This window comes from Trichomycterus rosablanca, chromosome 2 (genome assembly GCF_030014385.1).
Source record: "Trichomycterus rosablanca isolate fTriRos1 chromosome 2, fTriRos1.hap1, whole genome shotgun sequence".
In the NCBI taxonomy this organism is placed as follows: Eukaryota; Metazoa; Chordata; class Actinopteri; order Siluriformes; family Trichomycteridae; genus Trichomycterus; species Trichomycterus rosablanca.
Genome location: NC_085989.1, coordinates 22,018,386 through 22,090,474, shown reverse-complemented (window position 1 = coordinate 22,090,474; position 72,089 = coordinate 22,018,386). Strand labels below are relative to the sequence as shown.

General features: G+C 37.9%; 1 protein-coding gene across 1 annotated transcript; it reads left to right on the top strand.

Moving 5' to 3' along the window:
- Nucleotides 1-38,820: 38,820 nt before the first annotated feature.
- card11 (caspase recruitment domain family, member 11) lies at nucleotides 38,821-69,201 on the top strand. The gene is made up of 23 exons (XM_062985885.1): nucleotides 38,821-39,022; nucleotides 40,568-40,705; nucleotides 41,159-41,484; nucleotides 43,120-43,299; nucleotides 43,430-43,576; nucleotides 46,388-46,513; nucleotides 46,645-46,845; nucleotides 49,280-49,450; nucleotides 49,559-49,607; nucleotides 49,724-49,809; nucleotides 51,083-51,189; nucleotides 51,301-51,344; nucleotides 51,448-51,571; nucleotides 51,685-51,883; nucleotides 54,346-54,472; nucleotides 55,045-55,285; nucleotides 58,423-58,507; nucleotides 58,621-58,713; nucleotides 60,796-60,916; nucleotides 62,447-62,632; nucleotides 64,513-64,637; nucleotides 66,790-66,905; nucleotides 68,699-69,201. The coding sequence occupies exons 1-23, from the start codon at nucleotides 38,821-38,823 to the stop codon at nucleotides 68,901-68,903; spliced, it is 3,399 nt and encodes a 1,132-aa protein (XP_062841955.1). The 3' UTR covers nucleotides 68,904-69,201.
- Nucleotides 69,202-72,089: the final 2,888 nt, after the last annotated feature.

Below are 72,089 nucleotides of genomic sequence, written 5' to 3'. Positions count from 1 at the left end.
TGTCAATGATCTCAAGGGAGCTGGGAGCACAGTCACCAAGAAAACCATTAGTAACACACTTCGCCGTAATGGATTGAGATCCTGCAGTGCCCGCAAAGTCCCTTTGCTGAAGAAGGCTTATGTACAGGCCCGTCTGAAGTTTGCCAATGAACACCTGAATGATTCAGAGAAAGCTTGGGAGAATGTGATATGGTCAGATGAGACCAAAATTGAGCTCTTTGGCATCAACTCCACTCGTCGTGTTTGGAGGCAGAGAAATGCCCGGTGGGGATGGTGTTCTTGGGGTCATATCCAGCATTTCTCTGCTCCCAGCTCCCTTGAGATCATTGACAAGCTCCTCCCGTGTAATTCTGGACTGACCTCACCTTTCTCAGAATCATTCTTACCCCACCAGGTGAGATCTTGCATGGAGCTCCAGAGCGAGGGTGATTGACTGTGATCTTGTATTTCTTCCATTTTTGAATTATCGCACCAACAGTGGTCTCTTTCTCACCAAGCTTCTTGCTGATGGTCTTGTAGCCCATTCCAGCCTTGTGCAGGTCTACAATCTTGTCCCTGACGTCCTTTGATAGCTCTTTGGTCTTGCCCATGGTGGTTGAGAGATTTGAATGGAAGAAACTGATCTGTGACAGGAGTCTTTTATACAGGGACAGGACTAATTTGTGTGCCTCATGGGCACATAACCGGTCTGTGGGGGTCAGAATTCTTGCTGGTTGGTAGGGGATCAAATACTTATTTCCCTTAATTAAATACAAATTAATTTATAACCTTTATTTAATGTTTTTTTTCTGGATTTTTTGTTGATATCCTGTCTCTCTCTGTTAAAATAAACCTTCCATAAAAATTATAGACTGTTCAAGTCTTTGTAAGGGGGTAAATTTACAAAATCAGCAGGGGATCAAATACTTATTTTCCCCACTGAATATATACAGTATATATATATATATATATATATATATATATATATATATATATATGTGTGTGTGTGTGTAGGGCCATGCCATATAGAACACCAGTTCTTATGGAAACACTGTAGTACATTTTATAAGAACAATGGCATGTTTCAACTGCCACCGTTCTTCAGTCTGTTTCTTTTGTCATTCTTTAAGTCTTTCATCTTTCAGCCCTTAGCGGAACCCTATTTCACCTATGCACTCTGCACAGGTGCCTTTATCTGCTAATCAGGGTCCTTACACAGCATTTGAAGACCCCACCCAATATATCCTATGCCCGCTAGATGGCACCCAGTTGACCGGTGACAACGCAGAGTTTCGAACCAAGGAGCTCAGAATCTCGGCGCTGGTGTGCTAGCGGAATATCTCGCTGCGCCACCTGGGCGCCTAGAACCTGTTACTTTTTGTTAACAACAAATACATACTGAAGGGTGTAAATAAACAGTAGATTCTACAAGTTATTAAAACTGTGCTGTAGGAATCTAACACTAACCATTTTAAATATTTAATTGGTGTTTTGATGAAGGTGGTGTACAGTGCTGTTTAACTCATTGGGGTGAGTTTATATACTTCCAGTGCACTTATCAAATTACACACAATGTCTACTGACTGTGTAAATAAAACTGATTTAGTTCTAATGGCACCTGTCAAGGGGTGGGGTGTATTAGGCAGCAAGTAAACATACATTTTTGGAACTTTACCCAGGGTCAAACGGTAATTGTGTAATGTCAGTGCACCTCCAAAATGGCAGCTCTTGAGGTGTGTGGGGTGCCTAATGCCTAGTTCATACTTCATAATTTGTGCCCTGATTTTCGCTCGCTGACAGGTCGCTGCTAGATGTGGCAGCTCGGAAGCAACTCAGCGTTTGCTCAAGGCTGAAAAATCGGCTCTCGATCGCTATGTGTGAACTGTTCAACGACTTGATCCGAGCGGCTCACCGAGCACTTGCATCCAGCATGTTAAATATCTGGACCTGTCGGCGACTCAAAATCATGTAGTCTGAAAGGTATTGCGATCAGGTTGTAATTGTTATGAACGCAAAATACAGAAGGGAAACCCTGGCACACACAAGCTTTTCAGTATTTGTGACTTCCACGCCAAAGCATAATAACAACAACGGTGAGTTGCAAAAAAAATTTATTTGATTTCCAAACCCACTCCTTCAGCCAGATTCATTTATTTTTCCTACCTGCTTTTATACTAAACATCAGCGCTCAAACCACTTGCTCGCTTTTTGCTGGCGTGCATTTTTGGACATGGTATCACTAAATCCCTGTCACTTCTCGTGTGTGTTTTCTTGACAAAACGTAGTTTGGGAGACCAGACAGACTCGCTGAGATTCCTCATAGTGATAGATCTTGTAGTGTGTCGCCGATCAGTCGTGTAGTGTGAAATACACAACGACTTAAGAGACTCCAGATTACAAGGGATCCAGTTGTGTAGTGTGGAGTGTTCAGGGATCTGAACAACTGAAAATTTGTGGTGTGAACTTGACATACTGTAAGGATTAGTAATGTGCATAGGGGGAAAAGGCTAAAAGAAGGTGAAAAAGGTGTCTTGGTCTGAAGAATTGCATTCTATTTTGCATCATGTGGATGGCGGGATGTGTGTGTTGCTTACCTGGTAAAGAGATAGCACCAAGAGGCTCTAAGGCAGTATGATGCACTTGGTAATGTTCTGCTGGTAAACACTAGGTCCTGGCTTTAAAATGGTATTCAGAATTTGAAACCCCAGCAGTGCTATCTGCATGTTGAGCATCTACATACAGAAATGATTGGCTATGTCTGGTGACAGAATCTCTGAGACACTGCAAAGTCCCCAGATCTTCTCTTGGGCATTTATGGAATATGCCGGACTAACACCTACCCCACCTCACAACTTACAGGACTTACAGAATCAGCTTATAATGTCTTGGTGCCAGATACCACAGGACACCTTTGCTGTGGAGTCTCGATGGATCAGAGCTCTTCTGGTGGCACAAGGGAGACCTGCACAATATAGGCCATTTGGTTTCATTGTTATAGTTGAATGGTGTATATGTGAAGGCTGAATATAAATAAAATATCTAAATTAAATTGTCATTGGCTGGAAGAATTTTTTGTAATTAATATCAATCATTGCAAAGGCGGAGGAACGTTCAGAAAGCAGCAGGGACACAAGAGCAATCAATAAGCAATAAACTGTGTTGCAAACTGCATTGCAGTTATCAGTTATCTGTATGGTTTAATGACACAAAAACCCAAAGATAAAACCAAAATGAATTAAGACTTTACATGCTTGTATGGCCTGGCCAGGCTCCTGACTTGAATCACATGTAAAAAAGTATCCAGGTTTTACAATGATGAATAGATCAGAGGCACTCTGTTATTCTCAGCAAATAAAGATAATTAAAATTTTACAATGGACTTCTGAAAGCCTCAATAACACAGAAGCTCTGCTGGAGTTTTTAAATACACTCACTGTCCACTCTTTTAGACTCCTACCTAGTTGGTTCACCTTGTAGATGTTGGAGCTGATAAAATGGACAGTGAGTGTAGAAACAAGGAGGTGGTTTTAATGTTATGGCTGATCAGTATATATATATATTTTATATATGGTATATGATATATACCCCCCCCATTTTCCTCCTAATCTAGTCCTATCCAATTTCCCGACTGCACCAATCTTCCTCTCCACCGATGCCGATCCCCACTTCTGACCGAGGTGAGCGACACTGTCACACGCTCTCTTCGACACATGTGCAGTAGCCGACTGCATCTTTTCACCTGCATGAGGCGAGTTCATACGTGGATCAGCTTTATGTACAGAAAGCCACAACCTGTCCACATTATCCCTCGACTCTGTGCAGGCGCCATCAATCAGCCAGCAGAGGTCGTAATTGCATCAGTTATGAGGTCCAGTGATAGCCAGTGATAGCTCAGTGGTTAAGGTACTGGACTAGTAAACAGAAGGTTGCCGGTTCAAGCCCTGCCACCACCAAGTTGCCACTGTTGGGTCCCTGAGCAAAGCCCTTAACCCTCAATTGCTCATTGTGTAAGTCGCTTTGGATAAAAGCGTCTGCTAAATGCTGAAAATGTAAATGTAAATGTCCCTATCCGGCTTCCTGCCCTGTATGAACAACAAGCCAATCGTTGTTCATATAGCCGCCCAGCCCAGCCGAGTTTCGAATCGACATGTTCTACGTGTCAACGTGTTTTACCGCTGCGCCACCTGAGCGGCTGGTTACATTCATGACAGAAACGGTAGTTACTAATTACACAAGATTCATCATTCATCAGATCAGTTGTTGAACACAGTCATGGACAATTTTGTATCTCCACTTCACCTCACTTGCATGTCTTTGGACTGTGGAAGGAAACCGGAGCTCCCGGAGGAAACCCACACAGACATGGGGAGAACATGCAAACTCTACACAAAAAAGGACCCGGATTGACCCACCTGGGGATGGAACCCAGGACCTTCCTGCTGTGAGGCGACAGTGCTACCCACTGAGCCACCGTGCCGCCCTGACAAAAGTTTAATAAAGATTCAGGTTCTGTTTAGGTCTGATTTAGCATTAACTGGCAATTTCTGTTTTTCTAGCAGTCAGTGGTTCTACAGTGCATTGTTACTTTCTTTCAGTGGTTGTTTATAGAACAACAGAATCCAGAGAACTATTATGTGCAGAAGCTGATGAACATGCTTGCTATATAATGGAAAATGAAATAAAATTTAATGAAAAGAAAATTGAAACGGAAGAGACTGGTGCTGGGAGAAAATTGATTAGAGAGATTTAACTCAATCTTTCCAGAGGGTAAGTGACTTTTTCAGACTTGCACTATTAATTGGGTGATGCCCCTCATGCCCTCTGTTTGCTAATCAGAAATATTGGAAACTCATCCATTTACAAATCCTTGCCTTGATTACATTAGCTTAGCCATTTTTAACACCAGTGGTTTAGGAATTAAATCTGATGAATGGCAGTGGGCTTGCAGATTTCCTGGAGCACAGCCGTGAACATGATTGGCGGTTTAGTGTTCATCACTCTCGTTGATGTTTACCTATTTGCCTCTTTTAGGTTTTTGTGCAGATGGATATAAAGTTCAAATTGCAGCTATTTTTACTGGATCATACAATGGTTTGCTATAATGGAAAACTGATTTGCTGTTTAAAACAGCGACTGGCTTCATGGGTTGTAGAAGGTCACCCAGGTTCTCAAACTTTCAAGGCTGGTTGCTATTGTACAAGAGGGGGAAATAAGTGGCAAAGACATTACAGCACCTTCATATCAACACTTAGCCTTTCCCCTAGTGGTGGTAAATTTGGTTCATTGGACTTGGGTTAATCTGAGTCACTCAGTAATGTGATCCGGTTCACTTGAGTCAGTTGAGTCAGTTGAGTCACTTGTACTGACATCTTGATTGCGATTTATTTACTGCATGAAAATGCATCCAAATATCACTTGTCTTCCGTGCACTCATCTTCTGGAAATAAATCATTCTCTCTTAATTCTCATGGCACCTCACACTCCTCTTGTCAGTGACAAGTTGGCACTTTTTTCTAAGTGGAATCTTGATCATGCGGGAGAGACTCACCTACCAATCACATGGATATATATATATATACAGTGCCATCAGAAAGTATTCACACCCCTTCAATTTGTCCACATTTTGTTACGTTACCGACATATTTGAAAACCGATTTGAGTATAGTTTTCTTTTAAAAAATCTACATAAAAAATAGCCCATAATGACAAAGTGAAAACATGTTTTCAGACATTTTTGTAAATTTATTGAAAATGTAAACATTTAAACATAATAGGTACATAAGTATTCACACCCATGGCTTATATTGGCATATTTTGTTGAAGCACCTTTGGCAACAATCACAGCCTCAAGTCTTCTTGGGTATGTCTGTACAAGCTTGGCACACCTGTTTTTGGGCATTTTCTCCAATTCTTCTCTGCAGATCCTCTCAAGCTCAGTCAGGTTGGATGGGCAGTGTCTGTAGACAGCCATTTTTAGGTCTTTCTAGAGATGTTCAATTGGATTCAAGTCCGGGCTCTGGCTGGGCCACTCAAGGACATTCACAGACTGCTCCTGAAGCCACTACTTTGTTATCTTGGCTGTGTGCTTTGGGTCATTGTCGTGTTGGAAGATGAATCGTCGCCCTAGTCTGAGTTCCAGAGCATTCTGGAGCAGGTTTTCTTGAAGAATCTCTCTATATTTGGCTGCTGTCATCTTACCCTCTATGCGGACTAGTCGCCCAGTTCCTGCCACAGAAAAACATCCCCACAGCATGATGCTGCCACCACCATGCTTGACAGTAGGGATAGTGTTAGCCAGGCGATGAGCAGTGCCTGTTTTTCTCCAGACATGGCGCTTGTAGTTCAGGCCAAAAAGTTCTATTTTGGTTTCATCAGACCAGAGAATTTTGATTCCTCTGGTCTGAGAATCCTTAAGGTGCTTTTTGGCAAACTCCAAGTGGGCTGCCATGTGCCTTTTAGTGAGGAGTGGCTTCCATCTGGCCACTCTACCATAAAGGCCTGATTGGTGGAGTGTGTTAGCAATGGTTGACCTACTGGATGGTTGTCCTATCTCCACAAGGGAACACTGGAGCTCTGCATTAGTGACCATTGGGTTCTTGGTCACCTCTCTGACCAAGGCCCTTCTTTCCAGATTACTCAGTTTGGTCAGGCGGCCAGATCTAGGGAGGGGTCTGGTGGTTCCAAACTTCTTCCATTTTCAAATAATGGAGACCACAGTGCTTTTCGGGACCTTCAATGCTGCCGAAATTTTTTTGTATTCTTCCCCAGATTTGTGCCTTGACACAATCCGGTTTTGGAGGTCTAAAGACAATTCCTTTGACTTCATTGCTTGGTTTCTGCTCTGATATGCACTGTCAACTGTGAGACCTTTTATAGACAAGTGTGTGCCATTCCAAATTATGTTCAATCAACTGAATTTACCACAGGTGGTCTCCAATCAAGTTGTAGAAGCATCTCAAGGATGATCAGTGTAAACTTGATGCACCTGAGCTCAATTTTGAGCATCATAGCAAAGGGTGTGAATACTTATGTACCTATTTTGTTTAAATGTTTACATTATTAAAAGATTTACAAAAATGTCTGAAAACATGTTTTCACTTTGTCATTATGGGCTATTTCGTGTAGATTTTTTAAAAGAAAACTATACTCAAATCGGATTTCGAATATGTCTGTAATGTAACAAAATGTGGAAAAAGTGAAGGGGGATGGTCAACAACAAATTGCCATGGTAACTTCAGCCATTCAGGCAGCCACAGTGCCAACAAAACAAACAGTCAATAAAGTTTTGTTTACAAGAAAATATGCTGCATTACTAATCTATACCTCAACTACTGACAATAATAATTATAATAGCATGTTCATAAAATCAGCCACATAACGAACACCAGTGTGTTTAACCGCTTGTATATTGGAAAATTTAACTTATTACTTAGATTCATGGACTGGAGTGAAGTCAGTTCAGCCAAATCGTCTGAGTCTGTGGTGTTTTCAGTGAGTCTGCTCACTCGCCTCGTGTACTTAACAGCAGCCAGTTAGAGGACTCATAGGATCCGGGTTAATTGAGATTTCGGACTCGTGATTCCTGATTCAGTACGAAGATTCGAATCATTAACCCGGCTGATTCAGGAACTGCCCAGCTCTACTTTCCCCTAGTCTCTCTGCATGTTCACTGTTTTCTGTTTCTCTGGCTAATGAGTCAAAGTCCATTACTTTCTATGGATGAAAATGGATCTCAAGCCAATGTTGTTAACTATGTGGTTGTCTGATGCATTACCTCATGAACTAGACAGCTAGTATGTAAGGTATACTCAGGTTTTCAAATATTTCCATAGATGATACTCGAGGAGGCATAGCATCTGAATTTAGCATCAGCTTCATTCTGATCAAAGTTGCTGTAAGCCTGGAGCCTAGCCGCAAGGCATAAACCCACTCTTCTTCTTTTTCAGTCTTTTACTGTCACAGAGGAGTGGTCTTACTTTATGGCAAGATGGAAGACATTCATTAGTGTATCCCCTGTGTCTCCTGTTCCTGATTACTCAAGGACTTTCCACAGCTGGTGTTCTGCTTGATGTAGCCTTTCAGCACGTGTGTCATTCGTGATGTTGAAAGCTGATGAACAACAGATCATTGGTACTTTTTTGTACACTGCAGGTGGTTTGTCCTTTTTTGTATTTAATCATGATTTTTCCTATGATTGTATATTATTTTCACCTTTCAATGCCCTCTCTATAATCGTGTCTGTTATTGTTCTGTGAAATCTAAAATAATTGTGAAGCCAAACTACATTATCTCAATTTTAAAGCAGTTACAAGGTAAACTATAAAACATGAAGACAATAAGGAATGATGAGCCCTGGGAGATCCAGGTCATAGTGGTGTTTTTGCAAGCATTATGTTCTAAATTTATATTTTCACATTGTAGTGTGTTCTTCATACATTTCCACCTGTTTGTAATTGTATCAACAAGATGCATTTTGACCCACATGACCTGAGTTTAGTTCATGGTTATGCTATTACAATATATGATTTAGCTGTATGTTTTTTCAAAGTTACATTTGATTACAAAGCATGAACTCCAGTGGTTATTAAACAATTCTGTATCTGTATGAAGCTCTTAATATAAATGTTACAAAATGTATTGGTGGGCAAAAGTCACATTGCTTCAATTTAAATTCCTAAATAATAATATAACTGAAGGTCAGCACAGTCTAAAATGTAAGTAATACAGTTTTTTTTTTAGTGTTCCTTGCTGCCTTGCAATCAATGTTGTGTTGACCATGGTTAAAAGGGTCTTGTCTCAGTAAATGTAGAATCAGTGTAATGCAAGGTTCTCTCAAATTACGCTAGTAGGACCTTTATCACAGTTGTAACAAGCTTAACAGAATGTCTTCTGAAAGTGATTAAACATGTTTAAATAACCACTCTTTAAAATAACCTATAAATACACAAAGGTCAGTCATTCACCATGGACCTACAGTAATATCTGGTATCTGAAAATATCTGGTATCTGCATTTTAACATGGCATGCATGCCAGTCAATGATGTTCTTCACCCTCTTAAACACCTATTCTTATTTTTAGAAATCCTTATACTCTCTAATTAGACAGAAAATCAATAGGAGGCATTTCATAACGAAATGTCATAGAGAACCACATCACAATTACAAGATAAATATTTTGAGACACCGTTTGAAATGTGACTAAAACAATTAGTTTTTTAATAATTTATATTATATACATTATAAAACGATGTCAGTGAGTATATGTGTTGTGTCCTTTTACAAATCAGAAGAAAAATGGCACACTGTGGAAAATGCAAGCAACAAATTCTGTGTTTCTTACATTGACTTTTATTTAATTGCATTGTATATAGAAGATATTTCATGTTCTGTCTATATTTCAATTTATATCCATTCCTGCATTTCAGGCCTGCAACAAATTCCAAAAAAAGTTGAGATAGTAAAGCATTTACCACTTTGTAATGTTGCTATTTTTTCTCACAATGCTTAAATAATGTTTTTGGAGTGTGAAGTGTTTCAGGTATTATTTTGGCCCAGAGTTTGGCCCAGAGTTTCTGCAAATACCCCTTAAAGTATGCAACAGTACGAGGTTGTTGTTGTCGCATTTTTGGTTTAAAATTCTCCACACATTCTCTACTTCTTCTGCAGCCATGCCTTTGTAATGTGTGCAACATGTGGTTTTGCTTTGTCTTGTTAATCAATGCATGGATGTCCCTGGAATGTCATATTTAAAGCAGAATTTGTTGCTCTAATATCTCAATGTACTTTTATGCATTCATTCTGCCAACCCAGAAGTGTAAATTACTTTTGTCAAGGGCACGGACACAACCCAATACCATGAGAAACCCTAGCTTTTGGACTTGTTGCTGAACAGTCTGGATAATCCTTTTTGTCACATGATGTCCACTTCTTCCAAAAAAGATCTGGAATAGTCATTTGTTTAAATCCTGTAGTACTGTAGTAAAGAGTGGAGTATAAAGTTAAGTTTATTTACAGTATGGTGCAGGTTTAAATGCTGTAGTACTGTAGTACTGTAGTAAAGAGTGGAGTATAAAGTTAAGTTTATTTACAGTATGGTGCAGGTTTAAATGCTGTAGTACTGTAGTAAAGAGTGGAGTATAAAGACGAGTTTATTTACAGTATGGTGCAGGTTTAAATGCTGTAGTACTGTAGTAAAGAGTGGAGTATAAAGACGAGTTTATTTACAGTATGGTGCAGGTTTAAATGCTGTAGTACTGTAGTAAAGAGTGGAGTATAAAGACGAGTTTATTTACAGTATGGTGCAGGTTTAAATCATGTAGTACTGTAGTAAAGAGTGAAGTATAAAGTTAAGTTTATTTACAGTATGGTGCAGGTTTAAATGCTGTAGTACTGTAGTAAAGAGTGGAGTATAAAGACGAGTTTATTTACAGTATGGTGCAGGTTTAAATGCTGTAGTACTGTAGTAAAGAGTGGAGTATAAAGTTAAGTTTATTTACAGTATGGTGCAGGTTTAAATGCTGTAGTACTGTAGTAAAGAGTGGAGTATAAAGTTAAGTTTATTTACAGTATGGTGCAGGTTTAAATCATGTAGTACTGTAGTAAAGAGTGGAGTATAAAGACGAGTTTATTTACAGTATGGTGCAGGTTTAAATGCTGTAGTACTGTAGTAAAGAGTGGAGTATAAAGTTAAGTTTATTTACAGTATGGTGCAGGTTTAAATGCTGTAGTACTGTAGTAAAGAGTGGAGTATAAAGTTAAGTTTATTTACAGTATGGTGCAGGTTTAAATCATGTAGTACTGTAGTAAAGAGTGGAGTATAAAGTTAAGTTTATTTACAGTATGGTGCAGGTTTAAATGCTGTAGTACTGTAGTAAAGAGTGGAGTATAAAGACGAGTTTATTTACAGTATGGTGCAGGTTTAAATGCTGTAGTACTGTAGTAAAGAGTGGAGTATAAAGTTAAGTTTATTTACAGTATGGTGCAGGTTTAAATGCTGTAGTACTGTAGTAAAGAGTGGAGTATAAAGTTAAGTTTATTTACAGTATGGTGCAGGTTTAAATGCTGTAGTACTGTAGTAAAGAGTGGAGTATAAAGACGAGTTTATTTACAGTATGGTGCAGGTTTAAATGCTGTAGTACTGTAGTAAAGAGTGGAGTATAAAGTTAAGTTTATTTACAGTATGGTGCAGGTTTAAATGCTGTAGTACTGTAGTAAAGAGTGGAGTATAAAGTTAAGTTTATTTACAGTATGGTGCAGGTTTAAATGCTGTAGTATTGTAGTAAAGAGTGGAGTATAAAGTTAAGTTTATTTACAGTATGGTGCAGGTTTAAATGCTGTAGTACTGTAGTAAAGAGTGGAGTATAAAGACGAGTTTATTTACAGTATGGTGCAGGTTTAAATGCTGTAGTACTGTAGTAAAGAGTGGAGTATAAAGTTAAGTTTATTTACAGTATGGTGCAGGTTTAAATGCTGTAGTACTGTAGTAAAGAGTGGAGTATAAAGTTAAGTTTATTTACAGTATGGTGCAGGTTTAAATGCTGTAGTACTGTAGTAAAGAGTGGAGTATAAAGTTAAGTTTATTTACAGTATGGTGCAGGTTTAAATGCTGTAGTACTGTAGTAAAGAGTGGAGTATAAAGACGAGTTTATTTACAGTATGGTGCAGGTTTAAATGTACTGTAGTAAAGAGTGGAGTATAAAGTTAAGTTTATTTACAGTATGGTGCAGGTTTAAATGCTGTAGTACTGTAGTAAAGAGTGGAGTATAAAGACGAGTTTATTTATAGTATGGTGCAGGTTTAAATGCTGTAGTACTGTAGTAAAGAGTGGAGTATAAAGTTAAGTTTATTTACAGTATGGTGCAGGTTTAAATGCTGTAGTACTGTAGTAAAGAGTGGAGTATAAAGACGAGTTTATTTACAGTATGGTGCAGGTTTAAATGCTGTAGTATTGTAGTAAAGAGTGGAGTATAAAGACGAGTTTATTTACAGTATGGTGCAGGTTTAAATCATGTAGTACTGTAGTAAAGAGTGAAGTATAAAGTTAAGTTTATTTACAGTATGGTGCAGGTTTAAATGCTGTAGTACTGTAGTAAAGAGTGGAGTATAAAGACGAGTTTATTTACAGTATGGTGCAGGTTTAAATGCTGTAGTACTGTAGTAAAGAGTGGAGTATAAAGTTAAGTTTATTTACAGTATGGTGCAGGTTTAAATGCTGTAGTACTGTAGTAAAGAGTGGAGTATAAAGTTAAGTTTATTTACAGTATGGTGCAGGTTTAAATCATGTAGTACTGTAGTAAAGAGTGGAGTATAAAGACGAGTTTATTTACAGTATGGTGCAGGTTTAAATGCTGTAGTACTGTAGTAAAGAGTGGAGTATAAAGTTAAGTTTATTTACAGTATGGTGCAGGTTTAAATGCTGTAGTACTGTAGTAAAGAGTGGAGTATAAAGACGAGTTTATTTACAGTATGGTGCAGGTTTAAATGTACTGTAGTAAAGAGTGGAGTATAAAGTTAAGTTTATTTACAGTATGGTGCAGGTTTAAATGCTGTAGTACTGTAGTAAAGAGTGGAGTATAAAGACGAGTTTATTTATAGTATGGTGCAGGTTTAAATGCTGTAGTACTGTAGTAAAGAGTGGAGTATAAAGTTAAGTTTATTTACAGTATGGTGCAGGTTTAAATGCTGTAGTACTGTAGTAAAGAGTGGAGTATAAAGACGAGTTTATTTACAGTATGGTGCAGGTTTAAATGCTGTAGTATTGTAGTAAAGAGTGGAGTATAAAGTTAAGTTTATTTACAGTATGGTGCAGGTTTAAATGCTGTAGTACTGTAGTAAAGAGTGGAGTATAAAGACGAGTTTATTTACAGTATGGTGCAGGTTTAAATGCTGTAGTATTGTAGTAAAGAGTGGAGTATAAAGACGAGTTTATTTACAGTATGGTGCAGGTTTAAATGCTGTAGTACTGTAGTAAAGAGTGGAGTATAAAGACGAGTTTATTTACAGTATGGTGCAGGTTTAAATGCTGTTGTACAGTAGTAAAGAGTGGAGTATAAAGTTAAGTTTATTTACAGTATGGTGCAGGTTTAAATCATGTAGTACTGTAGTAAAGAGTGGAGTATAAAGACGAGTTTATTTACAGTATGGTGCAGGTTTAAATGCTGTAGTACTGTAGTAAAGAGTGGAGTATAAAGTTAAGTTTATTTACAGTATGGTGCAGGTTTAAATGCTGTAGGTTAGTTAAGTTTGCTGTAGGTTAGTTAAGTTTGCTGTAGGATAGTTATGGTTGCTGTAGGTTAGTTAAGTTTGCTGTAGGATAGTTAAGTTTGCTGTAGGATAGTTAATTTTGGGTGTAACCCCGCCTATGAACCGCAGTTTTTGCTGCTCTCTGTTCCTCATAGTGTCAGGTGCAAATGTAAATGTGTCATTTCTGCGCTCTCGGCTGAGATTTTAAACCCTTTTTCGCACAGCGGAATGTGCAGGTGATCAGCTGAATGTAAGTTTTTGCGTTGTTGATGGAAAATAAAGTATATATTAATGCAACTTTTTATTTGGTTCTAAGTTTGTACTCTGAGACGGTCGTTAATGCGTCACTCACACAAACGTGAAGCCCATTGTTGTATGTTAAAAACGTTTAACTGTCTTTGTTAGATAGGGAATACGTTTTGCTATGCTTTATTCGTTATTACAATTATCTTTTATATTTATATTTTATTGAGTCTTATTCGAGGCGAGGAAACAGTAGAAGTGCTCAGTAAGAGTAGTGCTAGTATTTTTTCTACCTCAGCAAAGTTGCGGTGGTCCGTACATCCGTTACTTATTTATTTATAACATTTTAATACGTGTTGTTATTGCTCTCAGTTGCCAGGTTGTGGAATTACATGTATTTAAGCAATTAGCTTTTCTGTTTTTACCAGTCAGTACAAAATGAAAAACTATTATTACTGGTTTACTTGGTGTTAACACATCTCCATACAGCTGCATCTTATCTTTGCATCTTTTAAAACTAAAGGTTATTACCTTAAAGGTTATTCTTCAATGGACTGAGAGAATATACACACTGCAATGCTTTGCTTTTATTAAGACACATCCAGTCCAGTTATCAAAACATTCAATACTTATTGTCAGTTGCATAAAGTTGAAGAAGTTAGTATTCAATATACAAATAACTTTACCACAGTGAGTGTACGTACCAGGGTGAACTTACATACTTTACAAAAAGGTAGTTTATTTTCAAAAGGATAACCCCATAAACTTTAAAATTGTGATGTAATTATCAGTCTCAATAATGAATTATTATTTCTATTTGATTGACTTGTGTCTGAGTGGAGGAAAGAGAATATAAAGTGGTAAACGGTCCTTTTTAGTTATTGATTTTCTTTCTTCCAAAGTGTAAAATGTTAAATAAACAAAACAAAAAACACCTGAATTAATGCCTTAGAAACAATCAATAATTTTTTATTATCATTATTTAACTTGTCAGGTAACCTTACCACTTAATCTTCTAAACAATTTACATTCATATTAAGGAGCCATTTCAGTTTTGCATTAAAAAAAATGATGAATTTACCTGGGGTGGCATGTGTATTGTTGAAACATGGTTCATCTTTGAGTTTGTCCTGGAACAGTCATTGATTCTCTTTATGTGTGGGAAATCTCAACTACATACAGATGCACATTTCCATTTCAAAGAAAATAAGAAAAACAAGTTTTTGAGGGGTTCATTTTTCACTTTCTTACTTTGCTTTTGTTTTGTGTAACTCCTTGGGTACATTTGACCTAAAATTGATTTATTACTTATCAGGTGTTTATTTAATAATAAATAATTAAATTGGGACTTGATTGATTGATGATTTTTTAAAATTAGGTTTGTAAAATGCTTATTTTTAAATTTTACTTTACGTTCGAATTTTACATAATGTGACAGTATACCAGTGTGAATAACAAACATTGCAGTTAGTTTTTAAAGAATAGATATACTACAGTCAAGCCTGAAAGTCTGCACACCCCTTTTACCTTCTCCACATTTTATTACAATACATAGTCATTCTATAATAGATTGAGTTCATTTTTTGTTACAGAATTCTACACAAAATAGCCCACAATGACAAAGTGAAAGCAGGTTTTTAGACATTTGTGCTTATTTATTGAAAATCAAAATGTAAAATATCATATGTACACAAGTGTGCACATTCTTTAATATGACACCCAAAAGTGAGCTGAGGTGCATTTTGTTTTCACTGATACTGCTTGATATGTTTCTACAATTTAATTGGAGTTAAACCACCTGTGGTAAATTCAGTTGATTAAACATGATTGGGGATTGCCAGCACCTGCCTATATAAGGTCCCACATCAGAGCAAACTTCAAGCCATGGGGTCAATAATAATGTTCAGAAACAAGTGTGTCAAGCTTCTTTCCCAAGACACCTTGAAGCTGTAATTGCTGCCAAAGGTGCATCATTAGTCAAGTATTAGGCTAAGGGTGTGTACAGATATGTAACCCCTAAATAACCATTTTTGTAAGTAAAATAAAATTGCATATTTTCTAAACCCTGTTTTCACTTCGTAATTATTGGTGATTGTGTGTAAATGTTTGAGGAAAAAAAGAACTCAATCTATTATAGAAAGAGTCTGTAACGTAATAAAACGTGGAGAAGGTGAAAGGAGTGTTCGTCTTGACTAGATCTTTATGTAGTTCTGTTTAGTGCATCCTGTTTTATTTTAGCATGCACTAAATTGGGCTCTTAGAAGGTCAGGGTGGCGACAGTGAAAATAAATGCTCCAATTGGATATGACTGGATTGGGTAAAAAAGATGAAGATTTTAATTTAGAAAAGGGCTCTTACATGAAACTAAGGAGAGACATGAGACAAGACAGTGCTTGGATTTGTATTTAGCAACTGCAAACCCAATTGAAATGGACTGCTTTGGGACAAAAACTTGAAAAATTCTATTTCACAGTTCTTCCAATTTAGCTACTTGTTCTCGGTAATATAACTGTGCAAAACTTCTGTTGATACTGACACAGTAAGATACATTGTTATGCATCTCGTGATTATGAGGATTAAAATTCTGACCTCTGTTAAGTTGTATTACAACTTGTATGGCAGCTGGCCATCACTGCAACATCTGACACAAAACTTAAAGTTTTCCTAAAGTCACAGTTTTTTGTGATTAAAATCTTGTATTATCAAGTTTATCAGTAAACAGAAATACAGAACTGTCACTGGTGCCACTGGGTACAACATGGGATGTTATTTTAATAATATGGGGTAAACACAATTATATAAAGTATGAATGGGAAGATTATTGAAATGCTAAACTTTGCAGTAAAGCTCACTTATCATGTTATTAGAATACTATTGTACCAGATGTATTTGGGGGAAAAATAGTTAATAGTAAATAGTTAATGCTTCTTGAAACATATTAACATATTTTTATAAGTATGTTTTGAGGTTGTTGATGAAACATCTAGATATTGTTTGTTGATGAATGAGAGTAAATCTTCTCACAGGCACTTTTCTTATTAATGAGACTTTTTAATGGTTTGGGAACTGATTAACAAATTGCTGCAGTTTTGCAAGTTGATTTTTGTCCATTTATGCTTGATACGAGACTTTATTGGCTTTCCAAGGTATTAGTTGTCTGATTCTCCTTATTGAGTTCCCATGAACAGAAACCTCTGTTGAGACTGACACAGTAAGATACATTATTATGCATGCATGCTTTAGAATATACTGGTACATCAGAGTGCCTATCCATACAAATGCTCTTTTGACTGAACAGGCACAGATTCCCACAGACATACTTAGAAGTCTTGTGAGAAACCTTCTCAGAAGAGTGGTTGTTATGTATTTTAATACTATTTGTTTTTGAAATGGGATTTCCAACAAGCTCATGGGAAGGTGTCCAAACACTTTTGGCCACACAATGTATTTTGTTTATAAATATATTAAAATACATTTTGTGCAAATTTAAAGTAAATAAACATACGAATGGTATAAGGGCAGTGGTAGCTGCAGTAGTTAAGGTACTGGACTAGAAAACAGAAGTTTGCTGGTTCAAACCCCACCACTGTTGCCCCCCTGAGCAAGACCCTTATCCCTCAATTGCTTAAATAGTGTACTGTCACAATTGTAAGTCACTTTGGATAAAGGCGTCTGCTGAATGCCGCAAATGTATATTAAATAGAAAAACAAAAGTGGTTAAATACTAGCTTCAAATCATTATATAATTTTCTTCTGGCTTTCCCGTCATGGCAGACCCCAAAAAAGACACTGTGCTTTCAGTAGGTGTACTTCCAGCAATACACCCCTATCCAAACAGCCAGTGCTCAAATAGATTTGCCCTCAGCCATCCTTCCTGCTTGTGAGAGCAAAGTGGGTTAATGGAAATGTCATATGAATAGCCAGTCGTTTGACAGAAAGGATCGTTTGTGAATACAGAATTACAAAATTCTGTAAGCTTTTAGACGTCCGCACTGCTTAACAAATTAAACAGCGTGTCATGCACCCCTCAGAAAATCAAGGACGAGCTCCAGAAGAGGACATTAGTGCAAAAATTCAATTTGAGGCTTGTTCTGCCCTTAACCCCATTTCTCTCATCTCTGTCATCAATGCCACCATGTAGGTTGGAGTTGCTTTACTAGCAGGGAACAGATTCCGCAGACAGTTTTGGGTGTACCTTAAAATATCAGCTACATGGGCTGCCAGAAAGTTTCCTCTTTTTTTTTTTGCAGAGTTCAGTCTAGTTTCCCCACACAGCTTTTCTTGCCAGTCTTGCTTCAAGTGGTCTTCTGCTGGTTTAATAATTGGCACTTTTCAATAAGTGTGTACTCCTAAAAATTGTATGGTACAGTAAGAGAGGAATTTGTATGTCTAAAAGCGAGCCACAGACACATACCTAGTCTCCTGTTACTCCTGACAAAGGTGGATGTGTTTATGTTAAAGGGTTCTGGTGTCAGATTAACTTTTTTTGGTTGGCTTACTCTATGCCACAAAACAATGCATTTATTGTGAGGTGCATTTGATAAAGTTTTGCATTCCTATCATCAATGGAACCATTGAGTTACTAAAGTATTTCATTGTATCATGCATTTTGTGATTAGCTATTTTGTGTCAACTATTTGTATGACTACAGCAAGTCTTTTTGCAATAGCTTTTGGTTTGGACATTGAATTTGACATACTGAATATATACACAGATCAGCCACCTCATTGTTTCTACACTCACTGTCCATTTTATCAGCTCCACTTACCATATAGAAGCACTTTGTAGTTCTACAATTACTGACTGTAGTCCACCTGATTATTTGCATGCTTTGTTAGCCCCCTTGTACCCTGTTCTTCAATGGTCAGGACTCTCCCAAGACCACCACAGAGCAGGTATTATTTAGGTGGTGGATGATTCTCAGCACTGCAGTGACACAGACATGGTGCTGGTGTGTTAGTGTGTGTTGTGCTGGTATGAGTGGATAAGACACAGCAGCGCTGCTGGAGTTTTTAAATACCATGTCCACTCACTGTCCACTCTATTAGACACTCCTACCTAGTTGGTCCACCTTGTAGATGTAAAGTCAGAGACGATCGCTCATCTATTGCTGCTGTTTGAGTTGGTCATCTTCTAGACCTTCATCAGTGGTCACAGGATGCTGCCCACAGGGCGCTGTTAACTGGATATTTTTGGTTGGTGGACTATTCTTAGTCTAGCAGTGACGGTGAGGTGTTTAAAAACTCCAGCAGCACTGCTGTGTCTGATCCACTCATACCAGCACAACACACTCTAACAAGCTAAATTAGTTCTATTTTTGTTTGCATGGAGTGTAGAAATGAAGTTGGTTGCAGTGCAGTTCATTGCTTACCGTGTGACTGCTGTTTCTGCTTTTTCTGCAACTACAGCTCTGAAAAAATGATCAGCCTCTTTGCTATTACTATTAATATCTAGTGTTTAAGTAAAAATGAACATTTTATTTTTATATTCTAAAAGAGATGCAGTCTATTTAGATCTCAAAGAACGCAAAAAAACATTCATTTTTAAAGAACACTATACTTATGTTCCATGTAGGCAGTTGTAGCCTAGTGATTAAAATACTGGACTAGTAATCGAAAGGTTGTTGGTTCAAGCCCCACCACTGCCAGGTTGTTACTGTTGGGCCCTTGAGCAAGGCCCTTAATCCTCAATTGCTTAGACAGTATACTGTCACAGCACTGCAGTCGCTTTGGATAAAAGCGTCTGCTAAATGCAAAAGATGTCAAATGTAAATGTTTTAACTTAGGATGAGTTCAAAAATAAACATTTGGTGGAATAAATTTAATTTTCAATCATATCTTGTCTGGGCATGCACTCCACTAGTCTTTCACATTGCTGTTGAATTTCTTTATGCCAAATAAAGTAAGTATCTCCACTGTGTTAAATAGCTCCATTCCAAAGCTTCTCAGTTGGTTTCAGATTTGGAGATTGGGCTGGTATCTACAGGGTTTTCATCTGGTGGTCCTCCTTTTACACCCTGATCAACCTGTTTGTGTAGCATTGAGCATTGAACTGCTGGGAAAAACAATGCCAGAGTTGTGGAATATTGGCAGAGCTGAAGGAAGTGTTTTTTGTAGGTCACTCTATGTCATCCTATACTTGTTGAGTAGAATTCGAAGGAATTAGCAGTCATTCTGGTCCGTGTGTAGCCTGTCTGCAGCTTTGTTGTCCCCAATGTTTGCTGCTTGACCTGGAAGCAACCAGACACTCAATGTATTCATCTGTCAGTAAAGCCAGAACTGAACTCTTCTTTTCCTCACTCATTGTTCTTTTACATTTCATGGTCAATAGCTGTTTCTTAAATCTTAAATCACTTACTTTTCTTAAAAAACGTACGTTTTTGCCAGCCTGTTGCAGGAAGCTAGTGATGACCACAGCAGTGGTTTTTATACTTTCCTTTGTGACACTTGAATGGAAAGAGATGCTGATATTAGAAATGTTTAAATATTTTGGTCTCTTATTTTGCATAGGTATATGTTTGGGTGCTTCTCTTTTTTCTTTCTTTTTTTAATACTCTAAGTTCATGTTGTAAAATTGTTCATGTTGTTGTATGTAAGGATGCAAATTTTGCCTGATTCTGTTGAGTGATAACCAACCGTCCATGGATTTAGAGACCCATTTCATATTTAACATGTTTTTCACTGGCAGATTATCAAAAAAAAAATTTGACAGGGATGTTTGGGTCTTTGCTATGCTTTTTAAAAAAAATATAACTTCATCCCTTTTACATCCACTATCACTGTACTATGGTAAATCTTTTTGCTGCATAAATATCTTATAGTTGATGATTCAATGCTGATTTGTAGCATAGCCTTTTAATGCATAAACATTTAGTTAAATTAAAAATACACTGAATGAAAATACTACTTATGCATTTTAAACTTTTTTTTTGTTTTAATATTGAAATAAATCCCCATTAAAAATTTTTATTAAGAGTACAAAGTTGAAATACATTGTGTGTATATACACCGATCAGCCATAGCATTAAAACCTCCTCCTTGTTTCTTCACTCACTGTGTATTTTATCAGCTCCAACTACCATATAGAAGCACTTTGTAGTTCTACTATTACTGACTGTAGTCCATCTATTTCTCTACATACTTTTTTAACCTGCTTTCACCCTGTTCTTCAATGGTCAGGACCACCACAGAGCAGATATTTTTTGGGTATTGGATTATTCTCAGCACTGCAGTGACAATAACATGGTGGTGGTGTGTTAGTGTGTGTTGTGCTGGGATGAGTGGATCAGACACAGCAGTGCTGCTGGAGTTTTAAAATACTGTGTCCACTCTCTGTCCAATCTATTAGACACTCCACCTTGTAAATGTAAAGTCAGAGACGATCGCTCATCTGTGCTCCTATATGGTAAGTGGAGCTGATAAAATGGACAGTAAGTGTAGAAACAAGGAGGTGGTTTTAATGTGTATATTGGATTTACAGTTCTTATCATCTCCTGATTAAAGTGTAGAAGAATTTTTTTATTCAATTCAACTCCAGAACTAGAATTTTTACCATAGTGTCAGCAATATTATTAACATATTAATTGGCATCCTAAGTGATCATTTATGTTCAATGGAGATGATGTTTTACCATGGTTAAGAGCTTGAGCTTGTCCTGCAGATTTAGTTCCTAATGCCTTTTCATTTTATGTTCTGAAAAGCTTGGCTTTATGGACCAAATCTAGGATGGTACATCAGTTCTGAGCAATGCTGAGCAAAGCTATCGGTCAGTCAGGTGTTTGCACAGACACGATTGGTTAATGTCTGAAGTGGGGATTGCAAGAACAGACCAGCCATTAGTAGGCGCACCCATCAGTGCACCCTCTAATATAAGAGGCTTGCGCCAGAAAGCCATTTAAGTAATTATCATGATTATTAAGCACTAATTAAGGATTGGTTTGTTGCTAAAGTGACGTCTCCAGGTTGCACATTCCAAATGATCTTGTTTCAGTTGAAAGGACAATAAACATAAATTTAGAGTCAGAGCCAGAACTCTGGTCTCTAACTGAATAGCCCTAAACTAATGTTACTGATGTGAGTGTTTGTGCCATAGCTGTAATCTGCATATTTACAAAACTAGCTAAAAAACTGTCTCAGCGTCCTCGGTTTTCTGATGTGAAATTCTAGTCGTAGTAAGGGCTCGGTCGTCGAGGCCGACGCACTGCTTCACACGGTGTTTCAGTTTCGCACAAAACAGCTTACCGCAGTTCCTATGTACTGGTAGGCTAGAGGAGCAGGACTGCACCTGATTGGCTCGAGACGCTTTGTTGGTTCGTGGTTGTGCTAAAATCAGATGGGGTGAGGACTTCCGCTAGCTTCAGTCGACAATGCTCTGACAGCGTTTCAGTCTCAGTCCCGGGGGAAGCAGATAGAGAGGAAACTATAGTGAAAGAGGATCAAAACTCTAGCTGTGACTCATTGTGCAAATGGGGGATATCAAATTAAGCTTGCTTTATGCTCTATAATTCTCACTCAGTTGAGAGTAAAAAATTACTTTTGGGGGCGTATGTTTTCACTTGTGTGACCAAAATGTGTCGAAAATAGAACAGTTGACATTCATAACAGGCTTTTTTTTTTAAACACTATATTTAGAAGACAGAAATTTGGCCTTTTTTGGAACTGCAGGTCTGCTTTTGAAGATGCACTGGGCATATGCTATTTTAAATATATACTAATTTCTGTCAATTGTTTCCAAACTCCAACTCCAAAAATAGATGAAACCTCCACACTTGGCTGTTTAGTGTGTCAAACTAAACATCTGTGCTTGAAATAGGGAAGTGAAGATGTTAACCACCTCCTCCAAAATTAGTAGAGAGGAAACTTGGTTTGGGTTGTATTGTAAACTGGGGGTGTGGGCAGGCCAAGTATTTGTAAGCCCATCCACAAACGAGTGACATGTGAGTGCCGGTTTAGAGTGAATGAGTCGGCTGAGTCACGTCCCATCGTCCTTGCGCAAATATCTGACTGAACGGCATGTCACTTTGATGAAAGGGGAATACCCTGCTTATTGTTTCCAGAACACAATAAGAGTCTAACTCTTTCTCGATATCCTGCAGTAGGTGTTTAACATATTCGACTTCCATAAATTATGACTGGTCTTTGATTTGCTCCGATAAGCCCTGTCGTCCTCTACTTTGGTCCTGTGGTTTCCCTCTCAAGAGGGCTCGAGTGCCTTATGTTGGAATGGTTGCAGTGATTGCAAACAACATAAAAGCAGTCTTTTCACAGGAACCGTGAAGAGGATAACTCTCAGCATGGCACACTGCTGTGATCAAATTGGCACACACTAAGTCAATGGCTTGCAGTTGGCAACACTTACTGATCCCAAAGCAGAGCATCAGAGCAAAAATCCCATGCCCTGCACCCACTGTTTCCAAGTAGCCCCAGACCCACAGCTGTTAGTGGTGATGGATAAGTGGGTGCTGCACAGTAAAATGGGACCTGGTTCTGTTCTTCACCTTCAGTCAGTGTCTGCAAGTAGTTTTACGTGCATCTCCCCGTCTGTGGGGTAGGACTGTGCAATATGACAAAAAACTCATATCTTGATATGCTTTTGAGAAGTGGCGATATACGATACGATATAATGTAAATTTAAAGTACAGTGGCAGACCACTGCTCGTATTTTAGCTTATTTTGTTTATAAGTTAAAAACACAAAACACAAAACTGTAGTTCTGATAAATTATGACAGAATTACAGTGTTTATATTTTGTGTTATTACAGGCTGTATTTGTATTAATATTGACAATATTTATATCAAACAAACCAGCAGAATCTCACATTTTACTTCAAATAAATGAGCATCAAAAAAATCCAGAAAAAGTTCAATATTTGATAATGCTTTGCTATCATTGCAAAATGAAAGCACACATTAAACAACAGCACCGCAACCCAGATCAACCACACAGCAGTGCAAAATCCTAACCGCTGCTTACCTGAGCTTTTCTTCCTCAAATTGCAAATCAAATTTATATCTGTGTGTTGTTCCATTAGGGATATAATCACCTTGTTTTTCTTCTTGAAGCTTACCTTATATGTTTCCAGAATATTTCCAGAATATATAAATACATTTCCAACTGTGTTTATCCTCCTATAAGGTAAAAAGCTGAAACTGGTAATTCGTTAACTAAACTGTCACTTATGCCTTTACAACCAATCAAGAGAAAGATTGAAATTCCGCCCAAAATCTGAATTCTGAAGCTCTGATTGGTTCATACATCTGTTTTTCAAGGCTTGAACCACGAATGAATCTCTTTCACAAATGAACTGATTCATCACAATTGAAGATTCATTTATGAATCTTTACCATAGATAAGTGCACAGCTCCCTGATTCAATTCCAATGAATAATTCATTTGAAAAGTGTCGTTTCTGACTCTTTACTCAGTGATTTACGGCCACCCGCTCATGCGCTGGAGAAAGCGTTATGCGCAGCGCTTGTGCTCTGTTTTAAATGTTCTTAAATGGTAACCTGTGTATCCTAGACATACTCGATATATCGAATATGGCCATTTTTAACATAGTGTAAAAAGTAATATCAAATATATCAATATTCGTGATATACCGCCCAGCCCTACTGTGGGGACTCCGTCCAGTCCCCTGTCCTCCCTGCCAGAAACATGCAGTAAATGGACTGGCTACACTTAAATTAACCCCAGTTGTGAAGAAGGGTAAGAAGGTAAACGTGTGAGTGTGTGAACACAATTCTAACTACTGTAAAGTATTTAGTCAAAAATTACAATTGTCATTTGAATACATGTCCTGCAGGATTGATCTGGATTGATCACACACACACACACACACACACACACACACACACACACACACACACACAGACCTCTACAAAAAAAGTGAAAGTGCAGGGGCTTTGCTAAAATCTGACTCAGCAGAATTTTTTACAGCCTCAGTATGTCTGCACCAATTTCATAAACGTGTTTACTACTGTATACAATTATGTCCCTCTCATGAGAGTGTGCTACATACAACTCAGAGAAATTTCTATGTGTTATATCTTTTACATTTGGAACATCTAAACTCTTTTGCAACCAAAGCATAACTAGGAGAACTTTTAATAACTTGCATCATTTAAATCATAATAGGGAAGCTGTTGTGCATCAGCATGTAGTCTTCATCAGTGTGTTCATCTCTTCACATGTGGTTTTTGTGTTCCATCATTTCTCAACAAAAATAGTTCAGATATTTAGCTGGTATTATCACAGCCCAGTATAAAAGTAGAACTATACTAATTATATCATATTAACTATATAGAACTTATGGTGGACTAGTGAACTAGTTAATCTTCAGGACTAGATACTGCCATGTTTTCTACAGTACATCTTGTTGACATTATTTGTTATTAGGTTAATTTAAAATAAACCACATAAGCTTGTTCATGATTACAACACTAATGACAGTCAGTTATCAGTTAAAAATTGTTGTATGAAAGTATTTCAGCTATGAATTGAAATGCAGTGTTTGGAAGTATGTGTTTCAGCTATAAATTGAAATGCAGTGTTTAGAAGTATGTGTTCCAACTATAAATTGAAATGCAGTGTTTAGAAGTATGTGTTCCAACTATAAATTGAAATGCAGTGTTTAGAAGTATGTGTTTCAGCTATAAATTGAAATACAGTGTTTGGAAGTATGTATTCCATCTATAAAATTAAATGCAGTTTTTGGAAGTATATATTCCATCTATAAAGTGAAATGAAGTGTTTGGAAGTATGTATTCCATCTATAAAATGAAATGCAGTGTTTGGAAGTATGTATTCCATTTATAAATTGATATGCAGTGTTTGGAAGTATGTATTCCATCTATAAAATGAAATACAGTGTTTGGAAGTATGTATTCCATCTATAAATTGAAATGAAGTGTTTGGAAGTATGTATTCCATCTATAACGTGAAATACAGTGTTTGGAAGTATGTATTCCATCTATAAAATGAAATACAGTGTTTGGAAGTATGTGTTCCATCTATAAATTTAAATGAAGTTTTTGGAAGTATGTATTCCATCTATCAAATGAAATGCAGTGTTTGGAAGTATGTATTCCATCTATACATGAAATACAGTGTTTGGAAGTATGTATTCCATCTATAAATTTAAATGAAGTGTTTTGAAGTATGTATTCCATCTATAAAATGAAATACAGTGTTTGGAAGTATGTATTCTATCTATAAAATGAAATACAGTTTTTGGAAGTATGTATTCCATCTATAAAGTGAACTGAAGTGTTTGGAAGTATGTATTCCATCTATAAAATGAAATGCAGTGTTTGGAAGTATGCATTCCATCTATAAATTTAAATGAAGTGTTTGGAAGTATGTATTTCATCTATAAAATGGAATACAGTGTTTGTAAGTATGTGTTCCATCTATAAATTGATATACAGTACAGTGTTTGGAAGTATGTATTCCATCTATAAATTTAAATGAAGTGTATGGAAGTATGTATTTCATCTATAAAATGGAATACAGTGTTTGTAAGTATGTATTCCATCTATAAATTTAAATGAAGTGTTTGGAAGTATGTATTTCATCTATAAAATGAAATACAGTGTTTGGAAGTATGTATTTCATCTATAAATGAAATACAGTGTTTGGAAGTATGTGTTCCATCTTTAAATTTAAATGAAGTGTTTGGAAGTATATATTCCATCTATGAATGAAATACAGTGTTTGGAAGGATGTGTTACATCTATGAATTTAAATGAAGTGTTTGGAAGTATGTATTCCATCTATAAAATAAAATACAGTGTTTAGAAGTATGTATTCCATCTATAAAATGAAATACAGTGTTTGGAAGTATGTATTCCATCTATAAAATGAAATACAGTGTTTGGAAGTATGTATTCCATCTATAAAATTAAATGCAGTTTTTGGAAGTATATATTCCATCTATAAAGTGAAATGAAGTGTTTAGAAGTATGTATTCCATCTATAAAATGAAATGCAGTGTTTGGAAGTATGTATTCCATTTATAAATTGATATGCAGTGTTTGGAAGTATGTATTCCATCTATAAAATGAAATACAGTGTTTGGAAGTATGTATTCCATCTATAAATTTAAATGAAGTGTTTGGAAGTATGTATTCCATCTATAACGTGAAATACAGTGTTTGGAAGTATGTATTCCATCTATAAAATGAAATACAGTGTTTGGAAGTATGTGTTCCATCTATAAATTTAAATGAAGTTTTTGGAAGTATGTATTCCATCTATCAAATGAAATGCAGTGTTTGGAAGTATGTATTCCATCTATACATGAAATACAGTGTTTGGAAGTATGTATTCCATCTATAAATTTAAATGAAGTGTTTTGAAGTATGTATTCCATCTATAAAATGAAATACAGTGTTTGGAAGTATATATTCCATCTATAAAATGAAATACAGTTTTTGGAAGTATGTATTCCATCTATAAAATTAAATGCAGTGTTTGGAAGTATATATTCCATCTATAAAGTGAAATGAAGTGTTTGGAAGTATGTATTCCATCTATAAAATGAAATGCAGTGTTTGGAAGTATGTATTCCATCTATAAATTTAAATGAAGTGTTTGGAAGTATGTATTCCATCTATAAAACGAAATACAGTGTTTGGAAGTATGTATTCCATCTATAAAATGAAATACAGTTTTTGGAAGTATGTATTCCATCTATAAAATTAAATGCAGTGTTTGGAAGTATATATTCCATCTATAAAGTGAAATGAAGTGTTTGGAAGTATGTATTCCATCTATAAAATGAAATGCAGTGTTTGGAAGTATGTATTCCATCTATAAATTTAAATGAAGTGTTTGGAAGTATGTATTCCATCTATGAAACGAAATACAGTGTTTGGAAGGATGTGTTCCATCTATAAATTGATATACAGTACAGTGTTTGTAAGTATGTATTCCATCTATAAATTTAAATGAAGTGTATGGAAGTATGTATTTCATCTATAAAATGGAATACAGTGTTTGTAAGTATGTATTCCATCTATAAATTTAAATGAAGTGTTTGGAAGTATGTATTTCATCTATAAAATGAAATACAGTGTTTGGAAGTATGTATTTCATCTATAAATGAAATACAGTGTTTGGAAGTATGTGTTCCATCTTTAAATTTAAATGAAGTGTTTGGAAGTATGTATTCCATCTATAAAATGAAATACAGTGTTTGGAAGGATGTGTTACATCTATGAATTTAAATGAAGTGTTTGGAAGTATGTATTCCATCTATAAAATAAATTACAGTGTTTTGAAGTATGTATTTCATCTATAAAATGAAATACAGTTTTTGGATGTATTCCATCTATAAAATTAAATGCAGTGTTTGGAAGTATATATTCCATCTATAAAGTGAACTGAAGTGTTTGGAAGTATGTATTCCATCTATAAAATGAAATACAGTGTTTGGAAGTATGTATTCCATCTATAAATTTAAATGAAGTGTTTGGAAGTATGTATTCCATCTATAAATGAAATACAGTGTTTGGAAGTATGTATTCCATCCATAAATTTAAATGAAGTGTTTGGAAGGATGTATTACATCTATAAATGAAATACAGTGTTTGGAAGTATGTATTCCATCCATAAATTTAAATGAAGTGTTTGGAAGGATGTGTTACATCTATATATGAAATACAGTGTTTGGAAGTATGTGTTCCATCTATAAATTTAAATGAAGTGTTTGGAAGTATATATTCCATCTATAAATTTAAATGAAGTTTTTGGAAGTATGTATTCCATCTATAAACGAAATACAGTGTTTGGAAGTATGTGTTCCATCTATCAATTTAAATGAAGTGTTTGGAAGTATGTATTCCATCTATAAAATGAAATACAGTGTTTGGAAGTATGTGTTCCATCTATAAATTTAAATGAAGTGTTTGGAAGTATGTATTCCATCTATAAAATGAAATACAGTGTTTGGAAGGATGTGTTACATCTATGAATTTAAATGAAGTGTTTGGAAGTATGTATTTCATCTATAAAATGAAATACAGGGTTTGGAAGTATGTATTCCATCTATAAATTGAAAAAAAGTGTTTGGAAGTATGTATTCCATCTATAAATTGAAATACAGTGTTTGGAATTATGTGTTCCATCTATACATTTAAATGAAGTGTTTGGAAGTATGTATTCCATCTATAAAATGAAATACAGTGTTTGGAAGGATGTGTTACATCTATGAATTTAAATAAAGTGTTTGGAAGTATGTATTCCATCTATAAAATAAATTACAGTGTTTAGAAGTATGTATTTCATCTATAAAATGAAATACAGTTTTTGGATGTATTCCATCTATGAAATTAAATGCAGTGTTTGGAAGTATATATTCCATCTATAAAGTGAACTGAAGTGTTTGGAAGTATGTATTCCATCTATAAAATGAAATACAGTGTTTGGAAGTATGTATTCCATCTATAAATGTAAATGAAGTGTTTGGAAGTATGTATTCCATCTATAAATGAAATACAGTGTTTGGAAGTATGTATTCCATCCAAAAATTTAAATGAAGTGTTTGGAAGGATGTGTTACATCTATGAATTTAAATGAAGTGTTTGGAAGTATGTATTCCATCTATATATGAAATACAGTGTTTGGAAGTATGTGTTCCATCTATAAATTTAAATGAAGTGTTTGGAAGTATATATTCCATCTATAAATTTAAATGAAGTGTTTGGAAGTATGTATTCCATCTATAAACGAAATACAGTGTTTGGAAGTATGTATTCCATCTATAAATTTAAATGAAGTGTTTGGAAGTAGGTATTCCATCTATAAAATGAAGTACAGTGTTTGGAAGGATGTGTTACATCTATGAATTTAAATGAAGTGTTTGGAAGTATGTATTTCATCTATAAAATGAAATACAGGGTTTGGAAGTATGTATTCCATCTATAAATTGAAAAAAAGTGTTTGGAAGTATGTATTCCATCTATAAATTGAAATACAGTGTTTGGAATTATGTGTTCCATCTATAAATTTAAATGAAGTGTTTGGAAGTATGTATTCCATCTATAAAATGAAATACAGTGTTTGGAAGGATGTGTTACATCTATGAATTTAAATAAAGTGTTTGGAAGTATGTATTCCATCTATAAAATAAATTACAGTGTTTGGAAGTATGTATTTCATCTATAAAATGAAATACAGTTTTTGGATGTATTCCATCTATGAAATTAAATGCAGTGTTTGGAAGTATATATTCCATCTATAAAGTGAACTGAAGTGTTTGGAAGTATGTATTCCATTTATAAAATGAAATACAGTGTTTGGAAGTATGTATTCCATCTATAAATTTAAATGAAGTGTTTGGAAGTATGTATTCCATCTATAAATGAAATACAGTGTTTGGAAGTATGTATTCCATCCATAAATTTAAATGAAGTGTTTGGAAGGATGTGTTACATCTATGAATTTAAATGAAGTGTTTGGAAGTATGTATTCCATCTATAAATGAAATACAGTGTTTGGAAGTATGTGTTCCATCTATAAATTTAAATGAAGTTTTTGGAAGTATGTATTCCATCTATAAATTTAAATGAAGTGTTTGGAAGTATGTATTCCATTTATAAATGAAATACATTGTTTGGAAGTATGTGTTCCATCTATAAATTTAAATGAAGTGTTTGGAAGTATGTATTCCATCTATAAAATGAAATACAGTGTTTGGAAGGATGTGTTACATCTATGAATGTAAATGAAGTGTTTGGAAGTATGTATTTCATCTATAAAATGAAATACAGTGTTTGGAAGTATGTATTTCATCTATAAAATGAAATACAGTGTTTGGAAGTATGTATTCCATCTATAAATTGAAATACAGTGTTTGGAAGTATGTATTCCATCTATAAATTGAAATACAGTGTTTGAAAGTATATATTCCATCTATAAAATGAAATGCAGTGTTTGGAAGTATGTATTCCATCTATAAAATCAAATGCAGTGTTTGGAAGTATGTATTCCATTTTTAAATTGAATCACAGTGTTTGGAAGTATGTATTCCATCTATAAATTGATATACAGTGTTTGAAAGTATATATTCCATCTATAAAATGAAATGCAGTGTTTGGAAGTATGTATTCCATCTATAAAATCAAATGCAGTGTTTGGAAGTATGTATTCCATTTATAAATTGAATCACAGTGTTTGGAAGTATGTATTCCATCTATAAATTGAAATACAGTGTTTGGAAGTATATATTCCATCTATAAAATGAAATGCAGTGTTTGGAAGTATGTATTCCATCTATAAAATCAAATGCAGTGTTTGGAAGTATGTATTTAATTTATAAATTGATATGTAGTGTTTGGAAGTATGTGTTCCATCTATAAATTTAAATGAAGTGTTTGGAAGTATGTGTTCCAACTATAAATTGAATTGCAGTGTTTAGAAAGGACTGGGTTGTGCTTCACCACTAAGGCACCAGGTGTAACCCGACACCTGTATGAACTGAAAATGAACCCAATTTTCAAGACACTTAACCAAAGTAGAGCAATACTGTGACTCAAAATCCACAAACAAAAAAGCTATTAGAAAAACAAAGAGGTGGCCAAGATAACATGAAAAACACAAATAAAAAACACAAATAAAACACAAATATAAACCCTGTTTTATCCAAGAGAAACTGGATGGAACAGTAATAGTGCAGAAATAAAAGCTGGTTGTCACAATACATTACTTAAAACACCTGACTTTTGGAAAAATCATAGTCAATAGATTCTTATACATGACATGAAAACTCTTGAAACTGAAAGAGTGTCAGAAGTAATGTTTAAAAGGCTGGTAATACCAATAATTGTCAAAGAAGACATTGTCTTGTTCATGCTGCCAGTTTAAAAGGTCATTCAAATTTATTTCAGACAGCTGATGGTTGATTTGAATTGCGATCAGAGCTACAGATCTCTCTTCCACACAAGCTGTAAAGTAAGAGTGCAAAGTGAGAGTGTATTAAAATGGAACTTTCCCAAACCCACTCTGTTCTTTAACAGACATATACAGAAAGCATGCTGCTCTTCTATCCTGAACAGTGTTTGTAATGCAGTAATGCACTATTGGATACTGATTGTATAAAACCTACATTCTTAATGCTGAAGTAGTTCTGGTCGTAATATTTATGATCTTAATATTCTACATTATTATTATTATTATTTTTTTTTTTTTACTTTTTGTTGTTAACTGTGTTCAGCATTTAAAGCATTCAGAATTTTAGCTTGTTGGTTAACTGTAAACCAGATATTTATTAGTTAAAGTAGTTGGCAAAAATTGTGTTCTAAGTCAGACATAATTTTTCTGAAATCATGTCTGTGGCGCAGTGAAAAGTGGAAGTTCGGGTGCTGCCTCAACATGCATTCAGTCCACAGTCTCTATATGGCTGCAAATGAAGCAGTACTGAGAAATACAATAGCATGCAAAAAGTTTGTGGGGGCAAATGGATGTTATCAGATTAGCTTTCATTTACATAGCTGAAGAGAGAGAGAGAGACAGAGAGCGAACACACAGTGCAAGGGTTATGTAGCTACTGGTGACCAGTCTACACTTGCACATTTGCTTTATGGCCAGAAAATATATGCAAAAGCGATGCTGATTATGGTAAATCATAGTTGTAAATTACAGTAATACACATTTACATTAGCTACCTGTATTTGTGCCACTGTTGTGAAAGGCAGCATTTTGAAACTGGCCTCATGTTTCTGTTTCATGCAAATGTTACTTAGATGGACGGAATTAGAACATTCACTCCCAGACACTTCTTTAATGACCTTGTTGGACAGCTTATTTCAAAACCATGTGCTTTAAAATTAAGTGGGCCTCCTCAGTGCAGCTGTAGAAGTCTCCACTTTTCTTGGAATGCTTTTAACAAGATTTTGGATTGTGTCGACAAAGAGTGCCCGTTCAGTAAAAAGAGCATTTGTGAAAATTTGCTGATCTTCTGTGGGTTGTAAATTGAAGATGATCAATGATGTTGTTTTGTTTTTCTGGTGATTAAACTGACTGTCCACTTCTTACATCATTTAGGATTGTCTTTGATATTTAATGTCTTTGCTTGTCCATTCATTAGGGATGCAATCCTGTGACTCTTGTGGTCCTGAATGGGCTGTTTGATGCTCAGCTTTATGTTTTTTCTTTAATTAAGGTAATGACGAGTTAGTTTCTTTGCTGTTGATTAGTCAAAGAGTGTCCAAGGGTGTTCTGGGTGCAATTCTAACAACCCTGTCTTTTACACTCAGTCCTTCTTATACTGGGCAGATAGAGGCAATATTAAGAAAGTGCATCCATATTATAATTGTGACATGATGTGCACTTTATAATATTAACATGCATTTAAGACCAAACATGACAAATATCAATCCCAACAGGAAAACCTATTTTTTTTTATTTAAACAGGGATGGGTACAACTACAGTATAAAGAGTGCTATAGTTGTAACCTCAACAGGAAAACTAATGCGTTTATATTATTTAAATAAGGATGGGCACAATTGTGAAGAGCGCTACAGTTCTAACCCCAACAAACTTTAAAGCATTTACATTATGTAAACAGGGATGCTACATGTTATTGGTTTCATTTAACCATCAAATTTACATTTTACATTTACATTGACATTTTCGGCATTTAGCAGACGCCTTTATCCAAAGCGACTTACATAACAGTTACAGTATACAGTCTGAGCAATTGAGGGTTAAGGGCCTTGCTCAAGGGCCCAACAGCAGCAACCTGGCAGTGGTTGGGCTTGAACCAGCAAGCTTCTGGTTACTAGTCCAGTACCTTAACCACTAGGCTACGGCTTGCCCAGCCTAGTCGGCTTGCAATCAAATGATGGCGGTCACTTTAAAAAAATTATAAAATGGTGCCACAGCGGTAAAGTACGCTAGCACAGCAGAGCTGGAATTTCGAATACATCGTATGGAATCTCAGCTCTGCCATCTGGCTGGGCTGGGCGGCTACATGAAGAACTGTTGGCTGATGTTCACAGGGTGGGACAAGCCGGACTAGGGTTCCTCATAACTGGTGCAATTACAACCTTTGCTGGCTGATTGATGGCGCCTGCTCAGAGTTGGGGAATAATGCTGATCAGGGTGTGGCTCTCCGTGCACAAGGCTGATCCACATATGAACTGGCCTCGTGCAGGTGAAAAGATGCAGTCGGTACTGCACACGTGTCGGAGGGGCCGTGTGTCAGTTGCGAAGCTCCTCAGTAGAAGTGAAGCGTAATGCAATCAGGGTAATTGGATATAACTAGATAAGAAAATTGGGGGGAAAATTGGAGAAAAAGAGAAAAAAAAAGAAAAGATGGATCAAAACAATTTTTGTTTAATAACTGAACATTCTGCTATAGTGAAACAAACCTCAAACAAATTTAAAAAACATTTTCATTATTGGCATTTTTTTCCAAAAAAAAAACTCCAAATAAAGTAGAGGAAAAAATATGGAATCACTAAGTGCTGAGCGACAAATTGCACTTTTAAACCAAATAACACCACAAGTCCGAAAATGCTAATCAGTCTGCAGTTGTAGGCAGAGGTGGAAAGAGTACTAAAATATTGTACTCAAGTAAAAGTACTATTACTTTAATGAATTTTTACTTAAGTACGAGTAAAATTACTAGTCTAAAAATCTACTCAAGTAAAAAAGAACTAATTTAAAATGTACTCAGAGTAAACGTTACTTAGTTACTTTCTTAACAGGAGAGGGTGTCTCTCTCGCGTTTTTTTTTTTACTCAGTAACGGATGTTATTTAAAATGTAGCGAATTACAATTCTTAATACAAAACATACTTAAGTAAAAGTAAAATTACTGGTTGTAAAATCTACTTTAAAAAGTACAAGTACACAAAGAAAACTACTCAATTACAGTAATGTGAGTAAATGTAATTTGTTATTTTCCACCTCTGGTTGTAGGAAAGTGCTTTCAGACCTTAAAAAGCTGTTGGATAATTGAAAGAAACAAGGCTCCAACAATTGTAAGTAGGGATGCATCAATACCATTTTTTCCCAACCGAGTACGAGTACAAGTACATGCATTTTTGTACTCGCCAATACCGATACCGATACCGATACCTATTTAGAATGATGCAATCTGGAGCATTATGGAATAGTGTAGTTTTTAGTGTAAAATAGGGCAGTGGAACAGTTGCTTGGGTTGCCATCACTAATTGTAAAAAAAAAAAAAAACACCTCACAGACATCATTGAGAAAGCTTCTGACAAGCTAACGTTAACGTTCATTAATAAACGCACGTAATTAACGTTGTGCACATCATACATGCGATGCGATTCTGCTGATTGAAATATTTACTTTAAAAGGATAATACAGTCCGATCCCATCTGAGCCGATTCTATCAGCACATACATTCGTGGTTCACCTCTGTAAATCGTAAACGACTCTGAGTCGGCTCCCGCTCTGTGGTAATAACCAGTATAATTAAGCCTGAGCTTTATAATGTAAGCGAGTCACACAAAATGTTCTGTAGTAGTTGGTGTTTATTTACAACCGCATCATTCATTATAACAGTAAACACGGAGAGATGACTGAGAAAAGAAGCTTAAAATGAGTCGACTCCTGAATCACTTGTATCGACACTGAACAGAGTATTGAACACAAACACGTCCTATAACAGCGGTCGCTGCTTTTGTAACCGGTTATCTTCGCTGTTAGCTCTATTTTGAAGTTTTTTTTTGTCAAACGGAACTAAATAACATTAAACGTGTATGTGAGCGTGGTCAGTGAGAATAATTCAATCTGTCCTCGCGCCCCACAGGTTGAAAATCCCTGCGTTAACGCAGCAACGTGCACTAGGCACAAGGTATCGGATGTTTAGTATCGGAGCCTCGTTTGCGAGTACGAGTACGAGTTAATGAGCGCGGTATCGGGCTAATACCCGATACTAGTATCGGTACTCATGCATCTCTAATTGTAAGGTTGTTATTTAAAACAAGGAAGTGGATTAAAGAACTCATTTAGGAAGGAAATCCAACACAAAGAGAATTAAAAATCACAGATTCTTGCTTTACAAACTTTTCCAGAAATAGAGTTTGTAATTAAAAGTGGATTTAAAAATGAACACTATTCTAAATCCTTAATTTTAAGAGTGATGAGGACCTTATAAAAATGCTCCTTTTTAGTTAGAATGTGCATAAACATCACAGGAAATGTTTTGATGTCTAATGTCATTTGAAGATGTACCTGCAGGCTTAGTATTTATCTCCCGTCATGGCCTGTGTGATCTTTCATTCAGTAGTTTTTACAGCTAAAGGCTTAAATGGAAATTTCTCAGATTTTTCAGAAAGTTCAGCATCATTTGTTAAAAAGTAAACAAAGTTACACAGTAGAGAGCTATGGTGCAATGTACAAAAATACACAATTTTGCTTCATAATATGTGTAATATAGACCAGAGACCACAACGTCTAGAATCAAAGGTAGCTATTTAGATTTTGAAGCTGCATGTGCAGAGTATGTCAAAAACACATTTGTGTATTTCTTAAATATTGTGATTATGAAAAACGGCATAAACAATTAATGAAAAATAATATTCACAACAGGTTGTTCGTTTACATTAGGGCTGGGCGGTATATCGCAAATATCGATATATTCGATATATATAATTTTTACACAATACTGAAAATGACCATATTCGTTATATTGAGTATGCCTAGGATACACAGGTTACCATATGAGAATGTTTAAAACAGAGCACAAAAGCACTGTGCTGCACGCTTTCTTTCTTTCTTAGTGCATGAGCGGTAAAAACAAGTCAGAGAACGACCCTTCAAACGAATTATTCATAGGAATCGAATCAGGGAGCTGTGCTTGTATCTGTGATAAAGATTCATTCGTTTTGTTCACTTTTTTTCATTATGGTGTCATGTGTAAACAACTCCATGAATCAGTGTGCATATGTTTCAGTGATTCAATCGTAGTTCAGGCCTTGAAAAACAGCTGTATAAACCAATCAGAGCTTCCAAAATCAGATTTTGGGTGGAATTCAAAGCAATATATGCTAATTTTTTTGCATTTCTCCAATGTGTGTCATTTAGATGAGCTGGCAATGAAAAACTATTTCTTTATTGGTTGTAGAGGTATAAGTGACAGCTTAGGTAACGAATGACCAGTTTCAGCTTTTAACCACAAAAGTCGAGAGAATAAATGATCTGTTGGATATTGATATATATATTCTGGAAATATTCTGGAAACATGAAGGAAAACTTTTACAAAGAAGTGGATTATATTCCTATTGGAACAACACATGGATATAGGTTTGGTTGAGTTGAAGAAGAGAAGCTCAGGTAATACCTAGTTCACACTACATGACTTTTGCCCTGATTTTTGCTTGGCGACTGGTCGGCACTAGATTTGCCAGCTTGGCAGCAACTCGGCGTTCGCTCGGCGATCGAAACTCGACTCTCAATCGCTATGTGTGAACTACTCAACAACTCGATCCGAGCGGCTAGAATTCTAGAACCGAAGCAAGAATTCTAGCATGTCAAATATCTGACTCTTGAGTTGCCTGACTGGCCAGAGAAGCTCGCCTGTGATTCCAGTTGGTGATAGATCGTGTAGTGTGAAACCCCCTATCGCCGATCAGTCGTGTAGTGTGAAATACACACCGACTTGAAAGATTCCCGACTACAAGAGATCCAGTTGTGTGGTGTGAACTGTACAGCGACCTGACGACTTGGAAAGTCATGTAGTGTGAACGTGGCATAAGCAGCAGTTATGATTTTATGCTGCTGTGTGGTTGATCTGGGTCGCGGTGCTGCTGTTTAGTGTGCTTTTGTTTTGCAGTGATAGCAAAGCATTATTAAATATTGAACTTTTTGGGGATTTTTTTGATGATCACTTATTAGGAGTAAAATGGCAGTGGCCTGCTATTGTACTCTGTTAAGTTTACATTATATCGTATCATATCGTATATCGCTACTTCTCGAAAGCATATTGAGATATGAGTTTTTTAGTCATATCGCCCAGCCCTACTTTATATACAGCTACTCTGGCTGCATTGAAAATGTAATACTGCCATTCTGTTTGGTTTATTAAGATGTGGCATTATGGGTCACTATTGTTTCTGTTCTGATATACTATTTAGTATTTAATATGCAATTTGGAATACAGAGCTTGTAAACATTTAACTTAAAAAGTCTCACACATTCACTGTAAATTTCATAAGTGTGCTTTAGAATATAATAATAATTTTATAAGAATTATTATTAGTACAATTATTCTTTTTTTACTAGTAACAAAAGAAAACAGGATATAACATTCAACATTGGTGCTGTTGTTTTGCTTGTTATATAGTCCTCAGGTGTTCAACATAGACAGGTTTTCAGCTAATCTGTATGATTTGGCTGCTCTCTCTTTTCCCTATGTGCATTTCCCATTATAAGACACATATTTTACACGTATAACACTTAGATCTTACATTATCCCTGCCATATCATGTGTCATCAGGGCAAAGCTAGCAGGGCAGCACCAGGGACCTTGCGCCTGTTTACTATATGTGTAGAACATTAAATAAGATTAATTAAACCACCCGAGGGGTCAGTGTGGTCCTCCTGAGTGGATTTGCACTCTGTCCTTGTTAGTGCCAGACCCACCCCAACCCAGGATTAAGTAGTTATTAAATGTGAATGAACTGATGACCAGCCATGGTTGGGTATATATTTGCCCCCTCCCAATGTCTTCTATTTTTGCAAATTTGTCACACTGTTCAGATCATCAGCTTATTTTTATACTAGACAAAGCTAAGCCAAGGAAACACAAAATTCCATTTTTAAAATTATGATTTTATTTACTTAAAGGAAAATGCTGTTCAGCCCTACCTGGCCCTATGTGGAAAAGTAATTCCCTCCTAAACTAGAAAATCAACCAGTTACCAAATTCTATTGACAATCAGATTTAATTTCACTAGCTACACTCAGGTGTGAAAACTGCCAGACCGTGTTAAATCTAAAAATTACTTAAATAGAACCTGTCTGGCAATGTGAAGCAAGCTAGATGCCGCATGTTATTGAAATCTACCACTCTAAAAATTGTTACAGAGCTATTGCTAAGGCTCTGGGACTCCAGCAAACCACAGTGAGAGCCATTATCCACAAATGTAGAACAGAAATGTGTACTTTTCTTAGGAGGACCTACCAACAATTAACCAAGAATGCATTGACAGCTCATCCAGGAGGTCACAAATGAATCCAGATGAACATCTAAGCAAAAATAGAAGAAATCGGATAAGGGGCAAATACTTGTCACAGCAGTGTACATTAGTTTGTCGTACACTGAAAAGTTATGCTCAGCCTTTTATGTGTGTTCTTTTACCTCAGGCCTCATCAAAAAGTGATGGAAAACGGAGGGTCTGAAAGCCTTCTAAATGATGAGGAGGCGATGTGGGAAAATGTGGAGAAGAACCGGTACATTTTGTGCCGCTACATTAGCCCCAGCAAGCTGACCTCGTATCTGAGGCAATGCAAGGTAATCGATGAACAGGACGAGGACGAGGTGCTAAACTCCCTAAGGCTGGAGACCAAGAGCAACCGTACAGGTACTCTGTGTGTGTGTGTGTGTTTGTGTGTGTGTGTGTGTGTGTGTGTGTGTGTGTGTGTGTGTGTGTGTGTGTGTGTGTCCTTGCCTAACTGTGTTTGTTATAGCACCTGTCTTGTATTCCAGTCTCATCACTGGTATGTGATTGTTCTCTACTGTGTGTGATGTATAACTGTTTGTATGTGGGTACAATTTATGTGCCCAGTTGCTTTCAACACACTCTCTTATAGTCAGTGTGCCCACTCCAGGCTGCAGTGACAGAAAGACTAAACACTATGGAATACGAGAATGCAAATGGTGTACAGAAAGCATTTACATGCAAATCACACCATCAATCAGTTACTCAGTCACCATATCTCTCACCGTTCTGTTCCAGTTGTGTAATATGATGATGAATGGAGGCTTTTAATCCCATGAGCTTCTGTTGGGTCTGTTTTTTTTTTTTCTGATGCACTTTATCCTGAACCTGTGTATATGGATATTTCCCAGCCATCCTACAGCCACAGGCAAATTAGAAATGTTTGCGGAAGGTGTATTAAGAGTATTTATGGTCTTGCTTGTCTGACAGAAGCAGATAAAAAAGGTCATTTAGACACCAAATAATGTGTGTTTTAGACAAGTACATATTTTTGTTTAGTCTAAAGTTAAAATTTCTGTTTACAGGTAATTTAAATACAAATGTAGTATACTACTTTTTACTTTTTTAAAGGGCAGTTAAAAATCATTTACAACCTATTTCTGAAAAATTTTGTAAAATGCAATAAATAAAATAATTGTATTAATTATTTAAAAAACACAATTTAACAAAGTAGAAAGAGATGATGTTTTCAGTGATCAGCTTCATTGTATTGTACTGTACATTCTCTCTAAAATCCCAATATACGCCTCAGCGTCAAGGCTACTTTCACACATATGCAGGGCGGCACTGTGGGTAGCAGGTCCAGGGTTCAATTCCACGGTGGAGCAGTCTGGGTCCTTTCTGTGTAGAGTTTGCATGTTCTCTCCGTGTCTGTCTGGGTTTCCTCCGGGAGCTCTGGTTTCCTCCAACAGTCCAAAGACATGCAAGTGAAGAGGATTGGAGATACAAAATTGTCCATTACTGTGTTTGGCATCACAAGACTTGAACTGATGAATCTTATCTTGTGTAACCAGTAACTACGTGTTCTGTCATGAATGTAACCAAAGAGTGTAAAACATGACGTTAAAATTTATTTATATTTAGCAGACGCTTTTATCCAATTAAGGGTTAAGTGCCTTGCTCAAGGGCCCAACAGTGGCAACCTGGCAGTGGTGGGGTTTGAACCAGCGAACTTCTGCTTACTAGTCCAGTACCTTAACTGCTAGGCTACAACTGTCCTATACTATTAAATAATACTATATAAAATACTAATAAATAATAAAATTCACACATATGCAAGTCATCCATGCAATGACAGATGTTGTCTTTTGCACCTTTCACTGATACCTGTCTGGATGGTTCTTTTTGGCTTTGGCACATGGAAGTTAAAATCGACCTCTTCTGACCACAGTACTCCACTCTCTTTAGGTCGACTGCTGGATATCCTGCACACCAAGGGCGAGCGAGGCTATCTGGTGTTCCTGGAAAGTCTGCAGTTGTACTACCCTAACCTATACAAGATGGTTACTGGCAAGGAGCCCACTCGCAGGTGCTCTTCTATTGTAGGTAAGAAATATTAAAAAAAGAAGAATTTATTCATGCAAAATATTCAGAAGTTGAGAAGATTCGTTAACAGATATGCTGGGAATATTTTGGTGGTAAGTCCATATTCTGCACAATTTATTCATATTATGGAAACCACATGCATAATCCATTCCTTTGAGGTGGTAAAGCTCTTAAGACCTAAGCATTTAAGAGTTCAAATCACTCAAAGTTAAACTAAAAAGAACTCACCTAATAGAAAATACCACAAGCCAAAACAAATGGGAAATGTGCTGTATATGAAATAAGCAAATGAGATGATCTTTAAAAATATTAGTTAAGCTTTTTTACTCAAATCTATTCATTTATAGGCTAATTGTAGGTTAAATTTAAATCCTTTAAAATATTCCTGTCACATTAAATATTCCTGTCACATTTAACTCTGAGGACATGTCAAATTTCTTTTTGTGCTCACAGTGGAGGAGGATCATGAGGGCCTCATCCAGTTCCTAATGAATGAGGTGATGAAACTACAGCAGCAGGCCAAGGCCAAGGATGTTCAGCGCGTGGACATTATAGCCAAGAACCGCACACTGGCAGATGAGCAAAAAAAGCTACGCTTGGCCAACCAGGAGCTGCGTACCTTCCAGGAACGCTATAACAAGATAAAAGAAGAACGCAACAACTGCAACGATGAACTCATTAGAGTGAAGGACCATAATTACCAGCTGGCCATGCGCTATGCCCAGCTCAGTGAGGAGAAGAACATGGCAGTCATGAGAAGCCGAGACCTGCAGTTGGAGGTCAGATTTTATGTTTAAAGTTTCTTTTTTTGTATATAACAGTGAGGAGCATGGTGTTGTTGGTGCAGCAAGACAATGACCCAAAACATAATTCCAGTCTGAACTACAGTGGTCAGTTGGTTCTAGGAGTGGCGTTGAGTTTAAAAGGTGTTGAGTTTCAAGGTTTTTTTTCCCCATAAGGATGTTTGGGAAACCTGTTAATGCGTTCCATGGTCTCGTTCCAACGGCATATATTTTAGGCTTATGTAAAACAATGGAGTTTTTTTTCTTTATGCATTTTCTCTCCTTTTTCTCAATTTTTAGCGCGTCTAATTGCCCGATTGCGTCATGCTTCCTCTCCACCAATGCCGATCCCTGCTTTGATTGAGGAGAACGAAGCTAACGCACGCCCCCTCCGACACGTGGGCAGCATGCCTTATGCATTTTGTCACCTACACTTTGACGAGTGCAGTGCAGATCAGCGTTGTGTACGGAGAGGACACACCCTGAGAGTACTCTTTTCTCATCTTTGTGCAGGCGCCAGGAGAGAGACCCCATCCGACTTAGTCCCGCCCATATCTGAACAACAGGCCAATCGTTGTTCATGTGGCCGCTCAGCCTTAGCCGGTAGGCAAAGCTGAGATTCGATACGATGTATTCGAGATCCCAGCTCTGGTTCCAGCGTGTGTTTTTACCGCTGCGCCACCTGAGCGGCAAATAATGGGGTTGTTACATATAATAAAAAATACAGTAAAACCTGAACTTTAGCTTTACTTCTTTATTGTTTCCTTATGCTTCTTAATCGTGAAGATGTTTGATCTTGGAATAGTGTATTTTGTTCAGTAAAGGCGCATTCACATGAGAAGCGGAATAGCTTTTGCACTGACTGTGCCGCTATTTCTATGAAGTGAGCCGTGCACAAAGCTTAACGTATTTCATTAGTGGAGAGAGCTTATAAGCAGTAATAAAAAGATAAGCATTTTAGACTCTAAAGCTGATTCCAGAATTTATCCGAACTCTGAGCTATAACACAAGTTTAAAAGTGAAACAGGAGAAAAATTCAGCTAAACACAGATACGTGTGGATGCATTTAAAGTGGATTAGACTGTTATTCCACACAAATGCAGATTCGTCTCATATGTGCAAATTGATGATGTCCTACTGCACCGCTCTAGTAAAAAAAAAAAAGCAGCTGTTCATTGTTCATTTAAAATTAAATAAATAATTAAACACATTGTGTTTAAGGTAAATGTTGAGTTTAAGGGTACACATTTTCCGATGAAAGGCGTTGAGTTTTAAAGATTTTGAGTTTAGGGGACGTTGAATTTCAAGGTACCACTGTACTTCAGAAAACATGTAGGCCCCAAATCATGGAATGGACATCACAGTCTCCATCAAAGCATTACATTTGTGGGAACTTCTGCAACAGTGTTGGGAAGAACATAACATTTCTATTGTAGAAAGAATTTCTATAGTGTGTGTTCAGTGCTCATGTCTGTAAAAGGTGGTTACTCTGATGAGTGAAAATTTTTAATTCAATTTTGTTTAATAAAATGATTCCATTATTTCTTTTCTGGTATCTGATATAAGGTAGCGGGACTGCTGTAAAAACTTAGAGACATAACAGATTATGTGTTTCTGGTATTTGCTTCACAGATTGACCAGTTAAAGCACAAACTTAACAAGGTGGAAGAGGAGTGCAAAATGGAGAGAAGGCAGTCACTAAAACTGAAAAATGACATTGAGAACCGACCTCGCAAAGAGCAGATCTATGAGCTGGAGCGTGACAACGAGCTTTTAAAACTGAAAGTCCAGGAGCTGCAGTGTATTATACAGGTCACCTTGCTTATAAACTGTTGTGAGAAAAGCAATAAAGAAACAACACTGAAATGAAAGTATATGAAACTAGTTGGTAATATAAAATCAGCTTTTGAAATGTTTACTTTTGGTGTTTTGGTTTGTGCAGTCTGGACCACTGACTGACTCAGACAAAGCCCTGCGGGACATCCTGGAACATGATCGACAGGAGGCTTTGGAAGATCGGCAGGAGCTGGTAGAAAGACTTCACAATCTGCATGAAGATGTACGGCAGGCTGAGGAGCTCAGGGACAAGGTGAGAGATAATCTAGGACAGATGGAACGCCTTCATTTGTTATTACATATATACAGTACATGTGTACAGCACAATGACACTTTTACTCTGCATATCACACTTTCTTTGGAAGCTGGGGTCTGAGCAAAAGGTCAGCCATTGTATGGCACCCCTGGAGTCTAGAGGGTTGAGGGCCTTGGTCAAGGGCCAAACAGTGGCTGCATGACAGAGCCGGGATTCAGCGTTCCAGTTGGAAAGCCACAGCTCTACCCATTGGGCTACCAATGTCCCTGTGGAAGTTCTGTATGTTATGCTGGTGCTATCATGTCATAAACTGTGGACTTTTAATGATTCTACCTAATAGCTTTTAAATGGATTTTAGTCATATATCCTATATATAAATAGATCCTATTTTTTGTTTGTATTATGTTAAAGGAAAAAACTTAAATTCTAATGTTAGGTCAATAACTAGTTTATTGAAGGCCTCTTTGGACCCACTGTTTTCAAGTTATTCACATAGATACATATCTAATTTCTTTGTGTGGTCTATTGGTATGGTAGGGGTTCCTCACAGAACAAAACAAAATGAAGTCAAAAAACATTTCAAACTAGCCAGGATCTAATCATAGAAAAGTACAGTTCTGGAGAAGGGAACAAGGCCTTCCCAAATCCAGTAGAATGGCTGCAGTTACACTCAGCAAAACTGAAGGCAAGATATTAACGGCCTGCAGTGTGTTTTATAGAAGAATCGCTTGATGAAGTATTGTGCAGGAAATTATTTGAAAAATTAACCAACGAGGTGGCTGAAACTCTTGTGGTGTAATGAAACTTCAGTGGAACAAGGCAGCTAGGCTTCACTATCCCTACTGTTAAATCTGATGGTGGTAGCATCATTGTATAGACATGTTGTTTTAGTAGAAGAGACTGGGATGTCTGACAAAGCATTTGAACCTTAGAGAAAGTTTGAGGTTTAAGTTTAAGGACTGAAAAAATGCTACCAAAGGATTTACAATGAGAAGAATTGATGTACAGGGATCTTCAAAAAGTTTCAGCACTTTTATATTTTTGTTGGAAACGGTGGGGGTGGGAAGAGTAGTAATTGGTTGTGTCTGAGAGAATGAGAGAGCTTATAGCTTAAATAATCAGAAAGAGAGCGAGATGTACAGTTAGCACAACAGGTGCGTGTTTACTTGTTGTTTTCCACAGTTTACAACCACTGATGAGGAAGCAAACAACATATTCCAGCATTCAGTGCATTACCACAACTACGGTATAAAAGAAAGGTCAATGCTTACAAAATACCTCACAGTTAAATGTGGTTCAATCAGATTTCTGGCTATTTTAGGTAGATTTGGTCTTAGAAAATTTATGTCTGATCTAAAAGGTAAAATTCCCAGTGAAATTAATACAAATCCCATGTTGTCACCAGTAAATACACTGCCTGGCCAAAAAAAGGTCACCACCTGGATTTAACTAAGCAAATAGGTAAGAGCCTCCCATTGGATAATTACTGCATGGGTGATTATGTTTCAGCTGGCAACAAGTTATTTAACCCTAACTGATGCAGTGAGTAGCTTCTCATTTGTAAAACAACCCTGTCGATCACTTAAATGTTTGGTGAAATCAAATGGTAGAAAAACTACAGTAGAACTCAGGGATATGTTTAATAGTGAAAGTAAGAGCATTTCCACACGCACAATGCGAAGGGAACTCAAGGGATTGGGACTAAACAGCTGTGTAGCCTAAAGAAAACCACTTGTCAGTGAGGCTAACTGGCAAAAACAGCTTCAATTTGCTAGGGAGCATAAAGATTGGACTCTGGAGCAATGGAAGAAGGTCATGTGGTCTGATGAGTCCAGATTTACCCTGTTCCAGAGTGCTGAGCGCATCAGGGTAAGAAGAGAGGCGTCTGAAGTGATGCACCCATCATGCCTAGTGCCTACCGTACAAGCCTGTGGGGACAGTGCTATGATCTGGGGTAGCTGCAGTTGGTCAGGTCTAGGTTCAGCAACGTTATGTGCCCAAAGAATGAGGTCAGCTGACTACCTGAATATACTGAACGACCAGGTTATTCCATCAATGGATTTTTTCTTCCCTGATGGCACGGGCATATTCCAAGATGACAATGCCAGGATTCATCGGGCTCAAATTGTGAAAGAGTGCTTCAGGGAGCATGAGACATCATTTTCACTCATGGATTGGCCACCACAGAGTCCAGACCTGAACCCCATTGAGAATCTTTGGGATGTGCTGGAGAAGACTTTGCGCAGTGGTCCAAATCTCCCATCATCAATACAAGATCTTGGGGATCTTGGGGAAAATGAATGCAACTCTGGACAGAAATAAATGTTGTGACATTGCAGAAGCTTGTGGAAACGATGCCACAGCGAATGCGTGCCGTAATCAAAGCTAAATGCGGTCCAACCAAATATTAGAGTGTGTGACCTTTTTTTTTGGCCAGGCAGTGTAGTTGGCAGAAATAAAAATAAAGAACTTCTTGTCATATTGAAACAAGAGGTGATAAAGCTGATGCACCAGAAGGTCCGTTGTGTAATGTGTTGCATCTGTATTTGGCACGGGTTTTGAGCTTGTATGCAAAATGTGTCAAAATTCGGGTGAAGACAGGAACTTGAAATAGCACATAGCTCTTCTCTTCTCACACTCGCTTGTTAACTAAGCCTAGAAAAGATTAAAGTGTACATTTAAAGCCTAAGACCTATGGAGACTTTTGTCCTATAGTGCTGAGCCCTTCATTATATTAATCTCATTTGTACAGTTCTCCTTTTGTGGCCTGGGTCAGTGAGATTACAAATGTTTTTTCTTATCTGGCAGTACCTCGAGGAAAAGGAGGACCTTGAACTTAAATGTTCCACATTGGTGAAGGACTGTGAAATGTACAAGAACCGCATGACTACCATCATGGTTCAGCTGGAGGAAGTGGAACGGGAGCGTGACCAGGTTAAACAAAGCACTTTTGATAGTACTCTTTAATGCCAGTTGGAAATGGCTGTTAAGGGGATTGTTGCATCACGTTGACATTTAATAAATGAATGAAATAATAATAACATATTTATGGTTGTTTCTCACAGGCATTTAAGGCCAGAGATGAAGCCCAGAACCAGGTGTCTCAGTGTCTGATTGACAAAGACAAGTACCGTAAGCAGATAAGGGAGCTAGAGGAGAAGAGCGATGAGCTGCATATTGAGATAATGCGTAAAGAAGCAAAGATAGTCACCTTGGAGTCCAAATTGAGGCGCCTCTCCAAAGAACAGGGCCTGGATCCTGATCTGGTATTTAATTTATACAGATTTTTATTACATCAGAACTCCCTTTGTCATGTCACTACAGCATTGGGATTGTACATCTATCAAAATGTTTAGTTCACTTTCCAATCCATGCAGCAAATTTATTGAAACTTCATTAAATTTAATTTTACGCTTAATTATGTGGCTGTACCCAGCATTTATCCCATAAAGTGTCAGTTCCATTTATTAATCCTGTCAGCGAACGTGCAACATCTGTTTTCCACACTATTTGCCTTTCAGATTCTGTTGCTTGTCTCAGTTTTAAATATTTGATATTAAAATACTAATTGGCCATGATGTCAATTTGAAACCAACCTAATATTTTGAGCAATTGTGATCGACACTTTATGGTCAAAAGTATGTTGACACCTTATTTGACATCCAAATAATTTCCTGTTCCAGCATGACTGGGTGCCTGTGCACTAAGCAGGGTCCATTAGGACATGATTTGTCAAGCCTGTACTAGAGTACCCTTGAAACATCACATCAGTTGTGAGCCAGGCCTTCTGAACTAACATTAGTGTCTGACCTCACAATGCTCCTTTGATTGAATGGACACAAGTTCCCATAGACACTCCAAAATCTTGTGAAAAGCCTTCTCAGAAAATTGGAGTCTGTTATCAACTAGTTGTTACATGTATATATACACAGACCAGGCATACCATTATGACCACTGACAGGTGAAGTAAATAACACTGATTATCTCTTTATCACAGCACCTGTTAGTAGGTGGGATATATTAGGCAGCAGGTGAACATTGTATCCTCAAAGTTGATGTGTTAGAAGAAGGAAAAATGGGCAAGCATAAGGATTTGAGCGAGTTTGACAAGGGCCAAATTGTGATGGCTAGACGACTGGGTCAGAGCATCTCCAAAACTGCAGCTCTTTTGGGGTGTTCCCGGTCTGCAAGTGGTCAGTATCTATCAAAAGTGGTCCAAGGAAAGAACAGTGGCAAACCGGCGACAGGGTCATGGGCAGCCAAGGCTCATTGATGCACGTGGGGAACGAAGGCTGGCCAGTGTGGTCTGATCCAACAGACGAGCTACTGTAACTCAAATTGCTGAAGAAGTTAATGCTGGTTCTGATAGAAAGGTGTCAGAATACACAGTTTGCATAGCCGCAGACCAGTCAGGGTGTCCACCGCCGAAAGCGCCAACAACTGGCACATGTGCATCGGAACTGGAACACGGAGCAATGGAAGAAGGTGATCTGGTCTGATGAATCATGTTTTCTTTTACATCACGTTGATGGTCGGGTGCGTGTGCGTTGCTTACCTGGGGAACACATGGCACCAGGATGCACTATGGGAAGAAGGCAAGCCGGCGGAGGCGGTGTGATGCTTTGGGCAATGTGCTGCTGGGAAACCTTGGGTCCTGCCATCCATGTGGATGTTACTTTGACACGTACCACCTACCTAAGCATTGTTGCAGACCATGTACACCCTTTCATGGAAACAGTATTCCCTGATGGCTGTGGTCTCTTTCAGCAGGATAATGCGCCCTGCCACAAAGCAAAAATGGTTCAGGAATGGTTTGAGGAGCACAACAACGAATTTGAGGTGTTGACTTGGCCTTCAAATTCCCCAGATCTTAATCCAATGGAGCATCTGTGGGATTTGCTGGACAAACAAGTCCGATCCATGGAGGCCCCACCTCACAACTTACAGGAGTTAAAGGATCTGTTGTGTGTGTGTGTGTATTTATTTATAAGTTTTCAGGTTGACAGAAAGTGTAGTTCCATAAAAGCATGTGCCTCATTAAATGTCTTTCGGTTCACCTGGGGTCAACACTTTAAAGTGTACCTGGTACTTATCTCTGCAGTGAGTCCTCTGACTGCCCATTGTATTTCTTGTTTCTTCCACTACCCCCCTTACTGTCAGCAGCCTATGTTGTTTAGTTGCTCCCGGTTTTCTTAGTTGACCTGTTTAGCTGTGGTGAGCATCTGCTTTGTAACTTATCGGTGAATTATATAGAAACCACCAGAAATATAAAAGCCACCACAATTTAGCTGTTTTTGCTTTCCTTCCCGGAAACCAGATCTAAGGAATACTAGCAAGGGAGATAACAGGACAATCACGAAGTGAAAAGACTCAGTGCAGAGCCTAGTCCCAGGTACCCTTCTTCCCAGGTGTAGCATGTAATGTTTAATGATTTGGGATTAGTAGTTCATCTTTTTGGTAGTCTGCTCCCGTCTTCCCACCTGTCAAGGTCTGTCATAGTGGGTCTGGCAGGCTGGGATGTTAAAGCTTTTCTTCACTGTATGTGTTGTACTGTTGTGCTGAGTATCACCCCAACAAAAGGAGTATTTTCATTCATTTGGAAGAAGCCATTTGGAAACATAAAACCCTTACTTTTTATAACTTCTTACAACAGTGTGGCATGAAAAGTTATTCACTCTGCTTGTCTGTTATCTTATGTAGACTTTACCTCGAGATTTTCCCCTGAAAATAAGATTTCAGCAATTTGAGAATACAGACACCAAGATAGATGGACCATCTGAGGACTCTGGGGAAGAGCCGCTTGAAGATTACTTCCTGCCCTCTAACAACGAAGCCCCTCCAAGGATCAAGCGCAGACTAAACCTCAAAGGGGTAAGCTTTATGTCTAATATGTCACATTTTTTACCAATTCTGTCAGTCATCTATCATCTTTTGGACCCGAATTTTATGTTTTTGACACAGTTCGCATACCCTCCTCAGATAAGAGCGAAATCACCTATCTCGCCACCTAAATCTTTAGATTTCCAAGGTAGAGTATATTTAATCTCTTCTGTAGAATATATTTAATCTTCTACAGTCTTGCATGACAGAGTGCGAAAAGCACAGACCACACTAACTTCCTCTTGTACCTTTTTTTTCATACAGCTGCACTACATAACAATGGGGAACTTTCAGAAACTGCAAACCAAGATGCTGGCCCTGTGAATACACCCTCGCCCTTTTGCTCAAATGTAACTTGCTTTAATTAATAACAAATTACATGTTTGATGAAAATGTATATTGTTGTTTGTGATTTGATTGTGAGTAAATGAAGAAAACTAAATCAAACCAAAAGCCACAGGAGAAGCGAGACTACTTTCGAAAATAGAAAGATAGGCGATCACGTTACGCGAGCAGTAACATACAACACAGTCGTCAGGAAACACAGGTACTCAAGAAGACTCAAGAAGAAACAAAATAGAACATGGGTGTTACTCAGCCTGCTCTTAGTACACCAATAAGGTGCAATCCAATGCTCATCAGGGGAATAAAAGAGGAAAGCCAAAGTAACTACTGCCACACCACCCATGGGAAAACTTGGACTTAATTAAAGGACTGTGGCAGCTACAGAAACCAGACCCTGAATCAAGAGCTAAAGAACTCTAGCAAGGAAAGAAAGCACACCAGGGAATACATCAGTGAGTCAGAGCCCTGAGCTTAGAGTTGCCCCTGGGTGTAGCAAATAATGCTAATGAGTTGCAGGAAATGCTTTAAACTGTAGTTTAGAAAAAACTACACTATCACCACCGCTGTCTGTCAACTACTCTATCTGGCAGATCAGGAGATTTCATAATTGTTGTAAGATACTTTCTGCAATGGAGTCTGTATGAGACGCTAGTCCAAAAGTCTATTTAGTTGGTGTCAATTCCCACCAACCCACTATCAACCTCTACTAATCTTAAAGGGTTAGAGGTAGCGTGTACTTCTTGCTTGAACCAGGGTGATTATATCAGACTAACATTTATCTAGCATATCAAAGCTTGAACACTGTTAAGTTCTTAACCACTTATCCAGTTAGGGTCGCAGGGGGGTGCTGGAGCCTATCCCAGCTTTTCAATAGACTCAAGGCACACATTAACACCATGGACGGGGCACCAGTCCATCACAGGGCAGACACACATACACACACCTATTCAGTGCAATGCTATTGGGTGTCCCCAATTAACCTGACTGCATGTTTTTGGACTGTGGGTGGAAACCGGAGCTCCCGGTGGAAACCCACGCAGACACGGGGAGAACATGCAAACTCCACACAGAAAGGACCCGGACCGCCCCTCCTGGTGATCGAACCCAGGACCCTCTTGCTGTGAGGCCCACTGTGCCGCCCACTGTTAAGTTGAACTGCATTAATATTTTTTTCTCTAGTGCTTTCTTTTTAACAATAATAACCCTGATGCCTGCCAAGTCTTGACTCTGATAATTGTCTTTGATTATTTTATTGAGGGGTCACTTTTTTACTTGCAGGCTCGTTTCCGGAACGACAGCATTATGTCCACAACTGCCGAGCCTCCAGAGAAGGCCTCCTTTGTTAGAAGGACTAAAGAAGGAGATCATGAATTTGTGCCCAAATGGTATTTAAAAGTGCTCTGCATTTCTGTGCTTCATTAGAAATGTTTAAATACTGCAAATCTAAAGCATGTGTATGTAGATCTAAACTGTGATGTATTGGCTTTCTATTTCAGCCTTGATACACTGGACTCTGATAGTGGGGACTGTGTGGAATTGGGTAAACAGATCACTAACTATAAATCACTGTGTTTCATACAAATCCTTTATAATTATAGTCTTTTTAACCTATTTACTTGTTATTCCATATTGTTATTCTACAGATGAATCAGACACTCACAGTCCTCCCAGCATATATTCTTCCTCATCCTCTCATCAGTCAGAAGGCATTGACTCCTATGATCTAGAGCAAGTCAACAACATCTTTAGGAAGTTTTCACTGGATAGGTACTTCATGAGTTCATACAGTATTTATAAGCCATTTCCACTAGTCATAAAGTATAAGCTTGTCTGCTTAGGTCATCACTTATGCCTGTGTACTCTCTTCTCTCGTTCCCCAGACCATTTCGACCGTCTCTCACGTCCTTTGCTCGTCCGACCACTTTGCCCCCAGTGCAGGAGCTCTCTCTCTCTGTAGGCTCTCTCCTGTCAGATATTAATCTGGTTGGGGGCAATGACAGTGGAATATTTGTTTCCTCCGTCAGTCCTGGTTCTAGTGCAGAAAAGGCCGGCTTAAGAACTGGACACCACCTCTTAATGGTGAGTCATTTTCCAAATAGTACAGTTGCAGTCAGTTCACATTTCACTTCATGTGTTCAAGTAATGTTTTTAAAAAGTTTACAGTGATGTGCCAACGTTTGCATGGTTTTTAAATGGACCAATGAAAATGAAAATTCAAAATCAAAATGAGAAATTACACGTATTTCACAATTTGTCAGTATATTAAAAATAATTTATAATAAGCAAAAGGAAAGACATTTTACAGTGGATAAAAAAGTCTACACACCCCCGTTAAAATGGCAGGTTTCTGTGCTGTAAAAAATCAGACCAAGATAAATCGTTTCAAATGTGTTTCCTCCTTTAATGTGACCTATATTCTGTGCAATTCAATTGAAAAACAAACTGAATTCATTTAGAGGGGAAACATTTAAAAAAATAACATATTGTTGATGCATAAGTATGAACACACTTATATTTGGGGATATGGCTGAATTATTATGTATTACTCCATTAGAACTCCTATTTACTAAAGCACCTCATACACAATGAGTGTTGTAAAACTGGGGTGCTGTAATTTTATAAACAATAAAATATTGTACAATATTGTACAATACTTTTAAAAAGACAACAGACATAGCCCATAGGTGTTGGCCACAGTTCATAAGAATGGGTGCCATGGAATGTCCTGGAGAATTTAGACAACATATTTAACATTTATAAAGGATGATATCTTTCCTTTCATGTGTTCATGTTTTTCTGAGCAGTCAGAATGTCTAATGACCTAGGGCTTAACCTGATCAAGTGACATGGTTAGGTAATAAGGCACCACTGAGTCATGAAGTTCTAGCCTGGAAATCTGGAGAACAACAAGGTTGAAAATCAGGATGTACCTTAATTGACTTGTTCCTGATAGTGTGTCCTGGTTTTATGCATGCCAGGCATTAGGGATGTAACGATACACTACCTACAATGCGTTATGATTCACGTTACTGGGTTCACGATACGATTTTTTCCCGATTTTTTTCAAACAAAATGAAATTGAAGACAAATTATGACAAAGTTTCCTTTTATTATTTCTCTTTAAAAAAATAAAATACTGTATTGGTGCTCATCTTTTATTTATCTAAATAATGAATGCCCTTTTATTTCTAAGGTAGGTACAAACTATGCCAAATAATGCTTATTGTGTAAAAAAACTGAAACAAATCCAACATTTTAAACAAATCCAACATTATATAAATAAATGAATAACACAAATAAAGAAAGTATCCTCACATAAATACATTTGGCTGGAAAACCCCTTACCTGGCAACTTTGTGAAGTGCCGTCAACCAGGTGAGGTGACTAGCGCCAGTGCCCTCTGCCGTTTAAAGTGAATATCGATTCATCTTAAATGAATTACCGATTCAAATCGTGGCACATGTGCACCGATTTTTTACTGTTTTGTGGTGCATCGTTACATCCCTACCAGGTATATTTTCTTGGCATCATCTCATCCAAAGTAACTCATTGTTTTGCCTTGTTTAAAGCTCACCACTCTCAGGATTTATTTTAGTGAAGAGAGACAAATAGCAGTCTCTTCTAGAGCTACAAACAAGGGCCATCTGGTGTCTGTGATGACTTGAAACTTGGCATCACTTTGCTTGGCAGACTTTTTAGAGTTTAAACAGATCTGTTGGTTTTTAGGACTGGACTTGTTAGGTTTAAAGTCATGAATAGAAAGTTTAATTTTTACATGCGATTTGGGTCACTGTCCTGTTGAAGCATCCTTCTGCCTCCAAGTCTCAACCTCCTGGCTGAGACTGAGATTATGCTGAAGTATTTTAAGGTAGTCTTCCTTCATTATTCACTAGTTTTGCTGAAGGCAGAACATACTGTGTGTTTGGTGGTTAATTTTTGTCTTCTGGTTGATGTTGCCAAATTACTGTTTGTTTAATCTAACATAAATATCGTCTGAAACTGAAAGTTTAGAGCTTTCTAAACCTAACATTTGTTTGGAGCAATCAAAGTAACTTTTTTATATAGGCACAGAAAAGTGACGTTACTAATTCAGCTAATTAGTTTCCAGCTAATGTTCAGCTAAATAGTTCTTAACCGTTTATCCAAGTAGGGTCGCTTGGGTGCTGGAGCCTATCCCAGCTTTTCAATGGGCGCAAGGCACACCCTGGATGGGGCACCAGTCCATTGCAGGGCAGACACACATACATACACACACCCATTCACCTATAGGGCAATTCAGTGTCTCCAATTAACCTGACTGCATGTTTTTGGACTGTGGGAGGAAACTGGAGCTCCCGGAGGAAACCCACGCAGACACGGGAAGAACATGCAAACTCAGAAAGGATCCGGACCGCCCCGCCTGGGGATCAAACCCAGGACCTTCTTGCTGTGAGGCGACAGTGCTACCCACAGAGCCACCGTGCCGCCCTCACATGAAACTCCCATTTAAAATGTATTGTGATCAAAATGTATTTATACTTAACTGTAATATTTTTTCCTAGATTAAGGGTTGTATCCGCGGAGAGAGCCAGAGTGTGCCTCTTGACACATGCACTCAAGAGGAGGCTCACTGGACGCTGCAGAGATGCACGGGGAATGTTCAGCTTCATTACAGAAGTAACTTTGAAGGTAAGTCTAAACATTCATTCATTGTCAGCTTTACTACTGCTGTATCTTATTCAGGGTCACGGTGGGCACAATCACTAAACGATTTGTAGAAAACACTCTGGATAGGTCGGCAATCTATCACAGGGCATAGTAAGTCTAAACACCTGTTCTCTAATGGTTCTTGCTAATCAGTAGCTGCAAGACCAGTGGCTATCTCTAAGTAGTTTAGATGTCTGGATAAACATAGGGGATTTTGTTGGTAAGGGTGGTAAAATAATAATAAGACAACACCAGAATTAGTTTTTAATTTAGAATCCAATCTTTGCCAATCATGAAGACAGAGATCAAAGTTGAATAGGGCATATCAAATACTCAATACTGTACGAAATAGTATGCCAACGTTAATGCACTGTAAATGGTATAGTTACATAATATGAAGTATGTCACATCAGGGGGGGTTTGCTCTTTTGTATATGCTTTCACCTGACTTGTATATGCTCAATGTTATTTTGCACTCTGGCCATCATTAATCCATCGATACTTTCAGGCACTGTACATGGGTGAAACACTATGTCCTCTGCTTTCATCTTCAGGCTACAGACGTCTTCTGAAGGACATTGAAGAGGGCCGGGCAGTGTCAGGTGACTCCTTCTACATTCGAGTCAACCTCAACATCTCAGGCCAGTCAGACAGTTGCTCGCTAAGCGTGAAGTGCGATGAGGTGCTTCACGTGTTGGATACGCGGTACCAGGGCCGGTGCGAGTGGCTGTGTGCACATGTAGACCCCATCACTGACAAAGACCTAGAAAAGGGCACCATCCCCAGCTACAGCAGGTCAGATGACACTCCATATGGTTTATCTCTCTGTCAACAAATCATTCATTATGGCTTTACTCATGGGTCGAATAACCAATATTATATTATTAAGAACAACAATAACCTTTTCTTTTAACATTTTCCAACATTAAATGTCACAAGCTTTTTCTTTCCTCTAATACACGTGAAAAATATAATAATCCTGTAATAACAATAAAATCTTGAAAAAATGTTTTATTACAGGGTATATGTTAATGAATTTTGACAAGCAAATAAAACCAAAGAACACACAAAATTACACTCACAAAAACATGTATTTCTTTTCATAATAACCATTTATTTTAACATTTTCCAACATTCAATGTCATAAGCTTTTTCTTTGCTCTAATAAAAATGAATAATATACAACCCCAAATCAGAAAAAGTTTGGACAGTATGGAAAATGCAAATAAAATTAAAATGCAGTGTTTCTAACATTTACTTTGACTTTTATTTGATTGCAGATGGTTTGAACCCGAGATATTTAATGTTTTGTCTGCTCAACTTCATTTCATTTGTTAATATACATCCATTCCTTCATTTCAGGCCTGCAACACATTTCAGAAAAAGTTGAGACAGGGGCAATTTAGTGCTAGTAATGAGGTAAAAAAAAAAAAAAACCTAAATAATGATGTGATTCCAAAGAGGTGATTCAACAGGTGATTGTAATCATGGTTTGGTATAAAAGCAGCATCCAGCAAATATGATCAGAGGATCTCTAGTTTGTCAACAAATGCGTGAGAAAATTATTGAAATGTACCTCAAAGAAAGATTGGAAGGGATTTGCATATTTCTCCTTCTACAGTGCATAATATCATTGCATGATACAAGGAATCAGGAGGAATTTCAGTGTGTAAAGGCCAAAGCGCAAGCTTAAGCTAAACACCGGTGATCTTTGATCCCTCAGACGGCACTGCATCAAGAACCGCCACTCAACAATAGCTGATATAAGCACATGGGCTCAGAGGCAACTAGGATGGACCATCACACAGTAGAAACGTGTATTGGGGTCAGATGAATCAGCATTCCAGGTCGAAAAGGACCATCCAGACTGTTAACAGCAACAAGTCGAAAAGCCAGGGTCTGTCATGGTATGGGCTTGTGTCAATGGATGTTTATTAATAAATTAAATGAAGATGAGCAGGTAAAACATGAAATATCTCAGGTTCATCCTGCAATCAAATAAAAGTCAAAGTAAATGTAAGAAACTGTGTTTTTTTTTTTTTTTTTTTTTTTTGTGGCATTTTCCATGCTGTCCCAACTTTTTTTCTGATTTGGGGTTGTAATAATCCTCTAATAAAAATGAAAATCTTGGGTTTATGTTAATGAATTCTGACAAGCGAATAAAACCCAAAAACATACAGAATAATACGCTCACAAAATACAGGGGGAAATGCACTGAAATAACACATAATATCAGCAGAACTTTGCAGCCTGTATGAGGCATGTGAATCAGGAATGAGAGTGTGCAGTGTGAACATGTGACTGATTGGACCTCTGGGGGGGTTTGAGGGGTTTTACAGTTCACTTCCCCTAAAGGGTGTTTCCTTTACAGACCTTTTAACTTCTTTGCAGTGTTTTTGCTCTATTGTGTAGTGTTTTCTTCAAGCTATCAGTCGCAGTGTGGATTTATAATCTTAATTATGCAATTCAAAGAAATTACATTTAAATACTGATATTTAAAAAATTGAACTGGTTAGACAAATATCAACTTTTAAAAAGTGACAAAGGAAGGAAGTAAAGGAAGGAAGTTAATCCATGTTCCTCATCTTAATAAACACTTCCTACTTTGAATAAAAACATGTTCATTGGCCTTAACAGTAACATCAGTGTCATGTAATGATGGTGCAGTTGATTTTTAATATATATATAAAATATATTAAAAAAATATTGCGCATGGATCGGTTGTGACGAAACGGTTTAGTTTCCGCAGGGATGATGCGCAACATAGTAAAGTTTTGTGCTAATTATTTGGTAATAACATTGCAACCAAAAGTAGCAGCATGACGAATTTATTTTATCTTAATCATCATCCACTGCAAAAACGTACAAAAACGACTTTTTATTGAGTCGCTCAGGTGGTGCAGCGGTAAAGTACGCTAGCGCACCAGAGTTGGGGTTTCGAATACATCGGATCGAATCTCAGCTCTGCCTTTCCGACTGGGCTGGGCATGAACAACGATTGGCTGTTGTTCAGGTTAGAGGGTAAGAAAGTCGGATCATAGGTCCTCATAACTGGTGCAACTACGGCCCCTGCGGGCTGACTGTTGGCGCCTGCACAGGGCTGAGGAATAATGCTGATGGGGGTGTGGCCCTCCATACACAGTGCCTGTCAAGTGTATGAACTCGACTCGTGCAGGTGGAAAATGCACGATCTGTACTGACTGTACGTGCCGGAGGGGGCGTATGTTTGTTGAGAGGCGTCCTCAGTCAGCGGTGAAGGGTCGAATCAGTATAGAGGACACGACTAGATTGGGGGGGGGACCTACTTTTTATTTAAGTAGGGCCTACAAAATTGGTTTTATGTTGGAAGCAACCGACCTTACTTAAGTTACAAGCTGTATGCTGGGTGTGCAATTGTCCTCTGTTTATTATTATTATTATTTTAATATAACTTGGATATACAGTTTGATAAGTACAGTTATAATATGGCATTCTCCTTTTGGTGTTACAAATAAGTACTGATAATTTAACATTATACATTGTTTAGTTTTTCAACATATCAGATCGAATATCACCACTTCTCTAAAGCATATTGAGATAGGAGTTTTTTATAGTCATATTGCCAAGCCCTAACTTTTAGGATGTACTGAGATGAGATATTGGTTGTCTGACCACAAATACTCACAAATGCACTTTTGACTGAATATGCATAAATTCACACTCCAGTTTCTTGTGAAATCTGTTCTCAGAAGAGTTGAGGCAGCACCATGTAAATGCATGGTTTTTAAATTGGATATTCTAAGAAGCTCTGTGTATCTCAAAGGTTGATGCAAAATAACTTTTACTCCAGTTTCCATGAGTCCATCAATAAGTAGTGGATAAAACTTTGAGTTAATGCATTTGCTAACTCCGTTTTTTCAGAGTATAAACTATCCATCCTTTTTTTCCCTTAGGGCCCAGCAGCTCCTCCTGGTAAAGATCCAGAAGCACATGTGTCGTGGAGGTCGAGAAGAGACAGACAGTCTGCGGGGACTGAGGGTTAGACAATCGTCTTGAGCAGTTTCTGCTAAAATTCAGTGCACAAAAAGTTAAATCCCACTGCAAATTGGTTGACTGAAATTGTTCTCCTGTTTTTTCTTTTATGTCCCCAGAACATGTTGCAGCCTGAGGAAACTAGTTTGTTAGATCCCAAGAGCAGCCCACGTATGTCCAAAGCTGGCATCTTTATTGGACAGATACTGCAGGTAACCTCTCTGGCATGTTTAAGACATAATGGTTTTTATTTATCCGAGTGCTTGCTTCTTAACTGGGCATACTTTGGCACTTTACATGTTCAAGCATGAATGGTTTGAGTGCAAAGAATTCTTTCAAACTCTTATTTAACTAACAAAAATACATGATTTGATTTTTTAGTAAATATAAACAAAGTTTGATGCATGCAACAAACGGGACAGAGGACAAGGAACAAGGTGGTGAACTTACCGCATGATGATTTTGGAAGTGCAGTGTACAACAAAAGAGTATACAGAAAGAAAATAATAACAGTCACGCACTTAACAGAGTGGCTGATAAGGGTAAAAGGAATAGAATTGATTCCATGCTGTAGAGCATAAGAAATAACTGTTCTACAGCGTGAGCTATCCGTTGAGCTGGGAGAAAACAAAACAAAAGGAGTTAAAGCCTGAAAATCAAGGAAGCAAACATGATCAGTTTACTGTAGAACACTTAGAAACAAACTAATATATTTACTAAAAGCTAAAGGAGGTGAGGGCTCTAAGTGAAACTGCTATCAAGTTGGACACGCCAGCTACTCGATCCAGCAACATACTGTCACATGATCACAGACCAATGCTTCTCCCTCAAGCCCAAACTATAAATAGAAGGTATTAGGGAGGATAAATCCATTTAAACCTTCAGTACTTTAAATATTTACTTTTTAGTTTTAGAGAGATCGTCATATGAAGAAGGTAAATGCAACACTCACCATCAAGTATAATGCAAAGACTCAGCACTTTGTTGAACTTAGAGCCAGTTTATATAGCATTAAGTTCAGATGCAGTGGTAATGAGCTGGGATATGTAGTTCACCGGGAATTACTGCTTGTTGTCTTGCACACCCCTTTTCTGTTACAGGCAATTTCCCTCCTACTAGAGTAATATTCCACAATAAGCAGGTGAATTGGTAACAGGTGAGGGGATCATAATTGGATATGAAGTCAGGATCCACCAAAGACTAAGTCTTTGCAAACAAAGTTGGGTAGTGACTCACCACTTGTTGTCAATCCTTGTACAACAATTGTTAATCACTTAAAAAATAATATTGCAAATAATTTAAGCATTTCACCATCTACCATACATAAAATTGTAAAAGGTTTCAGGGAATCCAGGCTAATCTCAGTCTGTGTAGGGCTATGCTGAAAACCACTGATAAAGGTAGATGAAGTTTGAACCTACCATAAAGGCGTGATTTGTGGAGTGCTGCCTGGATGGTTGATCTTCTGGTTCTCCCATCTCCACAAGGATACGCTGGAGCTCTGTCAGAGTGACCCTCGGGTTCCTGCTCACCTCCCCGGCCAAGGCCCGTCTTCCCCGATCGCTCAGTTTGGCCAGGCGGCCAGGTCTAGGAAGATTTTTGGTGATTCCAAACTTCTTTGATTTACGAATGATGGTGGCCACTGTGCTCTTTGGGACCTGTAAAGCTGCAGCATTTTTTCTGTACCCTTCTCCAGATCTATGCCTTCACACAATCCTGTTTCTGAGGTCTGCAGATAATTCCTTTGACCCCATGGCTTGGAGTTTGCTCTGATATGCACTGTCAACTGTGGGACATTATATAGGCAGGTGTTGGCAATCCCCAATCATGTCTAATCAATTGAATTTACCACAGGTGGAGTCCAGTAAAATTGTAGAAACATCTCAAGCAGTATCAGTGAAAACAAAATGCACCTCAGCTCACTTTTGGGTGTCATATTAAAGGGTGTGCACACTTGTGTACATATGATATTTTACATTTAGATTTTTAATAAATTAGCACAAATGTCCAAAAACCTGCTAACTATTTCACTTTGTCATTGTGGGCTATTTTGTGTAGAATTTTGTGACAATAAATGAACTCAATCTAATGACTATGTAATGTAATAAAACGTGGAGAAGGTGAAAGGGGTGTGCAGACTTTCCGGGTTGACTGTAAACAGTCATTTTTTCATTCAGAGCATTTTAATCTGCACTTGTTTTAAAGTTAGTGTTAGATTTAAACCACCAATAAGAGAACAATTTGTGATAAATATGATGCTGTGTTTAGAGAATAATAAAGACTTCTGGTGTCAGTTTGTCAGCAGGGCAGATAACAAGTACAAAAGGATGGACAGCAACGATCGTGTGCGCATCGTCAATTCCACCAATCTATCATCTCTTCCCAGAACAGGCTTTGAAACCATGAAGCCTGAGGGTAAGCATGACACGTTCAGTCAATTTTGTTTTATTCTCATCCATTGCAAAAAGAAAATTGTGGCATTTAAAAGTGATTATGCTCCTTTGTAATGGTAAAACTAGCTTAACCTTGTTTTTTATTTCATTTTTATGTTTCACCACAGTTGTATCCTTGTAGGGTCACAGTGGGTCCAGTTTATTGCGGAATCACTGTGCACAATGCAGTAATACACCCTAAACAGGATGCAATCTATGGTGTTATCTTGCATCTCCCCCCATCCCAAACATAGCCAGTCATGTCAATATGTAGATGCCTGACTGGCTGATAGCATTGCTGGAAATTCAAACCTACCGGATACCACCTGAGCACCCCTTCTTCAACTTGTTAAATTTACTGATAGGCAGAAATTAATTGAAAGAATGTATACTCTTTTATATACATCTTTTGAAAGGTTTTTTGTAGTACAGTAGAGCATTTTAGAACATAGCATACAAGGTTCAATCATCTGAAGCATGTCTGGTATAAATATAAAAAGACACACAAGGGCGCCCAGGCGATGCAGCGTGATATTCCGCTAGCACACCAGCGCCGAGATTCTGTTGTCACAACTCCTCGGTTTGAAACTCGGCATTGCCACCGGTCGGCTGGGCGCCATCTAGCGAGTATAATTGGCAGTGCCTGCAGCAGACACTAACCGGCCACCGTGTCTGCTAGGGCGGGATGACCGGACTAGGTGGGTGGGGTCTTCTACCGCTGTGCAAGGACCCTGATTAGCAGATTAAGGCATCTGTGCAAAGTGCATAAGTGAAAAGAAGGGGTTCGCGAAGGACTGCACACGAGTTGGGGGAGGCGTGAGCAGAAAATATACCCTCTTCGAATGCAATCAGGGATCCCCAGCAGCGAAAGACAAATTGACTATGCTAAATCGGGAGAAAAATGGGATAAAATGCTTAAATAAATAGAAAAAAAAGAGATATAAACAAGGTAACACCATTCCCACTTGAAAATATGGTGCTGGTTTTATGTGGTCTCAGTCCCAGTAGTGTAAACTGGCCTAGTCAGTTGCTTTATAGTTTGCCTGTGTTTAAGAAGAAAAGACTGAAATGGAAATCAACTCATTGATGCTAGTGATGTTGACTGATTGAGGAGACAGGATGATTGTTGGAGAAATACAGAGAGCATAGCGTGTTTCTCTGTAGGAATCTGTCACTGGCCAATGAATAAAGGAGCAGCAGGTGCCTTCACACATGTTGGAGTGCTAGCCCACGGCCCTCTATGCGGCATACCTTGCGAGTGCAATAGGGAATTGGATATATCCAAATCATAAGAACTAGGGGGTGGGTAGAAAAATATTTGTGCCCTCGTGTTTCAATAATGTTGATTAAAGGTTTATAGGAATACCTTAATGCTGAATGTCAGTATTAATAACAATAAATGAAACAATATGAAGTGTGTTAAGGTTTAGCAGATTAAAAGCATTAATTAATGTAACCAGAATGTAAATTAAATGACCATGTAAATAACCTGTCTCTTTTTCATATTCAGCAGATTTTTCATATTCGGAGAGCGATCTGAACAAGAGCGATTTGAACCTGATCCCGTACAGTCCAGTTACACCTCACCACTGCCCACGCAAACGCCCAGTTCTCTTTTCTCCAAACATTCTGGCCAAAACCATTGTCCAGAAGTTACTTAACTCAGGTGGCGCAATGGAGTTTAACATCTGTAAAGCAGGTGAGGTCTTTTTGAGATTGCTGTTGAACATTAGTTTTGATACTACATTTACCAGAGTGATTTTTACTGATAAACCATGAACCATTATTTTTTGGCTTTATACATTATTTTTTTATCAATCAATACAGACCAATGTGTCACCATTAACTATTTAAAAAAAAAAAATGGTACCTTGTAACTCGACGTCCCCTAAACTCGAAATCTTTAAAACTCAACGCCCTTTATTTTACATTAGCCTGAAATATACACCGATCAGCCATAACATTAAAAGCACCTCCACTCGCTGCTGGAGTTTTTAAACACCTCACTGTTACTGCTGGACTGAGAATAGTCCACCAACCAAAAATATCCAGACAACAGCTCCCTGTGGGCAGCGTCCTGTGACCACTGATGAAGGTCTAGAAGATGACCAACTCAAACAGCAGCAATAGATGATCGATTGACTGGGCACGGTATTTAAAAACTCCAGCAGCGCTGCTGTGTCTGTACCAGCACAACACACACTAACACACCACCACCATGTCAGTGTCACTGCAGTGCTGAGAATGATCCACCACCCAAATAATACCTGCTCTGTAGTGGTCCTGGGAGAGTCCTGACCATTGAAGAACAGCATGAAAGGGGGCTAACAAAGCGCAGAGAAATATATGGACTACATTTAGTAATTGTAGAACTACAAAGTGCTTCTATATGGTAAGTGGATTTGATAAAATGGACAGTGAGTGTAGAAACAATGAGGTGGTTTTAATGTTATGGCTGATCGGTGCATGCAGTTCTACGGGACCATGGAATAGGTTTCCCATACATTCTTATGGGGAAAAATACCCTAAAACTCAGCGTCACTTTCAGAACCAATTGACATCAAGTTTTAAGGTACCACTGTAATCACTTTTTTGTCATACATCCTGAAATCAAAACTAACAAAAATATTTATACATTTGCACATGTTGCCTTACAACATCCAAGTCATGAGGAAATGGTTCTGAAAACTCATATCAGTGCATGAGTGTGTGTGTACGTGTGTGTAAGTAAAGCATACACCCTGCATGCATATAGTCTCATCCATTAACATTAACACACAGGGACAATTAAGAGCAGCATTCTATATGATTTGTTATGTAAAACAAAACCAGAATACCTGGAGGAAACCCACATGGCAGAACATGCCAACTCTTTTCAGATAGAATAGATACTTGAACCCAGTTCTTCATGACTTTTGTAGCATGCAACACTCACAGTTAATTCTGTGCCTCCAGGCTTCCATACTACTAAACAGTTAAATTCATTTTAAAATGGTTTATTTCAGCACCCAGGTGGCGCAATGGTTTGAGTTTGAACCTCAGCTCTAGCGGGCATAATTGGCCATTAGAGTCTGCCGGGTGGAAAAAGACCGGACTGACCGGGTGGGGTCTTCGGCACCGTGTAAGGACACCGGTTAGTAGCCCGAGGCGCCTGTACAGAAAGTGAAGGAGCACTGAGATCAGTGCGTTGCTCTCCGCGTGTGAGGCCAGTATTCGCACGCAGATAGCCACGCACTGATCTCAGTGCTCCTTCACTTTCTGTACAGGCGCCTCAGGCTACTAACCGGGGTCCTTACACAGAATTCACCAAATGTGTGGGCGAATAAGAAGGGGTCGGTGGACTGCGCACACGTCGGAGGGAGCGCTAGGCAGGCAAAAATACCCTCCTCTGACACGACCGAAGTCTCCAGCAGCGGAAGACGAGTTGACTACGCTAAATTGGAAGAAAAAGGGAAAAAATGCATGAACAAAATAGCAAAAAAAAAAAAAAAAAAGGTTTATTTATACCTGCACTGATACGTTTTGTTTTTATTGCTTAAAAATGAACCTGCTTGTTTATTTTTTCTGTTATTATGTTAGATATCCTGACCAAAGACGAATTCGTCATGAAGCAAAAGATCGAGCCCATTATCTACTCTAAGGAGAGGCAGGCCAACACATATGAGTGTGTTACTCCAGAAAACATTGAAGCAGTTGCCTTTAAGGTAAATAAGGCGAACTTTAATCACATTGTGGTGTTTTTCTTTTTCTTTTATGTTTGTAGACTATGAGTTGTGCACATTTTTAGAAAACTGCTCACTGACCTGGTGCTCTGGGGTAACAAATGTTCTTCAACACCACGTCTGATACATACAGAGCCACTCTGATTTTCTGTTTTTACACAGAGGTCTGGTGGGCAAATGCAGACCTTAAATAAGATATTGCTTTCTGTGGCTGTACAAAAAGTTTGCTACAGGGGCTTTTGTGAGGCTAGAACATGAGAAAGAGAGAGAAACAGCATATTGGATGCCCTCGGAGCTGGTGTGCACTTTGGGTCTGTTTTTATGCACCACTTGCTAATGTGTCAGAGGATGTACAGTGTATCACAAAAGTGAGTACACCCCTCACATTTCTGCAAATATTTTATTATATCTTTTCATGGGACAACACTATAGAAATGAAACTTGGATATAACTTAGAGTAGTCAGTGTACAGCTTGTATAGCAGTGTAGATTTACTGTCTTCTGAAAATAACTCAACACACAGCCATTAATGTCTAAATAGCTGGCAACATAAGTGAGTACACCCCACAGTGAACATGTCCAAATTGTGCCCAAAGTGTCAATATTTTGTGTGACCACCATTATTATCCAGCACTGCCTTAACCCTCCTGGGCATGGAATTCACCAGAGCTGCACAGGTTGCTACTGGAATCCTCTTCCACCCCTCCATGATGACATCACGGAGCTGGTGGATGTTAGACACCTTGAACTCCTCCACCTTCCACTTGAGGATGCGCCACAGGTGCTCAATTGGGTTTAGTCCATCACCTTTACCTTCAGCTTCCTCAGCAAGCCAGTTGTCATCTTGGAGGTTGTGTTTGGGGTCGTTATCCTGTTGGAAAACTGCCATGAGGCCCAGTTTTCGAAGGGAGGGAATCATGCTCTGTTTCAGAATGTCACAGTACATGTTGGAATTCATGTTTCCCTCAATGAACTGCAGCTCCCCAGTGCCAGCAACACTCATGCAGCCCAAGACCATGATGCTACCACCACCATGCTTGACTGTAGGCAAGATATAGTTGTCTTGGTACTTCTCACCAGGGCGCTGCCACACATGCTGGACACCATCTGAGCCAAACAAGTTTATCTTGGTCTCGTCAGACCACAGGGCATTCCAGTAATCCATGTTCTTGGACTGCTTGTCTTCAGCAAACTGTTTGCGGGCTTTCTTGTGCGTCAGCTTCCTTCTGGGATGACGACCATGCAGACTGAGTTGATGCAGTGTGCGGCGTATGGTCTGAGCACTGACAGGCTGACCTCCCACGTCTTCAACCTCTGCAGCAATGCTGGCAGCACTCATGTGTCTATTTTTTAAAGCCAACCTCTGGATATGACGCCGAACACGTGGACTCAACTTCTTTGGTCGACCCTGGTGAAGCCTGTTCCGAGTGGAACCTGTCCTGGAAAACCGCTGTATGACCTTGGCCACCATGCTGTAGCTCAGTTTCAGGGTGTTAGCAATCTTCTTATAGCCCAGGCCATCTTTGTGGAGAGCAACAATTCTATTTCTCACATCCTCAGAGAGTTCTTTGCCATGAGGTGCCATGTTGAATATCCAGTGGCCAGTATGAGAGAATTGTACCCAAAACACCAAATTTAACAGCCCTGCTCCCCATTTACACCTGGGACCTTGACACATGACACCAGGGAGGGACAACGACACATTTGGGCACAATTTGGACATGTTCACTGTGGGGTGTACTCACTTATGTTGCCAGCTATTTAGACATTAATGGCTGTGTGTTGAGTTATTTTCAGAAGACAGTAAATCTACACTGCTATACAAGCTGTACACTGACTACTCTAAGTTATATCCAAGTTTCATGTCTATAGTGTTGTCCCATGAAAAGATATAATGAAATATTTGCAGAAATGTGAGGGGTGTACTCACTTTTGTGATACACTGTATCTGCATTGTTTTACTGTATACCTCCAAAGGCTTTGTGGAATAAAAAAACACAATGGCTAGCAAAGTAATGTTGGACTCATTTAGGTTGAAAACTACTATAAAACAATTCCAACTGTCAGACTTCATTTGTAACAAAGAAGCAGCATATTTTTAGATAAGGGCAAACAAGGCTGTGTTTTGTTGCAGAATAAACACTGTCTTCTGGAAGCGGATCTGAGCTGTGCCAAAGACTTGCTGAGGAGAGAGATCTATCCCATCGTTATTTACATCAAAATCTGCGAAAGAAATATTAAGAAATTAAAGTAAGCAAAGGGCAAAGCCCCCACTCTTCATCAAATGCATTTTTACACATAACATATACACCAGTTTGTCGAATTAGAATTTTAATGTTGGTGTTCCATGTCATCCTATCATATGCTACATGCTTAAACTCAGGTCACTAAAACCTTTTCTAATTTTAAGTTTAGTGCATAATGCAAACATTTAGTAAGTAGCATTAAGCTAAAAAAAAATGAGTGTTATTTTATCTTTTTTTAAAAAGGTCTAAAACAAAATAATTCAATGGTAAACATGATGCAGAATAAAACATATTTTAATGTGTAATGTGCTCCTTTTTTGTTAAAAAAGTCAAACTAAGTTGTGTATTGCCCAAAAAAACCTTTAATATTAATTCATAGTCAAGCTATTAGGTTGAATTTCATGAATTTCATGAATTTGGACCTCTTTAACATAATTAATTTACCACCTACAACCATTGGATTGATTGTTGATTGGACCACAATTTTGCCAGTAAAGTCTTGACATTATTAAAGGCGTATCGTGTTTATTTTGTAGCTTTAAATTTTACATGCTCATTATTAATGTCGTAGCTTAAAATTTATTAGTTGTTTAAACTGAAGCCATGGGACCATCTTTGGCAGTTTTCTTGGTCTTTCTTGGTCTTGGTAACAGTTTTGATTTAGTAGAGAAGAAGACATGAAAATAGTCAACAAAAATGTGGTGGAGAAATGATAAACTACCACACAGAATGAACAACAAAATGTAGTGCTACTTCATGCTCAAAAGTAACTTCATCCATTCTGTAGGCAAGCATGACAATCAAATTAATAATTCCTTAGCTGACATCAGCAAGGCTACCTTTATTACATTAGTGGGCAGTACCACCCAGTGGCCGCCAGATATTAAGTTAATAAACTACTTATAACTTAAACAAACGGTCATTTGAAAAGACTACACAATGTGTGATTTGGTATGTAACCTAAATGACCACGTAAATGATGAGCCAAAACATTAGGACCACGTAGCTAATATGCTGTTCAAACAACACTGGCCCATTGAGACATAGATTCCACAAGACACCATAGCTTTCATGTCAATGAGTCTTGCAACCTGCTGGCGGTTCATAGCTTGTCCCTCCTTGGACCACTGTCAGTGGGTACTCTAAGCACATTGCTGTTTTCAAATCATTTGTTTGACCATGACAATTTGGCCCCTATCAGAGTCACTCAGGTCTTTATATGTGCTGCATTCAACTACAAGTACCTACCATCAGCATAACATTTAATAGAAACCTGACTGTGACATGCAGAATTCATACGAAATAGGTGTTGTCATGCATAATTTGGGGTGGTGGTCTTAATGTACCAGTATTGGAGTTGTATTCTAAGCAATGTATTTAATAGCAGCCAAACATGATTAAATATACCAAGCACATATAAGACAGGCTTAATTACTTATTGCTAAACTTTCCCTATTGTCTTCTTGGGGGAGTTATGTCTTTCAGTAATTTTGATAAATGAATGTGATTTGTTCAAAGTTTTGAAACTTTGTTGTGAATACATTGTTTAAGAAGAAACATCAGACCCCATGCATCCAAAAGTCCCTTTTTAAAATATTTGTAATATTTAATATTCAAATTTATGATGAATAATATGTCCCAAAAGATTTTACATAAGCAGAAAACAGTTTAAAAATTAAATTTTTTAAACTCAGAGACTATTTGTAAAAATAGCTTGGCTACATGAAAAATTCTGTTTTTAAACCTAATAAATGCAAACAGGAGTGAAATCAGTTCTTAATCTTGGCTGTTCTACAGGAGACTACCCCTAAAAGTGGACTCAGAGGAGGAATTCCTCAAGATGTGCCGTGCTAAAGAAAAGGAGGTGGAGGCTCTGCCATGTCTGTATGCCACTGTAGGGCCCGACTCATGGGGTGGAGTGGAGGATCTCCTCAAGATCGTCAAAGATAAGATAGTGGATGAGCAGAAGAAAACCGTGTGGGTGGAGCAAGACATGCTCTAGTAACCTAACATGACCTGAATGTTGGGGACAGACACTGACTGTCTAAGTACTGTACATGCCATGCTGTGAATCTTTTCCAGTGTTTGGTATGTCCACTGGAAAGAATGTCCAGACCACAGCCACATGAAGAGGTACTGTGACGCTAAGAAATGTGGTTTCTGTGCTGCGAAAGCAAATGTGGTCCAGGATTGATGGCCCTTTTTGATATCAGTCACTGCCAAAGATGGAAGCTTTCTCATGCGAAGTCTTTTGATATTTTATTCTTCAAGCGTGCCACTCCTGTCAATAAAACTTTCGTTTGCCCCCGATCCCTCTGTAATATTCACAGGCTGTTTTATTTGGTTGGATTCCATCCACCAGTTTCTCTCACAGACTGCTTGCTGCAGTATCATTTATCATCCTGAGTGACCACAAACAAGATTAATGGTTATAATTGTAAATTGAATGTGATGCCCTCATCATTGCATTTGAAAATGATGGAACATTGAGCTCATGTATTTAATCATATCCTTGCATTGTCAGTATATTTATTTTAAAGCCAAATTGCAGTACACTATTTACAGAGCTGGTGTACAGTAGCTTTAGATTAGAGTGCACATGATATGTGGGTGGATGGCTTTTCAGTTTTATTTACAGATACTATGAATATCTGTGCTGTATAGGGAATAATATAGTCAAAAACAATGGCATTAAGTGCACTGTATAACAGTGAGTGATGAATATAAGGTACATCATTTGATTAGTACTGCAAATTGTCTAATCAGTTTGTCCAATAATGTTTATTATCATTATTTAATTTATTCATTTTTATGTTTTACCACTGCCGTATCCTGGTGCGTGCTGAGAGTTGCGGTATACGGTTTCTCTGGGATCACTGGGCACAATGCAGTAACACACCAAGGGCGTCGATCCATCGTGTCGCCCTGGCCACTTCCTCACATCCTCTCATTATGTCTTTATGTAGATGGTGAACTTGCCAATTGCACCGCTAGGGATTCCAAGCCTGAATCTTAAAAGCAGTGAGCTAGCATAATTTACAGCTGCGCCACTTGAGTTATTACTTTGACTAAAGCAAAGTGTAACAAACAATATTAACTACATTAACTGCTATATACACGAGGGATCTAAAAAAGGTAAAGAGGGAAATATAAAAGTCTCCACACTTTTATATTTTGGTTGGAAACTATGAGGGCGGGAAGAGTAGTAATTGGTCGTGTCTGGGAGACTGAAAGAGCTTATAGTCTGGATTTGGCGCCATCTGATTTCCATTTTTTTGGACCGCTCAAAGAAGCTTTAAGGGGAAGAAGTTTTTCAAGTGATGATGATGTGAGCTACACGCTCAACCAAAAACATTTTTTGCTGATGGCATTAAAAAATTGGTGCAACACTGGGAAAAATGCATTAGAAGGTGACTGTAGAAAAGTGATTAATTAGTTTTTATAATTCTCAATAAATAGAGCTTTAAAAAAGTGCGGAAACTTTTTAAAGAACCCTTGTATAACTAAAATTCACTGCCTATTCCAGCTTTTCAGTGGGCACACAGTAACACATACCCATTCACCTATAGGGCAATTCAGTGTCCCCAATTAACCTGACTGCATGTTTTTGGACTGTGGGAGGAAACCCACGCAGACACAGGGAGAACATGTAAACTCCACACAGAAAGGACCTGGACCTTCTTGCTGTGAAGTGACAGTGCTACCCACCGAGCCACCATGCCACCCTCCTCTAAACTATTTTAAATTGCAAATTTGTAGTATAGAAATACAATAGTAGGTGTGGTTGCAAACTGTTTAGGGCTAATTAGAACATGAACTTGCACAGTTTGGAATGCTTAATCTAGGAAGCAATTTGTCCTTCAGCAACATAGTAAAACAAAACATGCTGCAAAAACTCCTGGTTTTTATCCTGCCAAACTTAAGGACATATATGTTGCTATACACCAGAGCACCCTGCCTAACCTTGCCGAATTTGAGTGATTTTGTAAAAAGAAATTGGCCAGAATTGCTGCATGTTGAAAAAATAATAATTGAGGCTTATTTGAAACTAATGCTAACAGCTTAAACATATGTAATAATGAAAATACTGGATTATATACATGTCAGTTTAGGTTTTTTTCTTGTTTGAGAAAGTGAGCGATGAAAGAAATGATGTTTCTGGATTCAGTGATACAAATCCGTGATTGTCATTTAGAATGTCTTTATTTGTCACATATACATATACACGTGTACAGCACAACAAAATTCTTTCTTCATGTATCCCAGCTTGTTTGGAAGCTGGGGTCAGAGCGCAGGGTCAGCCAATGTACGGCGCCTCTGGAGCAGAGAGGGTTAAGTGCCCAACAGTGGCTGCATGGCAGAGCTGGGATTCAAACTCTTAACCTTTCAGTTGATAGCCCTAAGCTTCACCCACTAGGCTACCCCTGTCCCACAATTTATGTTGGGGGATGAAATTTTCAAGGCACTGTATAGAAAGGTATGTCTTATGCATACTGACATATTACACACTTGCACGTATCAAACTTGTTTCTGCCTATTTAAGTGAATGTATGCGTTCATGTTTGTGTTTGAACTATATTTATTGCAAGGTTATAGTCCAGAATGTTGATGCATGAATGTTTTTCTGAATGTTTCTGAGCAGCTGAAGCAGATCTAGTGAGACATCTGAAATGTTTTTAATAATACACTCATGTGTTTTGTTTGAGAGTTGACAGTGTTGTTTCATATTAAATGTGCTTTAAAAAACAGAGCCGTTTCCTGTCATTTGTCAACAGCCTCTTTTCAAGCGGCTCTTCTGCCAAACTTTCATGTGTTGCTATGAGTTATGCTAAAATGAAACTGATTCCTGGATTTAAGATGAGAAATCCTAAACTGAGTATGTCACAAACCAAGGAGTGGAAATTTCAGTTGGTTGGTGGCAGCAACAGACTAGTTGAAGTCGTCTGTGGTGGCGGTAATTCCTCTCAGAGCAGCGTCACCGAACACAACAGCTCTTACGGTAAAAAAAAGTTTCCACTTTAACTGAAAATATCAAAGTGCCCATGTTCTTTATCTCTTTATTTATATAAACACATAGATATGTAGTACACATGCACTCGAGACTCAAGAGTCCTGTTTTTTTCTTGAAAATGATTTACTGTTGAGTGTTATGATTTACTCATGCCATTTACATGAACCTGCAACAGAA

What these genes read in the sequence shown, in the direction of transcription:
- card11 (XM_062985885.1), top strand. Translation starts at nt 38,821, where the DNA reads ATGGAAAACGGAGGGTCTGAAAGCCTTCTAAATGATGAGGAGGCGATG. An exon ending in TTACAGAAGTAACTTTGAAG is followed by an intron (nt 54,473 to 55,044) that starts GTAAGTCTAAAC and finishes TTTCATCTTCAG; the next exon opens with GCTACAGACGTCTTCTGAAG. An exon ending in TGAAACCATGAAGCCTGAGG is followed by an intron (nt 60,917 to 62,446) that starts GTAAGCATGACA and finishes CATATTCAGCAG; the next exon opens with ATTTTTCATATTCGGAGAGC.